General features: G+C 46.4%; 2 protein-coding genes across 6 annotated transcripts; both read right to left on the reverse strand.

Annotated features, from left to right (window-relative positions):
• Positions 1-2,269: 2,269 nt before the first annotated feature.
• Positions 2,270-45,411, reverse strand: cstf1 (cleavage stimulation factor, 3' pre-RNA, subunit 1). Of its 4 annotated transcripts, none has more exons than XM_068000652.1 (6): positions 45,321-45,411; positions 17,062-17,260; positions 15,496-15,773; positions 11,980-12,177; positions 9,799-10,189; positions 2,270-2,952 (listed from the first exon to the last, which is right to left on the reverse strand). In XM_068000652.1, exons 2-6 carry the CDS (start codon positions 17,228-17,230, stop codon positions 2,693-2,695), a joined length of 1,296 nt encoding a protein of 431 aa, XP_067856753.1. In that variant the 5' UTR covers positions 17,231-17,260; positions 45,321-45,411; the 3' UTR covers positions 2,270-2,692. The 4 variants fall into 4 exon arrangements, with proteins under 4 accessions (XP_067856753.1, XP_067856756.1, XP_067856754.1 ...); XM_068000655.1 differs by lacking the exon at positions 45,321-45,411 and adding an exon at positions 26,813-26,900; XM_068000653.1 differs by lacking the exon at positions 45,321-45,411 and adding an exon at positions 26,613-26,714.
• On the reverse strand, positions 32,140-45,411 carry nudt19 (nudix (nucleoside diphosphate linked moiety X)-type motif 19). 2 transcript variants are annotated; one of them, XM_068000657.1, is made up of 3 exons: positions 45,321-45,410; positions 44,043-44,094; positions 32,140-33,403 (listed from the first exon to the last, which is right to left on the reverse strand). In XM_068000657.1, exon 3 carries the CDS (start codon positions 33,396-33,398, stop codon positions 32,211-32,213), a length of 1,188 nt encoding a protein of 395 aa, XP_067856758.1. In that variant the 5' UTR covers positions 33,399-33,403; positions 44,043-44,094; positions 45,321-45,410; the 3' UTR covers positions 32,140-32,210. The 2 variants fall into 2 exon arrangements, with proteins under 2 accessions (XP_067856758.1, XP_067856757.1); XM_068000656.1 differs by lacking the exon at positions 44,043-44,094 and having other exon boundaries at positions 45,321-45,411.
• Positions 45,412-68,969: the final 23,558 nt, after the last annotated feature.

Raw genomic sequence — 68,969 nt, forward strand, 5'->3', positions numbered from 1 at the left:
CAGACACAGTAAGGGTGTGACAATTTGCCACAGCATTCCTGGGTGAGAGAGGGGAAAGGGAAAAAAAAAGGAAAAGTAAGCTGGAGTTCTCACCTCCTGATTAGTATCTAATAACCCCTGCTGGAAAGTATGTGTGTGGATTTGAGGGGAGGAAAGGAACAGACTTTGCTATGCTCCATTTGGTTGACTAACGCACATTATCTAGGCTTACTTGTGATGAACAGACTACGAATAACCTGTAGATTCATAGCATGAGTCAGCTGAGAGCAGGGAAGAAAACTGAGGGGGTGAGGGGGAAGAGAACTACATGAATCACAGTTTAAAGTTTTATTCATTATTGCTATTAAACTGCCAACAAAAATAACCAGTGATAATTACTTTTGTCTGATGGGTTACAATACAAAGAAAAATGGATAAGCTTCATAGTGACCTTGCATATTAGAAATGTAAGAATTTATTACTTAATATGAAAACAGCATCCATTTTCTAGACTGCCAGATGCCATTGTGATTTAAGACATCTCAAAACTGTAGCTGTGGACAAGAACAGCCAATGAAGTGCAGAGATTGCAAATGAATACTGATTGAATAAGCAACATTGGTCATTAGCTAAAAATGAGTCAACAGTCACCCTAAAGTTATTCATATTCACAGTAACTATTCTTCTCAAGTTAAAGGTGTAATGCCATAATGTACGAATGCAATTTTCCCTCACCAATTTTCTCCCCAGCTTTGCTGAAGGCAGGGTCACAATGTAGTGCAGTTCTATATATGTTGATCTCTCTCCAATACCTTCTCCGTTATTCAATAGCAAGGCTTCACAATGAGTGTAACAAGTGTATTTAACTGCTTTAATTGGAGGAGGGAGGGGTATATATCACAATGGGCACTACCCTGTTCTTACAATCAGGATCTTTCCAGTAGTGGCCACTAAATAGAAATCAGGAGTGAAAACCCTGGCCTTTGATCCCCTTCCTTGTGGGATCCTAAGGCCCAGCGCTCCTACCACTGCACTAGCTGAGATTCCACACCGTTCACCTGACGAAGGAGGAAGCCTCCGAAAGCTTGTGGAATTTAAAATAAATTTGTTGGACTATAACTTGGTGTTGTAAAATTGTTTACAACTAGCTGAGATTAGCTAACTCGGCTCAGATCAGGAAATCAATAGCGCCTCTACTGCACCAGTGTGAATTTTTCCATTTGCCACACTAGCCACCTTGTAGCCACTTGGGAGTGAGACTGTCAATTTTGTGCAGAATTAGAGGCAGCTTTGTGCTGTGGGCCCGTGCCAATCAGGAGCTGTAGAGGCTGCCCAAATTAATTTCACTTAGGGTGCTAGCAGCCAGCAAACAGAGGACACTTACACCCAATCAGTTTGGAACTACTAAAACAAATTAAGAGCTCCATGCTCTCATGTAAATTTTAAGCTATCTAGCATGCCATCTTTTCAAGAGCTTTCATACTACACAATTGTTTTGACAAGGGGAAATGTAATCATGGAATCACAATAGCTCACAACTCTCATACTGGGATAGGAAATCATAGGCCAGCTACAGTGTTGTAACTAGGATTTCATTAATGTGCAACTGTGGTGATGTGAAATTTCATACTACATCCACTCAAACTGACAAACACCTAGTTGTCCAACTATTGCCTGTGTCCTTCCAAACTTGAGTTGTGTCTGGAGAAAGCAATTTGAACTTTACAGCGCTATCGTGAAGTACTAGTGGTAATAATGTGAGGTGATGAATTAAGATCACGCAAGAAGCAGATTGACACAGCATTAAAATATCTTTTACTTTGGTTCCCCCAATTGCTCACCGGGTAAAGGCAGTGTATAGTGAGCCACACAGAAGGTCCCAGATTTGATTCCTAGTTTCTGCTTGGATGATCTGTCAGGATGGCAGGAAATGTGGACATTGGATGAGAGCAGGATTTACTTCTGCTGTGATGCCCTTCCTTGAGTGAATGGTCTGCCAACATTCACCCTATGGCTTACACATGAAGAGCAGACACCATAGCGAGATGCGGTTGGATTCTTATTCCAAAAAGATTAATCACACAATTTTATGTCAATTTCATAAGTATCTCAAGGAATCTTTGAAAGCAGAAGTACACGCAAAGAAGTTCAGTTTCAGTAAAAGAAAAGCCTGAAAGGATTCGGAGGGTTATATTAGTGATCTTTTGCAACACTAACTGTAAGCGGTCATTTGAAAGTCCCATAACCTTCTGATGTTGCACCTTCTAAATGATGAAGGCGACGGTTTGACTTCTGAGGCTGAAATGGCTTTATTGCTCCTATGACTTTACAAAGCTGAGATAATTTTTTTGACTTTGAATTGGGGGAAGATGTATGAAAACACAAATCAAACTTGTAATTTCCCATCTTGCAAAATGTTCATATCTAAAGAATAAAAGGTGAACAAAATCAACTTGGGTTACAAACAATCCACAGATGTGTGGAGGCCAACCAGCTTGGCATCTTCATTCAAACTGGGTAACATTTTAGCAATTGGCACACTAGTACTTTGGAATGAATTCTGTTACCTCAGGCCAAAGTTTGGAACATGGCAAAGAGGGAGTGTACAAGCAAGTTGAAAGAACTTCAGTTCCTACAATGCTTCCCAACTCCTTCTCAGTGTACTGTAACTAGGATGTGTTTCCCCCACCTCCTCGTGCTTTAGCTGCACGTTTCAATCAGTGCTGGATCTTCTGTACCAGAACCTGGCCCTGAAGTCATCGCTGCAGGTCATGAAACCAGGATTAGTAGGGGAGTGCACTATGCAGCGAACAATATTGTTGTGTCCTAGAGACAGGAGGTTCTTGCGCTCAGCTGTACGCGAGTCCCAGCAGCAAAGGCTTATCGTTCTTTCATCGGGGAGTAGCACATAATCTTCAGTGTGGTTGAAGACAGCCTGGGTGCGATGTGTTTGTCTGCCACTCAATCCTGCTCCTAAATGGAGGAAAAATACAACAAATGATGAGACTTCTGTCAATATTTCTTGCTCTTTTATTTTTGTCTAGTTGCATTAGCTATAACTGGCTGACACAATGCAGTAAAACATATTTCTTTTCATTTTTGAAACCCAATTTCTAATCAAACTCAGATTTTTTCCTCCCTAAATTACATGCAATTAGTAATTTAAGATAGCAAAGGAGATTTTGGTCGGAAAAAACTCAATATATTCATTACAAAGAAGAGGTGGTGCAGTCAGAAAATGCACTGCCCATGTGGAACTGAGCCATTGAGAGCAGAAAGGTTCTAAATTTAATCCCAGACCTGTGCTGAATTAGTTGCAGCAGCTGTAGGGGCACTGTAATTGACCATTATTCCAGAATGGGCCTTGTTCTTTGACCTGTGCCAAGTGATTCAAGACTACCTCAGCAGGTTGTGCCCAAACAAAAGGCCCACATAGAAAGGACTGTGATTCCCATATCAATATTAAATAGATAGTCAATCTTTGACAATGGCAAAGAAATCAGTGATTGAAAGTGATGGTTTTGGCCATTTAGATAACAACAACTTAACACTACACCTTGTGAAGCAGACTGCAGCCAGCCTGTCTGGTCTAAGCATGTGGCTTTTCCTTTGGGAAATATCCCGTGACTCTGCATTTTAACCCTTTACATGGTGTTCTAGCCTCAAAAAATTTCAAGCAAAAATTCAGCACAGACAAAAAGTACATTTTATTAAAACAAGAGCTATATATGCGAGTTCTTCCTTTCTTTTCTTTCCCCAATAATTTTTTTTTACCTTTGGCTTCCCCAGTGGCTCATTGTAGAACTGACACAAGGGAGATTGCAAGTTGAATTCCTAGTCTGTGATGAGTTATCTAATCTCAGCTGGAGTAAAGGTAGGTGTTACAATTGGGATCAGTGAGGGGAAAGTTTTCCATGGTCCCATTCCTGACTGCTATCCAGGGACTTCTGCTGATCTACTATTGTGAACCTTAACTGTGATTTCTCCTGCCCTCTCCAACAGTCTAATAGACTGCCAACGCTCACTGTCTAGACTGACACATGAAGAATGGCTAGTTGGGTAATTGCAGGGATGCAGTAACAGGGCCACATGCGACCCCTAGGTCCTGGTAATCTAGTGCGTGAAGCCCAGGCAACTCAGTCCAATTTGTGCTTGTATTTATTGTATTGTCCTGTTTGAATTTTATGAGCCTGGAGATTTGGAAACGGCTGTTTTTAGGACTTTTGTTTCATTAATGGATAAATCCTAAGTCACAATACCAGTATCAGCAACTTATTTCAAGTGAGAACATGGGTTTAAACTTCATATGTGTCCCCCCAAGGCTCCATGGTACAAATCTATGTGGCCTACCAGGACAAAAGCTTGGACACCCCTAGGCTAAGGTATTGGAGGGACGCCAGTGCCTAGGGAACTATAACCCAACATGAACGAGCACCTTCAGGAGAGAATGGTGGAAAACGGGACACAAAAATAAACTTTTTAATCTTTTGGTTAATTCTGAAAATCACACATCTTTTAAAATTATCAAAATACTTGGGTTTTTTTGCAAATACATTAACAAAGGATATCAAAAGACAGGCTTAAGATTAAGAGTGCTGGGTTGAGGGGTGAGATGGTAGAAAAGCATTTGAAAAAATTCTAATATGATATTAACAATTCTAATCCAATATGACTGGGTGATTACAAAGTAAATCTGGTCTCACAGCATAACTTTGGCTCAGCGTGTTTCTCCGGTGTGTAGCTACACACAACAGGAAGGGTACCAGGCTCCATTCTAATCTGCGCTGAGTTAGTTGATCTCAGCTAATCTAACCCAAGTGGCGGAGTTAAATTAGCTGAGATTCAACTACCAGTAAGGAGCGTCAATTGACCTCAATGCTCTGGATTAGGGAGGGAGAAATCAGCTGGTGAACTTGACTTCCCATCCAGCAAGCCCTGTTCAAAGTGAATGTGGGTGGACATTGGCTGAGAACACAATCAAACTTGGCTGTGATGCCCTATGTCACAGTTAAATAGCCTGCCAACACTCAGTGCCAAGGCTTCCAGATGAAGAACAGCCATTTAGGCAAGATACCAGAGAGTGACTAGTGTCTATAAGTGTAGCCCAGCAAACAGTCAACTCCTTCAGGAAAGGAGAAAGCAGAGGATGGAAATAAACACAAGGCAGCAGATGAATGCTCATTTGTAAACCTTTTGAGGCTCAGCTTCAGAAAGCAGCATACAGTATTAAGTAAGTGAGAGCAATTGTTTTTTGAATCAAACAAAACTCGGACAGTTAAACATTAAAAATTTTTTATTTATGCTTAATTTGGATTACAAATGTCTTGCCCTTTTACCATACTATACATGGTCGAGAACTTTACCTGTTGTGGGCCCCATTTCCAAATTACATTCCAAAGGTCTCTGAATGCAACAGATGGAAGAAGCGGAACTCAATTTTTGTATCACAACATACAGCTTTAAGGTGTGACCGTTTGAAACTAGGTGTTAGGAGCGAGAGGAAGCCGGTGGGCAGGTTGGTTTATAGACTGTTTCGAAAGCCACCTTATTTTAGACAGGGCAGAAGGTTTAAATTCAAAGGAAGTGAAAACTGCCCAGATGTAAGATAAGTTCTATGCAACTGTGAGCAGCTCACAATTTGCAAGTATTACTTCATTTTGAAAAAAGCCAGTAGAAGTAGTGCTATTGTTACACACTATGACAGTTTAAATTTTTTTTGCATCAGAGCTTATCACATTTTATACATTTTACATCTAATTTCAGAAATCCCCAAAATATCAGTGGTCCAACAGAGTTTTCTCATTATTTGAAAGCCCAGTATCATTTTAAGTGTGGAATTATATAAGCACAAGGCCATTGGCATCAGTTTTGAAGGAAAAGTAGAGAGAATTGGATAATGTTATCCTGAAAACACCCTTAAATTCCAGAATCCCATGTAATAAAAATGGAATTTGACTTATTCAGTCACTCTAAACCAGTAAAATGGAAGAACTTGCATTTATATAGTGCCTTTCATGACCTCAGGATGTCCCAAAGGGCTTTACAGCCAATGGAGTGCTTCTGAAGTGTAGTCACTGCCGTAATACAGCAAAATGCAGCAGCCAATTTGTGCACAGCAAGGTCCTGCAAACAGCAATGAGATACGTGACCAGATAATCTGTTTTGGTGATGTTGGTTGAGGGATGAAAATTGGCCACGACACCAGGGAGAACTCCCCTGCTCTGCTTCAAAGAGTGCCAAGGGATCTCTTAAGTCGACGTGAGAGAGCAGACAGGCCTTGGTTTAACATCTCATCTGAAAGACAGCACATCCGACAATGCAGCACTCTCTCAGTACTGCACTGAAATGACAGCCTGGATTATGTGCTCAAGTTTCAGGAGTGGGGCTTGAACCTGCAACCCTCCGATTCAGAGGTGAGAATGTGACCAGTAGCCCTGACTTGCATATCATACCTAAAATTTTACATGGGGTTTTGTTCCACTTGCTGAGGATTAGCTTTACTTTTGCAAGACTGCTCCAATATGTAGTGAATAAGCCTCAATTTACACATCATACCCACAGTCTACTGCTGCAGTAGGAAGCCTCTGATACTCTAGAATGCTGCAATGAGCAGGGTGTTGCTTATTCACATAGACGTCATCAGCAAGTGACTGCAATGTGTGCACGTGGTTGTGTGTATGAAGCAGAGGGGAAGGGAAGAACTTGTGATGCAAAATGAAACAGGGGCAAACAGCACTAAAATACTTGCAATTTGCTTGCTATACAATGACTGCACATGGCTTTGAAGCCCAAACATCTTCAAAGGGCTCAAAGACAACATAAACAACGTCCAACATAGACATAACTGATTGACCTTCCTACACTTCAGCTCATCCAAAACTGTACTATCCATATCTTATCCCACACCAAATGACATCATCAGTCACATCTGTCCTTGCTGACCTACATTGGTTCAGATCCCCAATGATTCAAATTTAAAATTCTTACCTTTATGTTTAAATTGCTCCATGACCTTGTTCCTCCCCCTCTCGGTAATCTATCCCAGTCCTACAACCCTCTGAATTCCCTGTTCCTTTTGACTCCAGTATCTATGCATCCCTCTGTCCCTTTGCCTCACCGTTGGCAGCTGTGCCATCAGCTGTCAAAGTCCCACTTGCCGGAATTCCCTGCCTAAACTCCACTGCCATACCACTTCCCTCTCCTCCTTTAAGACCCTCCTTAAAACCCACCTCTTTGACAAACCTTCCGTCTCCCCTTCTTATATCTCCTTTTTTGGCTCGATGTCGGTTTTCCTTACTTCTCTGTGAAGCACCTTGGGAGGTTTCATCTATGTTAAAGGCACTATATAAATGCAAGTTGTTGTGGTGACTAATGGCATTTGGCCAGATTATAAACTAAAAGTATATTGCAGTATCTCACAGACTTGGGTTTACTCCCTCCTCCCCTCCCTTGAGGTATAAGGGGATCATCTACAGCTCATTAATTTGTTTTCGTGCATTCTCTTTGCAATTACACCTCTGGACTAATTTCCCCTTTTTTTTGTTAAACTCAGGCTTCCTTCCCTTTTGCCCTTCCCCTTTTCTCATCATTTTCTTCCCCTTTTTTCTGCTTTCTCACCAATTTTTCTGATCATTTTTATAAATTCTATGCATTCCCACAGTCATCCCTCGGACTGCCTTTTACACCTTAATCCAGACATTCCAGAATTTCTCGGAAAGATATCAGCTACATAATGACCTGAATTGCAGCAGTGCACAGATAGGCTGCCTCAAACTCCTAGCACCTGCCAGTTTTGAGTGCGAGGAAATCAAAACATTCAGTAAGAACATCACCAAAAGGCTCTAGCCATTGATGTCTACCATGACAGCCACCATTAGCAAAATAAATCTAAAATGGAATAAAGCTACCCCCACCAACTGCACAGTATATATTTAAACAGAAAATACATGGGAATGATTTCAAGGCAGTACACCTTTACGGGAGCTACCTGTACAGCTTCCCCAGCAGCAACTACCAATAGCGAACTTTAGTTATCTGCTGTCAATCCAGATCTGTGCAAGATTGCTGATCAGTACAGCAAAGTAAAGATTGAATACAAAGAAGCTAAGATATTACCTACATATGCTCCACTAACAAAAAGGTTTATGCTCACCGGTCACTAAATTCAAACCTTACATTGGCGACAATTTTCTACCTTCTTCACCTGAAGCTGAGGACTCATTTTGGGATAGGATTCCAAGGACATTGGCATGCCTCTAGTACCTCCCCATCATTCATATCCGATCCCTGATAGACTTTTCAATTGTCAGGGGCATCACAGTTGAGCAAAATCCTGTCCTCAGGTAACACTGACACATGTAGAACTTCCAGAAGTGGAGACTGGATGGTGATCGGGGTAGAAACAGTGGCTGGCTTTTCTCCTTCTTAACTCTGGGGTGCACAGGCTAATGCTAATAGCTTGATCTCTCTCTGCCTAAGATCAGAGAATAGCAAAAGACGGGGACAGGGGTTGAAACTAGGACCTTCCTGGTCTGTATGCCTCACAGGCTGTATATAAAGTTTAAATAAATGCTCTCATTAATTTGCTAATGCTAAACGATCTTGGCGCTCTGATTTAGGGTTTACCCACAAATGAGAGGGCAGCACTAAAAGCAACCTTTCCCAAACCTAAATATAAGGATAAATAGAACTGAGTTAGTTGGGCTTCATGGACTGGATTGCCTGGGCTGACAGGCTGCACGTGCCCCACTGGCTGTAATTTGCAATCCCTGATGTATAAAGATCACTACAAACTAGACATCTATTAGTGTAAACGATAATCAGAAGTTTGACTTTGAAAATACACAAAATGTTAATTGCTTATGTGATGCTCAAAGACTGTTGTGCAAACAATCCAACAGCCCCCACACGAAACAATGCGAGCTCACCCACATTATGAAAGTGAAAACAGAAAAACAGAATCCAATATTTTCCTTTCTTCCTCTTAGTTTAATTTGACAGAATTAAATAAAAACGGTTTCACTTTGTCCTATGGTCCTGGAGCAAATTGTGTCATGTACAGTTTAGCATTACAGACACCACACCAATGAAATGAAAGAAGCATAAAAGCACCAAGTCCTTGAATTGCAATATTTGGGAAAAGTCCCTACACAAGCTTTAAACAGGACACAAACAATTTCCTTAAAACTCAATTCTGAAAGAAACTAAAAGAAAATTACTTACGAACTTTGATTATGCACAAATAGTTCTCAACTTTTCAGGTAGCTACATATGCAGTATGTGTACCTTTTGAAAAAGAACCATTGACAAACCGGTCAAGTTTGGTATGCAGAGATAAAATTATCTTCAGCAGAAACCTATCAACCATTATGCATTTTAGTTACTGAGTGTTACATTCAGTGTATGCAAAGACCTCTCAGATACCAAGTCCACAAGGATGTTCCAGGGTCTTGGTTTGGTTTCTAGACCGTTATTACTATCTCTCCCTCTCCTTCCATCATCATTCTCTTGAACTCAAGTTGGTATTACTTATTCCCAATTTACTTTGTCTTCTCTTTTACTCTTTTCAACCTTGGTGAAGTGCTGCAATATGGGGCTTGCCTTTTATCTGAGTTTCTCAATAAAAGTATATTAAAAAAAAACTAGCATACATAAACCCAGTCACATCCATCAGCCTGCTGGAAAAGAAACTTAACAGATGGGAAAAAGGAAACCTCACGTCTTCAATGACATTATCACGTGTTCAGGGTGAGTGATCCGTTTACCCTGTCCATAGCTAAAATTTCAGTTCACAATCAGATTTCAGTTAGCTTTCCTTACCTGTGTATTTGACCATTGTGCGCCCAGTTGATATTTCCCACAGTTTCACGATAGAATCCTTTCCACTTGACAAAACATACTTTGAATTTCTCGAGAACATAATGGAGCACACCTCCGCGCCGTCATGTGCCTTTTCGTAGGTCGTGATGCAGCGGTTCGATATGCCGTCCCATAGTTTGATGTTGCCATCTTTGCTGCACGTGACGTACATGTTGGCACTGGGGTTGTAGCTCACGGCACAAACGGCATCTGTGTGCTGATCGCGAGGATTGCTCGACACAAAGCACTGGAAGGTGTTGACATCATACAATCGCAAAGTGGGGTGTTGCGTTCCCACGAGAATGTAGTCTCCAGAGGGGTGAAAGGAGATGGAGCGCAGCATTTCTGCTTCCTGAAAAAAAAATAAAAAGGTGAGCTGCAGAGATCAATGGCAAATAATTTCTCCCCTTCTTTCTTGCAGGCGACCGTAAGGGAAAAGTCAACCAGGCTGCCTCCTCCTAATCACTATCCCGTGACTCAGTTGTAATGTTTATTAGCCCAGTGAGGCACATACATGGAGAATGGCCATTTGGGCAAAGTATTGGAATGCTGCCAGCATCCATGGAACTGAACTTCAGCAAAATTCAGTGCTTTGGGGAGAGGAAGGAGATAACTGGGGGAACAAAATTGGACTGGCAGAACATGGAAATGTCCATAGGACCACCACCATTACAATTATGTGTAAAAAAAGGAACTTGCATTTATATAGTGTCTTATCATGTTCTGAGGACATTCCAAAGAGCTTTAAAAGCATGGATTACATTTGAAGTGCAGTCATTGTTGGCAGATAGCCAAACATAACAGCCATTTTAGGCACAGCAAGATCCCACAAACAGAAAATGAATGAACGACTAGATAATCTGTTTTTAGAGGTGTAGGTTAAGGGAGGAAAATTGGCCAGGAACCTGGGAAACTCCCCATGCTATGGGACGTTTTACATAGAATCATTGAAAATTACGGCACAGAAGGAGACCATTCAGCCCTTCATGTCTGTGCCAGCCGAAAAAGAGCTATCCAGCTTAATCCCACTTTCCAGCACTTGGTCCGTAGCCCTGTAGGTTACTGCACTTCAAGTGCACATCCAAGTACTTTTTAAATGAGTTGAGGGTTTCTGCCTCTACCACCCTTTCAGGCAGTGAGTTCCAGACCTCCACCATCCTCTGGGTCAAAAAATCCTCCTCAGCTCCTCTCTAATCCTTCTACCAATTACTTTAAATCTATGCCCCCTGGTCACTGACCCCTCTGCTAAGGGAGATAGAGTGGATGGGGAGGACCTATCTAGTCCCATAATTTTACATACCTCTATTAAATCTCCCCTCAGCCTCCTCAAAGAAAACAACCCCAGCCTATCCAATCTTTTCTCATAGCTAAAATTTTCCAGCCCTGGCAACACCCTCGTAAATCTCCTCTGTACCCTCTCTAGTGCAATCACATCTTTCCTGTAATGTGGTAACCAGAACTGTACGCTGTACTCAAGCTGTGGCCTGACCAATGTTTTATACAGTTCTAGCATAACCTCCCTGCTCTTATATTCTATGCCTCGGCTAATAACGGAAAGTATCGAGTATGCCTTTTTAACCACCTTATCTGCCTGTCCTGCTACCTTCAGGGATCTGTAGTCATGCACTCCAAGGTCCCTTTGTTCTTCTACACCTCTCAGTATCCTCCCATTTATTGTGTATTCCCTTGCCTTGTTTGCTCTCCCCAAATGCATTACCTCACACTTCTCTGGATTGAATTCCATTTGCCACTTTTCTGCCCACCTGACCAGTGCACTGATATCTTCCTGCAGTCTACAGCTTTCCTCCTCACTATCAACCACACGGTCAATTTTTGTATCATCTGCAAACTTCTTGATCAAGTCCCCCACATTCAAGTCCAAATCATTAATATACACCACAAAAAGCAAGGGACCTAGTATTGAGTCTTGTGGGACCCCACTGGATACATCCATCTAAACAAGCAGATAGGACCTCAGTTTAACGCAAAATGGCACCTCAAACAACACAGCATTTCATCATTACTGCAATGAGGTGGCAACCTAGAATACATGCTCAGATCCACTGTGGGGTTTGAATGCACAACATTCTAACTTTGAGGCAAAAGTGGTATCAAACAAGCCCATAAATTTTGAGCTCTAACCTGAAGATACTTGAAAGCCCTTTTTGCAGAAGGTTTGGAATAGTCAAAGAGTTTCAGTGTGTAGTCCTTTGAACCCGATGCTAGTATCTGTTCTGTAGGATGGAAAGCAAGGCACGTGACCTCATCCACATGATCATACAGCGTGCGAATTACGGGATGGTTCTCCATGTTCTGCTGTGCTGTCTCATTCATCATCACCTGTGTAAGACAATTACTAAAATGCTGTATTACAAACAATTTAACTTTTCTCTTGAAGTCAAGGAGTACACACTAGCACTGTGACTTCACTTGCTGTAGTTCACGTCCATACAGTACAGCTGCAGTAATTTACTATGTGAAGCTGTGTGATCCAGCATCAATGCACAAAACTAGTGGGGCACCCCACACTATAGGCTTACAGCTGCATTGGCAGTAACCTTCAATAACTCACCCAGACTCTGACCAAATCAGTACATGGACTGAGCCAAGAAAAAAAAAGGAAATATATATTCAAACTTGATAAAATATCATACAGCATCATCCTTGGACCAAGGGACTAGGTGGGATAATCCTGAATAGTGAATAAATCGATCAGATTTTGCGAAAATGAATTACTGTTGTACATGACAAATTTCTTTTGTGCACACTGGCTTTGGTCAGAGTGCCCCCTTGATGCCTATAAAGTGCATTACACAAAGCTTCACAATACAATACCATTTCCAAAGAGGTAGAGTAACTTTAAATATCTCTGCTTCTAAATGATCTTTTAGCTTGAAAGATGTAAACATCTATTCCTCAACATAATAACTGTACAAATTGCTTCCAAAATTTCTAATTTGAACTGAAAATACAGAATGCATCAGACCAAAGTCAAAATGTATTTATTCTTTAAATTAAACTACAAATAGGAATAATCTGAAAAAAAATCCCTTTGTGAGTCAGAAAATCGTTCCAAATGTGAAAAATAGGTCAATATTCAGTCATTACACACTCAATTCAACTAGGATCTGAAACAGCTGTCAAATGGACAAAACAATCATACCGTCTGCCTGGACTGGATGTGTCATAGACCTGGCAGTGCACCACTCAATCTAGTGGAACAATTTATCCTACTGATATTACTCCTGTCAGTTTTCTTTCCTCCTCTGTTGAACGTGCTGACTCTTGCTGGTATATGGTGCTAAATAGTGAATGTCAGCTTACTATTTGGCTATGGAAGACTGCACAGCTGATCCTGATTTCACCTGAAATTGACACATGCACTTTCCAAGCATGCTCAGATTTACTGGATAATAAGCAGGTATGGAATGTTGACTAACTTTTCCTATCCCTGGCACAGGGCAACGAGATGAATTGTGGCTTTCACTACTGCTGCCCTGGCTGAGATTAACTAACTCAGCAGAAATCCCTGGACATTGGGTACAGGCCTTGGAGACCTTGGATCTGTATGATTCAGCTATTTAACCTTTACCAACTGGGTTACTGTAGGTGCTTACCTGGGATTCTTAAGAACAACCAGATAGAGGAAACCATCATTCCTTACATCTGGACCGAATGTAAATGCAGGTTATAAAGCAAATTGCTCAGACCCTACTATAACAGCTTAATTGATATAATGAAAAGACATCACCTGACACCACTGAGGTGCAAATGCATGGTTCTAAATTAAGGACTGATCAAAAATAAAGTAAAAGATCCCGTCACCCAATGGCTTGGTGCATAAAGGTACAGTACTGAATATTGCAGACAGGAAGGTCCCACACTCGAACCATGCTCTGTGCTTAGTTAGCCGGTATCAATATTGCTGCCTCGGGATATGTGTAGAGCCCCAGTACGTCATCACCAAGTGTTGCTACGTGCTGGGTTTCTACCTGTCCAACACAGTGAGAAGGCTGGGTCCCGTCCAGTTGGACCGTTCCCCCACAACCCCAACCTGTTCTGGGTGGAGAAGTTCCTGAGGAGGAACCCCTTCGATCACAAGGCCGTCAGACAGTGGTCAACACGAAACGTTCTCAGAGTCCTGCAAGGAACAGAGAGGGTGGACTCGATTAGTTTCTTCCCCGACCAGATGGTCGATGCCATTTGGCAGAACGTCTCATCGCCGAAACTGACCAACAGGCACCAGGATGTAGCCTGGATGGTGGTGAGAAAGGCCCTCCCAGCACGGTCGTTCCCACACGCACGGAATCTCAGTGCCACCATGAGCTACCCTTGAGGCTGTGGCGGGAAGGAGACCGTCATCCACTTCCTGATGGGCTGCCCCTTTGCGCAGAGGGTGTGGAGAGAGATGCGTTGGTATCTGTCCCGGTTCATCCCAAACAGTTCGGTAACACAGGATGCTGTGCTTTACGGGCTGTTCCCCGGGAAGTACACCAAGACAGATATCACCTGCGGCTGGAAGACCATCAACTGGGTGAAGGAGGCCCTTTGGTCCGCCCAAAACATGCTGGTCTTCCAGCTGAAGGAGCTGTCCACGACCGAGTGGTGCCAACTGGCACATTCCAAGGTGCAGGAGTATGTGCTGCGGGATGCACTGAAGCGAGGTGCGACCTATACAAAGGCTTTATGGGAAGAGGCCACCGTTTAGAGCCCTCCCGCCATTGTATACCGAGGGGCTGGAATCAGGGAAAACCCCCCTCGGTAAAATGATAAATGAATGTAGTGAAATGTACTCTTTCGGTAACCAGTAACGACTGTAATGCAATGAGGCACCCTAGGGTGCCACGAACTGTGTTTATAATGTATGGTGTGTAACTATTGATTGTACCAGGACTGTTGATTTGTACTGTATGTACCATTGCAAATTGTATGACCTGTATTCTATTGTTTGAAGCATGACTTGAATTGCATTTACAAATTTTATGAATAAAGTTTATTTTGAAATATTAAAAAAAAAGTATCAACCAGGGCAGTAATTGGGGCCTTACAGTGGGAGAAATAAAAGAGTTCCCACTCCTGATATCTATCCAAGAGCCCCGCTGGAAAGTGCATATTGTTTTTTTTACATTTTTTCTTTGGATGTGGGCGATGCTAGCAAGGCAACATTTATTTCCCCGAGGGCATTAGTGCAGGCCAGACCAAGTAGGGGTGGTAGGTTCCCTTCTTTGAAGGACACTAGTAAACCAGTTGGGTTTTTAACGATAATCCAGCAGTTTTCATGGTAATTTTTTCTGCTGCCAGCTCACAAATTACCAGATATATTGAACTGAATTTCACAACTTGCCTTGGTGGGATTTGAACTCACAACCTCTGGGTGGCTAGTCCAGTACATTAGGATCACACTACCAAACCCCATATGTATGGCTATGTGGAGAGGACAGGATCGGGCTTTGCTCCAATACCTCTATAACCAAAGAAACTGCTAGCAGGCTAGGCTTATGCGTGAAGAATGGATGCTTGGGTGAGCTACCAGAGGTCTATCAATACCCATAGAACTGTACCCCAGCAAGAGTCAACAATGTCAGAAGAAAAATAGGTCATACTTCATAATTGTATTTGACCTCTTGTTAAAAAGAGGTGTTCACTTTACTCCTGTACCTCTATAGGCATGGCACTCTTTGCCAGCATCCTCTCGGTGTCCAGAATCTTGATGGATGCATCAGCAGAACCTGTAGCAATCAGCTGTCCGTCTCGGCTATATGTGGCAACTCGGCACGGCCCTTTGTGCGATGTCACGTAGCATGTCTCATACTCAGCGGCCTCTGGAGACATAGTCTGAACATCAGCATCAAATTCCATGTCAATACCTGTGCCAGGGGCCACAGTGTCTGACCGCCCGATAGCATACTGAACAGTGTTGTCGTCATTTTCCATTCCTGAGAGTAACAACCATATTGGAATACAAGAATCAATGAGCATTTAATCAAACCAGGCTTATTCCATGACTAAAACAAACTAAAATTAGCAGCCTGAAATCACAGCGTCAACAGGCATTTCCAGCATCACATGGGCAGACAACTTGAAAATTTCTGAACCCTCATAAAAGATCCAGTCTTTTACCCTTTCCTCCCCCATCTCTAGCTCTTCTACAGAGAGACTGACTACATACCATTTATTGACAATGATATATATCTTGCACTAGTGTAAGTGTCACTTCATGTTTCAAAAGTATAAAAAACCTGTACTGAATTGGTACCTATGTATGGGATTTTACAGTAATTAGCTAAAAGGAGAGTGGCCATCTTTAACCATTTCAAATGTGGCAAAAATTGTGTTTGTGGCTATCCCAGTGGCTCAGCAAGTAGCTGAACCATACACACCAGTAAGGTTTCAGATTGATTCCTGGGGGGAGGGTTAATTGGCCAGTGTTTTCTCCCCAGCAATTCCTGCTGGAAGTGCATTTGTGGAAGTGTCAAGTGGGACAGGATCAGGATGGGCTATCATGTCCCCTGTGGTTCAATGGCCTACCAAAACTAACCATCAAGGCTCAAACAGAAAATTGTATTTGTACAGTGCCTAATGCATCACAGTTGGGGTTCAAATTTGAGCAGAAGTGGGAGGGAGAATTGGGGAAAAGCACCGTCAAAGATTTAAGTTTAAGGAGGTTTTTGAAAGTGCAGAGAGGCACATGAGGGAAACTAGGGATGGGCAATAAATGCTGCCCTTGCCAGCGATGCCCATATCCTGAGAATGATCAAAAACAAGTAGTATACCTTCTTCAAATTATTGTACTGTAACCTTGAATAGATTACCACAGTGTGTTCATTTCAAACTCTATTCTTTAATCAACTAACAAAACTAGCTCTGAAACATGACAAGCATAGCACGTTACTAAACAGCAGCTTCATGGTCACAGGTGTGCATCCGTAGAGAAATGAAGCCTTCAACATCTAAGAATAAAATTGGCCAAAGATTCCAGCTCCTGATTATCCAGTGTCTCCACTTGAAAGTAGGTGTGTGTGGACATTAGGCAAAGACAGGATCAGGATCAACCAAAATGCCCTCTGTGATTGAATAGCCTAGGTTTAGATGGGAGGATAGTTATATGGGCAAGTCACCTAGCACCTATTTGACCATACCCCAGTGAGCAGTCAACACGAGAGGAGAGCCTGATAAAATACTTTAAATTCAGTTGCAAGAGAGTTATTAATACAAGATACTTACCGAGCTTGGCAAGATGCAGTAGTTGCTCGGAGGGGGAACATACTGACGGTGGCTTGATTTCATTGATGAGGTTTGATGCAATGTTCATGTACCCATCGTACAGCAGCTGGCCAATAATGAGTCGGTAAAGGTGCTGCCGGTCTTTAAGAGTAACTTTAGGTCGGTACATTTCTTAAGCGATTCTCTTGCGTGTGATTATCTTGGAGGATTAAAAATATATTAAAAATGAGCAGTTGTTTCATAGCAGACAATATGGTTAAACATGATGTGATCATTAAAACAGAATGTGCTTCCATTTCCCAAACCGTAGTTATTTTCTGCTCATTTTAATACGCTCACATGTGCAGTAGGACTTGGGAATTCTAGCTAAGGCTCCCCCTCCCTAGCCCAGAGGCACTGAGCCCGATTGTGGAACCCCCACTGCTACCCCTGCTGAGATCAGGTAACTCATGAAAAAAAATCTAGGACCCTCTATTCTGAAACAATCTCTTAACTCATTGGCAGTACTAGAATTCAGTGGATTTTTAAATTTGTTTAATATTATAATGCAAGCCAACTATTCAATCAGAATATAGTTGTTTTATTGTAATGTTAATCTACATGATTTTTTGAATGGCATGCAATGTCTACAAGTATTCAATATTCTAGAAGTCCAATATTCAACATGTGCTTTCCTCTTTGGTGTTTTGAGTTGCAAACAAAAAAAATCAGTGGAAAATGATCAGCAACTTTAATGTGACAATACTAGATTCTGGCCTCCTGGTGGAGCTCTAACATTTATACAGCTCAAAGCACAGAATAACAATGGATGAAAAGGTTTAGTTCATCCATCCAGGAAGACCCCACTGCACCCCCAGTTCAGTATCCAACTGTTTGTTAAATGATTACAAGGTTTTCACCTTTTTCTAGAAGTGTTGATCACTCTCTATGAAATTCCTGATGTTAGTCCTAAATTTGCTTTTAACTAATTGGAATGTGTGATCCATTGTCTTACTCTTGCAAGTTAGTTTGAAGTAATTTTCTAGATCTACCTTTACCCATATTGTTTACTATCTTTTATAACTCTTTTAAGGTCACCACTCGATCGCCTCCTTTACAGTCCATGTTCCTCCAGTCTTTTCGCATATCGTAGTCCTCTGACACTAGTGATTGGCTTTGTGGATCTTCTCTGAACTTCCTCTAGTGTCTAGCGACCCATTGGTCACTGACAACCACATGAAATATTCCCCCATATATACCCACTTGCCTGTCCAAGTCTGCCAGGAGGTTGGAAGCCATAACTGACTATCAACCAATTTCTGGCCAGACTTCTTAATAGATTTCATTTGTGCTCAACAGAGGATTATTTTAAGATCTCATTCCTATTGATCTTTTCGGTGCCATTCCATTTTATTTAAATTATTTTCCCACTTTTTAAAAATCTGGCATTTATTTATTCCTGTGCCCATGGCAGCCAGCAGTAATATTCCATTATTTTCCATTTCTTTTATGAAGCATTTGATAAGGTCCCACATAAGAGACTGTTAGCTAAAATAGAAGCCCATGGAATCGAGGGAAAAGTACGGAATTGGTTAGGAAGTTGGCTGAGCGAAAGGCGACAGAGAGTAGGGATAATGGGTAGGTACTCACATTGGCAGGATGTGACTAGTGGAGTCCCGCAGGGATCTGTCTTGGGGCCTCAATTATTCACAATATTTATTAACGACTTAGATGAAGGCATAGAAAGTCTCATATCTAAGTTTGCCGATGACACAAAGATTTGTGGCATTGTAAGCAGTGGAGATGAAAACATAAAATTACAAAGCGATATTGATAGATTAGGTGAATGGGCAGAACTGTGGCAAATGGAATTCAATGTCGACAAATGTGAGGTCATCCACTTTGGATCAAAAAAGGACAGAACAGGATACTATCTAAATCGTAAAAAGTTAAAAACAGTGGATGTCCAAAGGGACTTAGGGGCTCAGGTACATAGATCATTGATGTGTCATGAACAGGGGCAGAAAATAATCAAGAAGGCAAATGGAATGTTGGCCTTTATATCTAGAGGACGAGAGTACAAGGGGGCAGAAGTTATGATGCAGCTGTACAAAACCCTGGTTAGACCGCACCAGGAGTACTGTGAGCAGTTCTGGGCACCGCACCTTCGGAAGGACATACTGGCCTTGGAGGGAGTGCAGCGTAGGTTTACTAGAATGATAACCGGACTTCAAGGGTTAAGTTACAAGGAGAGATTACACAAATTGGGGTTGTATTCTCGAGAGTTTCGAAGGTTAAGGGGAACAGATAGGGTGGATAGAGAGAAACTATTTCCGCTGGTTGGGGATTTTAGGGGTAGGGGGCACAGTCTAAAAATTAGAGCCAGACCTTTCAGGAGCGAGATTAGAAAACATTTCTACACACTAAGGGTGGTAGAAGTTTGGAACTCTCTTCCACAAACGGCAATTAATACTAGCTCAATTGCTAATTTTAAATCTGACATAGATAGCTTTTTGGCAACCAAAGGTATTAAGGGATATGGGCCAAAGGCAGGTAGATGGAGTTAGATCACAGATCAGCCATGATCTTATCAAATGGCAGAGCAGGCACGAGGGGCTGAATGGCCTACTCCTGTTCCTATGTTCCTATGTTCAAAAAGATCGATCCAAGACTCCTATTCCTGAAAATATTTATAATTATCTTTTTAAAATACCCAAAGTGCTATAATTTTTTTGTGATATTTTGATCTGAGACAGTGCCATTTATTTTATGAGCACTTGTTACATTACTGGGTTCTTTCTACCTTCTTACACTAACCTATTTCAGCTCTCGTTAGTCACTCTCACAAGCAAGTCCCAACTCCACATATGTTAGTTATGGAGTGTCGACCCCAGCCTTGAGGTCTAGGTAGGCTTTTGGTACGACACCAGGGACAGCAACACAAAAATCATTGTCTGGTCATTATTTTTAGCTACTAGACTTATCCTCTACCTTCGTTGGATTGCTCATCTTCAATGAGTGAATAATGCATTACATCTTCAGACTTGTTTTCAGTTTAAATTAATTTAATAAAGATAAACAAGCAAATAAGTAACAGTTATATAATAGCTTTATATTTACAATTGAAGTCTTTGCCCCTAACTCCATGAGTAGAAAAAATAATGAAAGGATTGCATCTCTCTAAGTACTAAGCTAATTCTTTGCAAATAACTTTTATATTAAGCAGTGTTTTTTTCTTAAATATCATACCACTGCAGAGGCTAATCTAAACTATTTCGAAGTTTCAAAGTGCCTAGTTCCTTCTCCCAGAGATTTTCCAACTGACTCTCAAATTCAAACAGAACAGCTCTTTTCATATCCCAGGACAGTGTTGCTGGGACTTCCTGGATTTTGAATAATTGACCACTCAAATAAAACATGACTATAAACTAAACTCATAGAACACTCATGCTTACTTGTAGAAAACCCATCTAGTGCAGCAAATGCCAATGCAGTTGAAGCATTCAAGAGAATTGTCTCAATTCCTGATTCAGCAGTAAATGGATTCTTAGTAGTAGGTGAGAATGAAAATTAGGATAAGTTCTTGAAAAATGGGTGACAGCTGTTTGTTGCTCATCATATGGGGGATGTTAGCGCTAGAGGCTGAACCAGACTTGGCGTCCTATTTGGCCTGAGATGAGCTTCCGACCACATACCTGCTCCATCACCAAGACCGCCTACTTTCACCTCTGTAACATGGCCCGTTTCCACCCCTGCCACAGCTCATCTCCTGCTGAAACCCTCATCCATGCCTTTGCTACTTCCAGACTGGACTATTCCAATGGTCTCCTGGCTGGCCTCCCATCTTCCACCCTCCATAAACTTGAACTCATCCAAAACCATGCTGCCCGTATCCTAACTTGCACCAAGTCCCGTTCACCCATTACCCTTGTGCTCGCTGACCTACACTGGCTCCCGGTCTGGGAACGCCTCGATTTTAAAATTCTCATCCTTGTTTTCAAATCCCTCCGTGGCCTCGCCCCTCCCTATCTCTGTAACCTCCTCCAGCCCTACAACCCTCCGAAATTTTTGCGCTCCTCCAATTCTGGCCTCTTGCGCATCCCCGATTTTAATTGCTCTACCACTGGCAGCCATGCCTTTCGCTGCCTGGCCCGAAGCTCTGGAATTCCCTCCCTAAACCTCTTCACCCCGCTACCTCTCTGTCCTTCTTTAAGATGCTCCTTAAAATCTACCTCTTTGATCAAGCTTTCGGTCATCTGTCCTTATGTGGCTCAGTGTGAAATTTTGTTTGATAATCGCTCCTGTGAAGCGCCTTTGGACATTTTACTACATTAAAGGTGCTAGATAAATGCAAGTTGTTGTTGTAGAGATGACAATACCATGTACTTCATTGCACCCAGTGACCGTACCAAGCATTCCCTGATCAGGTAGAGCACAGGGGAGAACTTTCATGTCAGAAAAAGGTGCAACAAGCAACAAATGTGAAGCTTTTCCACTGTCGGTCACCCTTGTGGGGTAAGGAGTTCCAGGATTTTGACCCAGTAATAATGAAAGAACGGCGATATATATAAATATAAAGGATCCAACGTTTGCTGTTGTGACAAGAGACCAACTTTTTTGAGAGTCTGGTCAGCGGCCATCAGGGTAAGGCATTCAGTTGGATTCCCTCATTTGTGCCAATGGGAACTGTGGATCTCTGGCTTCCTTCAGGTCTTTTGCAGCAACTTTACCAGCTAAAATAAGCACAGTAGCGCATGGAGATTACATGTTTCAGCCGGAGCGCCAGCCCCTCTCAGATTCATTAGCAAATATAAAACTGCCTTTAGATCACGGGTACGGTAGCATAGTGGTTATGTTACTGGGCTAGTAATCCAGAGGCCTGGACTAAAATCCAGTCATGAGTTCAAATCCCGCCACGGCAGCTGGCGAATTAAAAAAATTCAATTAATTAATTAAATTCAATTAATTAAATAAAAATCTGGAATTAAAATACTAGTATCAGTAATGATGGCCATGAAACTACCGGATTGTCGTAAAAACCCATCTGGTTCACTAATGTCCTTTAGGGAAGGAAACCTGCCGCCCTTACCTATATGTGACTCCAGACCCACAGCAATGTGGTTGATTCTTAATTGCCCTCTGAAATGGCCTAGCAAGCCACTCAGTTGTAAAATCTCGCTAAGGCGGCTCACCACCACCTTCTCGAGGGCAATTAGGGATGGGCAATAAATGCCGGCCTTGCCAGCGACGCCCACATCCCGTGAACGAATAAAAAAAAAATCCAGGGTAAAGGTCTCTCCACTCAATAACATGCCTCAGCTCCAACCCGAGAACAGTAGTGTGAAACTTTTTCCATTCACCACACCAGCTATTCTCCAAGCGAAATTGCCAACTTGTGTCAAGTCAGTGGCAGTTTTATGCCACAGGTCCACAATCACTAGGAACTCAACGAAAGCTGCCTCAGCATCTAATTTAAATTAGGATCCATACAGCCAGCAAACATGGTCATCCAATCAGTCTAAGCCAGATTTTATCCCAGGTGCTAGGGGTGAAAGGTCAGTGCATCACCCAGACCTGACTTTTCTTCTCATCTCTTGTGTTTTTATTTTGTTCCTGCCAATTTTCTCTGCTTGCCTTCTCATGAAAGCCTTGATCCCTTGGGCGAGGGTACCCCTACATACGAGGCTGGGACATGGTTACCCCCAGACTCGGCACCAGTGGTTGATCTGTGTAATTCAATGTGAATATCTCAGACAAAAACTTAGCCCCTCTTCCCCACCTGCTGTGATACAGCTCCATGAGCACCCTCCAGTACCATCCTCAAATTGCCATTACCTCTGTGACCCTAAAGAGGGTGATTGACAGCAGGCCATTCATCCACAAGAGCCGGTGCAGCCAAATCTGCTTTTTAAAAAAAAAATTCAGCCCCCACGTGTACTTCCTGTGTGTGTGTATTGGGGGAGGGGTCACTGGATGACACTTCCCCAACAGGTACAAAAAACAATCATATCACCCCCATCACTGACCTTTCTGAGATCAACTAACTCGGATCCAGACCTCTGACAATTCCACATTAGATTGATTCAGCTACTCATGGAAAAGCTCGATGAGCTATCCGAAGGGAAACCCTTCTGGATGTTTTCAAATGCCAAATCAAGAACAACTACATTTTTTAATCCATAATCGTGGTCGTGGTTGTTGGAGGCCAATCATCTCAGCCCCAGGACATTGCTGCAGGAGTTCCTCAAGGCAGTGCCCTAGGCCCAACCATCTTCAGCTGCTTCATCAATGACCTTCCCTCCATCATAAGGTCAGAAATGGGGATGTTCGTTGATGATTGCACAGTGTTCAGTTCCATTCGCAACCCCTCAAATAATGAAGCAGTCCGAGCCCGCATGCAGCAAGACCTGGACAACATCCATGCTTGGGCTGATAAGTGGCAAGTAACATTTGCGCCAGATAAGTGCCAGGCAATGACCATCTCCAACAAGAGAGAGTCTAACCACCTCCCCTTGAAATTCAACGGCATTACCATCGCTGAATCCCCCACCATCAACATCCTGAGGGTCACCATTGACCGGAAACTTAACTAGACCAGGTCAGAGGCTGGGTATTCTGCAGCGAGTGACTCACCTCCTGACTCCCCAAAGCCTTTCCACCATCTACAAGGCACAAGTCAGGAGTGTGATGGAATACTCTCCATTTGCTTGGATGAGTGCAGCTCCAACAACACTCAAGAAGCTCGACACCATCCAAGATAAAGCAGCCCACTTGATTGGCACCCCATCCACCACCCTAAACATTCACTCCCTTCATCACCGGCGCACTGTGGCTGCAGTGTGTACCATCCACAGGATGCACTGCAGCAACTCGCCAAGGCTTCTTTGACAGCACCTCCCAAACCCGCGACCTCTACCACCTTGAAGGACAAGAGCAGCAGGCACATGGGAACAACACCACCTGCACGTTCCCCTCCAAGTCACACACCATCCCGACTTGGAAATATATCGCTGTTCCTTCATCGTTGCTGGGTCAAAATCCTGGAACTCCCTTCCTAACAGCACTGTGGGAGAACCGTCACCACACGGACTGCAGCGGTTCAAGAAGGCGGCTCACCACTACCTTCTCAAGGCCAATTAGGGATGGGCAATAAATGTCGGCCTCGCCAGCGACGCCCACGTCCCATGAACGAATAATAAAAAAAAAATCTCCTGAAGCCATTCCAACCTAATTCTGTATTCCTTGCTCAGTTATATGAAATTATAGAAATGACAACAAGAAAAATTACAAAGTTTTGCTTTGCCTGCAGCAACTTAAGGCAAGAATGGGGAGAACCAAGAGGAGTTGGAAGAAGTGACTGCACATTCTACGTTACCCCTAAATTTTGCTTCAGCATCTTATGGTGGGGAAGGGGTCACTCTCATATTCCTGCGCTGTAATCTTCATTCACTGATACAGGTGGGGAAGAGGAGCTAAGTTTTTGTCTGAGATAATCACATTGAATTGTACAGATCAACCACTGGTGCAGAGTCTGGGGGAAACCATGTCCCAGCCCCGTATGTAGGGGTACCTTCTCCCAGCCTCCTGCACCTGGGGGTAACGCTGACCCGGCTCCCCGCGCCCGGGGGTGGGGGTAACGCTGACCCGGCTCCCCGCGCCCGGGGGTGGGGGTAACGCTGACCCGGCTCCCCGCGCCCGGGGGTGGGGGTAACGCTGACCCGGCTCCCCGCGCCCGGGGGTGGGGGTAACGCTGACCCGGCTCCCCGAGTCCGGGGGGGAGGGGTAACACTAACCCGGCTCCCCGAGTCCGGGGGGGGGGTTAAACACTGACCCGGCTCCCCGAGTCCGGGGGGTAACACTAACCCGGCTCCCCGAGTCCGGGGGGGGGTAACACTGACCCGGCTCCCCGAGTCCGGGGGGGGGGGGGGGTAACGGGTAACACTAACCCGGCTCCCCGAGTCGGGGGGGTGGGGGGTTAACACTGACCCGGCTCCCCGAGTCCGGGGGGGTAACACTAACCCGGCTCCCCGAGTCCAGGGGGGGGTAACACTGACCCGGCTCCCCGAGTCCGGGGGGGGGGGGGGGGTAACGGGTAACACTGACCCGGCTCCCCGAGTCCGGGGGGGTTAACACTGACCCGGCTCCCCGAGTACGGGGGGTGGGGTAACGCTAACCCGGCTTCCCGAATCCGGGGGGGGGGTAACGCTGACCCGGCTCCCCGCGCCCGGGGGTGGGGGTAACGCTGACCCGGCTCCCCGCACCCGGGGGTGGGGGTAATGCTGACCCGGCTACCCGCGCCCGGGGGTGGGGTAACACTAACCCGGCTCCCCGCGCCCGAGGGTGGGGGTAACGCTGACCCGGCTCCCCGCGCCCGGGGGTGGGGGTAACGCTGACCCGGCTCCCCGCGCCCGGGGGTGGGGGTAACGCTGACCCGGCTCCCCGCGCCCGGGGGTGGGGGTAACGCTGACCCGGCTCCCCGCGCCCGGGGGTGGGGGTAACGCTGACCCGGCTCCCCGCACCCGGGGGTGGGGGTAACGCTGACCCGGCTCCCCGCGCCCGGGGGTGGGGGTAACGCTGACCCGGCTCCCCGCGCCCGGGGGTGGGGGTAACGCTGACCCGGCTCCCCGCACCCGGGGGTGGGGGTAATGCTGACCCGGCTACCCGCGCCCGGGGGTGGGGTAACACTAACCCGGCTCCCCGAGTCCGGGGGGGGTTAACACTAACCCGGCTCCCCGAGTTCGGGGGGGGGTGGGTGGGGTAACACTAACCCGGCTCCCCGAGTCCAGGGGGGGAGGGGTAACACTGACCCAGCTCCCCGAGTCCGGGGGGGGGGGGGGGTAACACTTACCCGGCTCCCAGAGTCCGGGGGGGAGGGGGGGGTAACACTGACCCAGCTCCCCGAGTCCGGGGGGGTAACACTGACCCAGCTCCCCGAGTCCGGGGGGGTAACACTGATCCGGCTCCCCGAGTCCGGCGGGGGGGGGTAACACTGACCCAGCTCCCCGAGTCCGGGGGGGGGGGGCAACACTGACCCGGCTCCCCGAGTCCAGGGGGGTAACGCTGACCCGGCTCCCCGAGTCCGGGGGGTGTGGGGGGTAACACTGACCCGGCTCCCCGAGTTCGGGGGTGGGGGGTAACACTGACCCGGCTCCCCGAGTCCAGGGGGTGGGGGTAACACTGACCCGGCTCCCCGAGTCCGGGGGGGGGGGTAACACTGACCCGGCTCCCCGAGTTCGGGGGTGGGGGATAACACTGACCCAGCTCCCCGAGTCCGGGGGGGGGGGGGGGTAACACTGACCCGGCTCCCCGAGTCCGGGGGGGGGGGTAACACTGACCCAGCTCCCCGAGTTCGGGGGGGGGGGTAACACTGACCCGGCTCCCCGAGTCCGGGGGTAACCTTGGTCCAGCTCCGTGTCTCTCTCGTCCTCGCTGCCTGATCCGCTCTCCCGCCGAGGCCGAGAGCCTGATGGGTGCCTCCAATCCAACCAAAATCAACGCACTGAACGAACGGTTTGGCCTAAGATCACAGCCCGAAGCCGGGGCCTAGCCCCACGAGAGCGGCGGTTACTCACCGAGACAAACGGCCAAAAAAACAGCGCGAGCCGCGCGCCGACCCCTGGCAACCAACGGCTTGACGTCAGCGCGTAATACGTCCCAGGCAGCCAGTGGTGAGCATTATCTGGGTTTGCTCAGGTTTGCAAGTGTCAATCATTCTGGTGTATAGTGTCCTATCCCAGCAAAACTTGTCATAGTTTTCCACACACTGACATACCATGAAATGCAATATGCAGGCAATTGCAACAGCCATTCGGCCCTTCCTGGATCCGTGTGGGTCAGTATCACACCAGGCTAGGATCAGCTAACTCAGTACAGAGCTGAGGATGGAACATGAGCCCTTAAGGCCTTGGTCTGTGTGGATCAGTACCATACCGGGGTTGAGGTCAGCTAACTCAGCAGGGCCCAGTGCCCAGTGCCCATGAGATAAAAACAGAAAATGCTGGAAATACTCAGCAAATCAGGCAGCATCTGTAGGGAAAGAAACAGAGTTAACGTTTCAGGTCAATGACCCTTCGTCAGAACTGGAAGAAGTTGAAGATTAAACAGTTTTTAAGCATGATGTGGAGATGCCGGTGATGGACTGGGGTGGACAAATGTAAGGAATCTTACAACACCAGGTTATAGTCCAACAATTTTATTTTAAAATCACAAGCTTTCGGAGATTATCCCCTTCACCTGATTCACCTGACGAAGGGGATAATCTCCGAAAGCTTGTGATTTTAAAATAAAATTGTTGGACTATAACCTGGTGTTGTAAGATTCCTTAGTTTTTAAGCAAATACAGAGCCAGGGATGGGGGGAGTGGGGAGGAAAGAACAAAAGGAAAGTACTCTGAAAGGGTGGAGGGCAGGAGTGATTAAATGACAAAAGGGATGATGGTGCAAGGCAAGGAGGGTGGTAATGGGACAAGAAACAAAAGATGGGTCTGGAGAAGCTGTAAATGACAACAACAGCCATTGCTCCTCAGTTCTAATGAAGGGTCATCAACCTGAAACATTAACTCTGTTTCTTTCTCCACTGATGCTGCCTGGCATGCGGAGTATTTCCAGCATTTTCTGTTTTTATTTCAGATTTCCAGCTTCTGCAGTATTTTGCTTTTGATCCAGTGTCCATGAGGGTCAATGATGCAGACTTTCTCTTACAAGCTGATGTGGTTTCACCCCATCTCCTTGATTCTCACTTGCTGCACTGCATTGGGTTTCCATACATCACAATACAGCACTGAGGCACCTCTCACTACTGCGATCTTCTTGTAATAAATAAATGGGAAATATTAGAGAATTTAGCTAAGCTAAAAGAGGACAAATTGCTGGAACTGACGGGATACATCCAAGGATTCCAAGGGAAATGGGAGAATAGCAGAGACCTTATAATTATATTTCAGGGTTGTATTGAGTCTGCATATGTATTGGAGGACTGGAGAGTGGCCAATGTAATACCCTTTTTCAAAAAGGGAAATATGGCTAATCTGAGTAATTAAGGTTACTAAGCTTAACATCAATGGTAGGAAAAATTTTAGAATCTTTAATTAAAAATGAAATTACTAAATATCAAGATGAAGAGAAAATAATTAGAAGCAGCCAACATGAATTTCAGAAAGGACGATCATGCTTGTCAAATCCTAAGAGTTCTTTGAGGAGATGACGGATATGATGGAAGGGGGAAATGCAGTGGATGTGGTGTACATGGACTTTAATAAAGCCTTTAACAAGGTACCACACGGGAGGCTATTGGAGATGATTAAGGGATACGAAATCAGGGGGAAGGTAGCAAATTGGATTAAAAATTGGTTAGAAGGGAGAAAACAGAGAGTGGGAGTTAAGGGCAGTTTCTTACAGTGGTTGGAAGTGAGTAGTGATGTCCCAGAGGGTTCTGCTCTGGAACCATTCCTGTTCACTGTATACATCAATGATATGGATATAGGGCTAGAGGGAGTGATGGCCAGGTTCGCAGATAATACTAAAATAGGAGGCATAGTAAATAATTCTCAGGACCAAAGGAAGATGCAACAGGATATTAATAAAATGGTGGAATGGGCAAAAAAGTGGCAGCTGGAATTCAATGTCAGTAAATATGAGGTAGTACATTTTGGCAAAAAAGTAATTATATTGAATGGTGGAAGGATGGGTGATGTGGAGGAACAGAAGGATTTGGGGCTTCAGGTTCCCAAGACGTTAAAAGCAGCAGCTCAAGTGGATAAGGCCATAAAACAGCTGGTGGAATAGTGGGTTTCATGGCGAGAGCTGCAGAATATAAACTGAGATGTAATGGTGAATCTATATAAAGCCATACTAAGTTCACAGTTGGAGTACTTCTGGGCAGTTTTGGACTATAGGAACAATGTTGAGACAATAGAGAAGGTACAGCACAGTTTCACTAGAATACTGCCCGGAGTGAGGAAATACAAATATAAAAAGTCTTTAAAAATTGGGGCTGTTTTCTTCAGAAGAGATTAGAGGTGTTTAAAATTATGAAAGGATGGGACAGGGTAGATAGAAACAGACTATTTCCAGTGATTGATGGGTCTAGAACAAAGGACACATAGGTGCCTTCAGCTGTCTAGGCCCTAAGCTCTGGAATTCCCTCCCTAAACCTCTCTCCTCCTTTAAGACGCTCCTTAAAACCTACCTCTTTGACCAAGCTTTTGGTTACCTGTCCTAATATCTCTTTATGTGGCTCGGTGTACAATTTTATCTGAAAATGTTCCTGCGAAGCTCCTTAGGACATTTTACTACATTAAAGGCACTATATAAATGCAAGTTGTTTGTTGTTGTTTACCTTCATCCACCTATCAAATCTAATCTTGAATGTTGACATAGTTTCTCCCTCAACCACTAACCCTGGAAGTGAATTCCACAGCCTCATAATTCAATGTTTCTCCTGCCCTCTTTTCTAAATCTCTTACATCTAATCTTATATCTAAAGCCCATCCTTCTTCACCCCATAACTACTGAAAACAGTGTGCTTCTATTTACCCTGTTTCATCCTTGCATAATTTTAAATATTTCTATCACCTCGCCCCTTTATCTGCATTGTTCTACTGAAAAAAGACCCAATTTATCAAGTCTTTCTTTGTATTTCCTCATATCAGGCAGCATCCTAGTGAATCAGCATTGAACGCTCTCTAAAGCCTTAGTATCCTTCATATAGTGTGGACCAAACACTGCACACAGTACTCTAACTGAGATCTTATTAAGGTTTTATTTAGGGTCATCATTACCTCTTGGATTTTATACTCTATACCTCTCATTATGAAATCTAGAACTGAATTAGCTTTTTTTAATACGACCTTATGTACCAGAGGTGCTGCCTGTAATATCTTGTGAACCTGTACTCCCAAATCCCTCAACTTTACCATAGCACTGAGCCTACTTCAATTCAGAATATAATTACTGCTGTTACTTTTTAAAACCAAAATGTATCAGCTTACTTCCTCACATTGAATTTCATCTGCCACTTTTTAGCCCAATCCCCCATTTTATCACTATGTACCAGAGCTATTCAACCATGCAACAACAACTACTTGCATTTATATAGCGACTTTAACGTATGAAAACGTCCCAAGCTGCTTCACAGGATCAATTATCAAACAAAATTTGACACAAAGCCACCAAGGAGATATTAGGACAGGTGACCAAAAGTTTGGTCAAAGAGGAAGGATTTAAGGAGCATCTTAAAGGAGAGAGAGGTAAAGATACAGAGAGGTTTAGGGAGGGAATTCCAGAGCCTGGGGACTAGGCAGCTGGTGGAATGAAAAAATTCGGGGACGTGCAAGAAGCTAGAATTGGAGGAGCACAGAGATCTCGGAGGGTTGTAGGGCTGGAGGAGGTTACGGAGATAGGGAGGGGCGAGGTCACGGAGGGATTTGAAAACAAGGATGAGAATTTTAAAATAGAGGGGTTGCCAGACCGTGAGCCAATGTCGGTTAGCGAGCAAAGGGGTGATGGATGAACGGGGCTTGGTGCAAGTTAGGATATGGGCAGCAGAGTTTTGGATGAGCTCAAGTTTACGGAGGGTGCAAGGTGGGAGGCCAGCCAGAAGAGCATTGGAATATTCGAGTCTAGAGGTAACAAAGGCATGGATGAGGGTTTCATCAGCAAATGAGCTGGGGCAGGGGCAGAAATTGGCAATGTTAAGGAGGTGGAAATAGGTGGTCTTGGTGATGGATAGGATATGGGGTCGGAAGCTCATCTGAGGGTCAAATGGGAGGCCAAGGTTGCAAACAGTCTGGTTCAGCCTCAGACAGTGGCCAAGGAGAGGGATGGAGTCAGTGGCTAGGGAACAGAGTTCAAGGCGGGGACCAAAGACAATGGCTTCAGTCTTCCTAATATTTAACTGGAGGAAATTTCTGCTCATCCAATACTGGATGTTGGACAAGCAGCATGACATACAAAGGCAATGCAGGGGTTAAGAGAGTTAATGGTGAAGTAGAGCTGGATGTCGTCAGCGTACACGTGGAAACCAATGTCCTGTTTTCCAATGTGATACAGGACATCACAGGCAAGTACAATCGGTCCAAAGCTTGTCACTGGATAGTGGTTGAAAGAGCACCGTGGCTGACATTTCTTGCCAGGCCAGGAGCATTGAGGCCAATTGAAGAACTCCGAAAGCTACCCAGCTGAGATCAGCTAACTCAGCACAGACTGGGAACCAATCCCGGGATCATTCTGGTCTATGGCTCAGTTACATGTTGCCCTTACAGCTATTTTCTTATTGAACCATCAGGAGAGCTTCACCTCTTATTATCTGCCCTTGTGATTGATCCTTTAAGCAGGATATTAAAAGGGAGAGGTCAAGAATGTACACAGCAGCATCTCCCTATATGCAGGCAGCGTTTTGTGCATTTATAACCTGTGACTGTCTCTTCCCTGTGCTAAGGCATGCACCCAAAGGCATTTTTACATTGTGCTGGTGCTGTCGGGTTCTTGAAGCATGGGATTCATGCAGGTAGCTACAAGCCAAATGTAAAACTGCTGGAACTTGCCAAAACCACAGCCCCTACTGTCAGGATGTAAAATTAATGCTGCTGGTTCAGAACCAATGGTATTAAGTTCACTGTTGCCCCTTGGAGGGTAGAAATTCCTTTCCCCCCTTTAAGTAAACCAAATTCAGATTCCAGCATCACAGCTGAGCCGGATCCTGTCCTCCCCCAGTGTCCATGCACATACACTGACAAATTTTTCCCTACCCCAGCTCAGGGTGCAGAGTAGCACCCTGGCTGAGATTGTTTTGTCATTAGATGTTGGAATTGGCCTCTGTCCCTGTCAGAGCCCTGGCTCATTATTACTACACCCTATCTTTCCCTGTTAGAGGGTACCTGCGAGTACCCTCTGTTGAAGGTTCCTCTGCCGATTTGACATTCTGAGGAAATTTGTTTGCTTTCCTGGATACTCCACGTTTCAGGGACCCCCATGAGTTGCTGCAATGTTCTGGAAAGAATAATAGCTACTAATTTGTGGAATTGCTGTACCATGTGCCTTTGTTTTTTTTTGATATTACTACTTTCACAGTTCAATTTGAAAAACAAATTCAAAAATAAAGTTTGATCATTTTCAAGAAAAACTCAATGATGTTTATTTCAGATACAATTTTTTGCCTATCAATCAGACAATTCACAGGTGACCATTGAGTTGAGTATTTTTCGTTAGTGGGTGGACATGTTTATACCGGGGCTCAATATTCACATACAGAGTATTATCATATGGATTTCGCGATTCCACTCGGTGCAGTCTGGTAACCTCCAGCCGTAGTTGTTCCAGAGATTTCGAGGAACTGATGTTCTTGTCCTTTTTCCCGGTGCAATCTGGATCCTCTGGGTACAGTTCATCCCCAGGATACAGAAAAACGTAGCCATCCGAAGCATGCAGAATGACTGGAAGCCAACGCTCGCAACCTTCCAATGTACGGTCTTGGCTGAATTGCTGCAGATCTTGGAGACGGGGCAATCGGCAGAGTCTGCCCAGCTCATACCACTGTGGGGGAGGGGCCAAGATTTTCTCAGATCTGTGACCCTCAATCACCTCAGGAGGGGACAACCAGTTGTAGAGGATGGTTTCATGACCATCATGCACTGTGAAAGGAATCTCTTGCAAACAACAGATGAAGAATGCGGTATCAAACCTCTTTCCCTCCCGAAAAGTAGGGGTCAGCCAGTTACTCCACTCCTTCAATGCCCAGATATTTGGTATACACTCCAGCTCTCTGCACATTTTTATAAAATTGGCTGCATTTTCCTGCAGAAGTGGCCTCCAACTTGCAAGTTCCTCTTGGTCGTATTGTGTAAGCTTTATGGCCCCTTGGCCGTTCAAACATTCATCAGGGGCATTAGGCTTCACAAGGAGAATCCCTGACTCTTCAAAGGTTTCCCTAATGGCGCAAATACGGAAAGCTACTTCCCCAGGGATTGAAGATCCCATCTTTCTCCTGTCCGTTGCAAAGATTGGAGCCCTCTTAGCAGTTTGCCTGACCTTACCTAGCTTAAAGTCGGGTGGCTCGCAAAAAGGCTGGAACACCTGGATCCACTCGCTGGAAAAATCAGACGGGTCGATCGTACCTCCCGGAAACACATGAGCGTGAGGCATGAAACTGCTTTTCCCACTCCGCTGTAACATAAGCACGGCATAATCGAATACAGCCTTCTCCAAACATGGCTGAAGCACATTTTTCTCACGTGTAGGCACTGAAAGTGGAGGCCGACAGGTCTGTGCATTGGTGGCACTTTTACTCACAAAGTGATTTCGGACACCCGCAGCTAAGATTATAGTAGCTGCTTCCTTCCAATATTTTAAGTCTCTATTCATCTTCGCTGCAAGAAAGGATAACCTATTAATTTATCATTAGTTGTTGCTGGAACTGCAGAGCTAGCACAGCTCATCAGCAACCCCACTGCTCCCCTACTGGAACCAGCAACCCCACTGCTCCCCTACTGGAACCAGCAACCCCAGTGCTTTCCTACTGGAACCAGTAGTTATACTGTTGGACAGAGTATTAATCAAGAAATAAGAGGACCTAGTAATAAAGGTAATGCAACAATCGTTGGGGACTTTAATCTTCATATAGACTGGACAAATCAAATTGGCAAAAGTAGTTTGGAGGACGAGTTCATGGAATGCATTCGAGACAGTTTCCAAGAACAATATGTCATGGAACCAACCAGGGAACAGGCCATTTTAGATCTTATCTTGTGTAATGAGACAGGGTTAATTAATAATCTCATAGTAAGGGATCCTCTGGGGATGAGTGATCATAATATGATAGAATTTCACTTTGAGTTCGAGAGTGATGTACTTAAGTCTGAAACTAGAGTCTTAAACTTAAACAAAGCCAATTACATATTGGCTATGAGGGGCGAGTTGGCCAAAGTTGATTGGGAAACTAGATTAAAAGATATGACAGTAGATAAGCAATGATGAACATTTAAAGAAATATTTCATAATTCTCAACAAACATACATTCCATTGAGGAATAAAAACTCCACGGGAAAAGTGATTCATCCATGGCTAACTAAAGAAGTTAAGGATAGTATTAGATTAAAAGAAGATTATAATGTTGCCAAGAAGAGTAGTAAGCCTGAAGATTGGGAGAGTTTTAGAAAATAGCAAAGGATGACCAAAAAATTGAAAGAGGGAGAAAATAAAATGAGAGTAAACTAGCAAGAAATATAAGAACAGATTTTTTTTTTTATTCGTTCATGGGATGTGGGCGCTGCTGGCGAGGCCAGCATTTATTGCCCATCCCTAATTGCCCTCGAGAAGGTGGTGGTGAGCCGTCTTCTTGAACCGCTGCAGTCAGTGAGGTGAAGGTTCTCCCACAGTACGGGTACGGTAGCATAGTGGTTATGTTACTGGGCTAGTAATCCAGAGGCCTGGACTAAAATCCAGAGTCATGAGTTCAAATCCCACCACGGCAGCTGGCGAATTTAAATTTAATTAATTAAATTCAATTAATTAAAATAAAATCTGGAATTAAAATACTAGTATCAGTAATGATGGCCATGAAACTACCGGATTGTCGTAAAAACCCATCTGGTTCACTAATGTCCTTCAGGGAAGGAAGCCTGCCGCCCTTACCCGGTCTGGCCTATATGTGACTCCAGACCCACAGCAATGTGGTTGATTCTTAATTGCCCTCTGAAATGGCCCAGCAAGCCTATCAGTTGTAAAATCTCGCTATGAAAAGTCATAATAAGAATAAAACCGGACGAACCACCCGGCATCGGACCACTAGGCACCGGACACGACAACGGCAAAACACCAAGCCCAGTCGACCCTGTGAAGTCCTCCTCACTAACATCTGGGGACTTGTGCCAAAATTGGGAGAGCTGTCCCACAGACTAGTCAAGCAACAGCCTGACATAGCCATACTCACAGAATCATATCTTTCAGCCAACGTCCCAGACTCTTCCATCACCATCCCTGGGTATGTCCTGTCCCACCGGCAGGACAGACCCACCAGAGGTGGCGGTACAGTGATATACAGTCAGGAGGGAGTGGCCCTGGGAGTCCTCAACATTGACTCTGGACCCCATGAAATCTCATGGCATGAGGTCAAACATGGGCAAGGAAACCTCCTGCTGATTACCACCTACCTTCCTCCCTCAGCTGATGAATCAGTCCTCCTCCATGTTGAACACCACTTGGAGGAAGCACTGAGGGTAGCAAGGGCACAAAATGTACTCTGGGTGGGGGACTTCAATGTCCATCACCAAGAGTGGCTCGGTAGCACCACTACTGACCGAGCTGGCCGAGTCCTGAAGGACATAGCTGCTAGACTGGGCCTGCGGCAGGTGGTGAGCGAACCAACACGAGGGAAAAACTTACTTGACCTCGTCCTCACCAATCTACCTGTCGCAAATGCATCTGTCCATGACAGTATTGGTAGGAGTGACCACCGCACAGTCCTCGTGGAGATGAAATCCCGTCTTCGCACTGAGGACATCATCCAACGTGTTGTGTGGCAGTACCACCGTGCTAAATGGGATAGATTCAGAACAGATCTAGCAGCTCAAAACTGGGCATCCATGAGGCGCTGTGGGCCATCAGCAGCAGCAGAATTGTATTCCAGCACAATCTGTAACCTCATGGCCCGGCATATTCCTCACTCTACCATTACCAACAAGCCAGGAGATCAACCCTGGTTCAATGAGGAGTGTAGAAGAGCATGCCAGGAGCAGCACCAGGCGTACCTAAAAATGAGGTGCCAACCTGGTGAAGCTACAACTCAGGACTACATGCATGCTAAACAGCGGAAGCAACATGCTATAGACAGAGCTAAGCGATTCCACAACCAACGGATCAGATCAAAGCTCTGCAGTCCTGCCACATCCAGTCGTGAATGGTGGTGGACAATTAAACAACTAACGGGAGGAGGAGGCTCTGCAAACATCCCCATTCTCAATGATGGCGGAGTCCAGCACGTGAGTGCAAAAGACAAGGCTGAAGCGTTTGCAACCATCTTCAGCCAGAAGTGCCGAGTGGATAATCCATCTCAGCCTCCTCCCGATATCCCCACCATCACAGAAGCCAGTCTTCAGCCAATTCGATTCACTCCACGTGATATCAAGAAACGGCTGAGTGCACTGGATACAGCAAAGGCTATGGGCCCTGACAACATCCCAGCTGTAGTGCTGAAGACTTGTGCTCCAGAACTAGCTGCGCCTCTAGCCAAGCTGTTCCAGTACAGCTACAACACTGGCATCCACCCGACAATGTGGAAAATTGCCCAGGTATGTCCTGTCCACAAAAAGCAGGACAAATCCAATCCGGCCAATTACCGCCCCATCAGTCTACTCTCAATCATCAGCAAAGTGATGGAAGGTGTCGTCGACAGTGCAATCAAGTGGCACTTACTCACTAATAACCTGCTCACCGATGCTCAGTTTGGGTTCCGCCAGGACCACTCGGCTCCAGACCTCATTACAGCCTTGGTCCAAACATGGACAAAAGAGCTGAATTCCAGAGGTGAGGTGAGAGTGACTGCCCTTGACATCAAGGCAGCATTTGACCGAGTGTGGCACCAAGGAGCCCTAGTAAAATTGAAGTCAATGGGAATCAGGGGGAAAACTCTCCAGTGGCTGGAGTCATACCTAGCACAAAGGAAGATGGTAGTGGTTGTTGGAGGCCAATCATCTCAGCCCCAGGGCAATGCTGCAGGAGTTCCTCAGGGCAGTGTCCTAGGCCCAACCATCTTCAGCTGCTTCATCAATGACCTTCCCTCCATCATAAGGTCAGAAATGGGGATGTTCGCTGATGACTGCACAGTGTTCAGTTCCATTCGCAACCCCTCAGATAATGAAGCAGTCCGAGCCTGCATGCAGCAAGACCTGGACAACATCCAGGCTTGGGCTCATAAGTGGCATGTAACATTCGCGCCAGATAAGTGCCAGGCAATGACCATCTCCAACAAGAGAGTGTCTAACCACCTCCCCTTGACATTCAATGGCATTACCATCGCCGAATCCCCCACCATCAACATCCTGGGGGTCACCATTGACCAGAAACTTAACTGGACCAGCCATATAAATACTGTGGCTACAAGAGCAGGTCAGAGGCTGGGTATTCTGCGGCGAGTGACTCACCTCCTGACTCCCCAAAGCCTTTCCACCATCTACAAGGCACAAGTCAGGAGTGTGATGGAATACTCTCCACTTGCCTGGATGAGCGCAGCTCCAACAACACTCAAGAAGCTCGACACCATCCAAGATAAAGCAGCCCGCTTGATTGGCACCCCATCCACCACCCTAAACATTCACTCCCTTCGCCACCGGCGCACTGTGGCTGCAGTGTGCACCATCCACAGGATGCACTGCAGCAACTCGCCAAGGCTTCTTCGACAGCACCTTTCAAACCCGCGACCTCTACCACCTAGAAGGACAAGGGCAGCAGGCGCATTGGAACAACACCACCTGCACGTTCCCCTCCAAGTCACACACCATCCCGACTTGGAAATATATCGCCGTTCCTTCATTGTCGCTGGGTCAAAATCCTGGAACTCCCTTCCTAACAGCACTGTGGGAGAACCGTCACCACACGGACTGCAGCGGTTCAAGAAGGCGGCTCACCACCACCTTCTCGAGGGCAATTAGGGATGGGCAATGAATGCCGGCCTTGCCAGCGACGCCCACATCCCGTGAACGAATTAAAAAAAAAAAAAAAATGCTGTTAGGAAGGGAGTTCCAGGATTTTGACCCAGCGACAATGAAGGAACGGCAATATATTTCCAAGTCGGGATGGTGTGTGACTTGGAGGGGAATGTGCAGGTGGTGGTGTTCCCATGTGCCTGCTGCTCTTGTCCTTCTAGGTGGTAGAGGTCGCGGGTTTGGGAGGTGCTGTCGAAGAAGCCTTGGCGAGTTGCTGCAGTGCATCCTGTGGATGGTACACACTGCAGCCACTGCGCAGGTGGTGAAGGGAGTGAATGTTTAGGGTGGTGGACGGGGTGCCAATCAAGCGGACTGCTTTGTCCTGGATGGTGTTGAGCTTCTTGAGTGTTGTTGGAGCTGCACTCATCCAGGCAAGTGGCGAGCATTCCATCACACTCCTGACTTGTGCTTTGTAGATGATGGAAAGGCTTTGGGGGGTGGTCAGGAGGTGAGTCACTCGCTGCAGAATACCCAGCCTCTGACCTGCTCTTGTAGCCACAGTATTTACATGGCTGGTCCAATTAAGTTTCTGGTCAATGGTGACCCCCAGGATGTTGATGGTGGGTGATTCGGCAATGGTAATGCCGTTGAATGTCAAGGGTAGGTGGTTAGACTCTCTCTTGTTGGAGATGGTCATTGCCTGGCACTTGTCTGGCGCGAATGTTACTTGCCACTTATCAGCCCAAGCCTGGCACTTGTCTGGCGCGAACGTTACTTGCCACTTATCAGCCCAAGCCTGGATGGTGTCCAGATCTTGCTGCATGCGGGCTCGGACTGCTTCATTATTTGAGGGGTTGCGAATGGAAGTGAACACTGTGCAATCATCAACGAACATCCCCATTCTTGACCTTATGATGGAGGGAAAGTCATTGATGAAGCAGCTAAAGATGGTTGGGCCTAGGACACTGATTGTAAGAGGTTCGACAAGTATGTAAAAAGGAAGAGAGTAGCGAAAGTAAACGTGGTTCCGTTAAAGGCAGAGACAGGAGAAATTATAATGGGGAGTAAGAAAATGGCAGAGACATTAAACAAATATTTTGTATCTGTCTTCACAGTAGAAGATACAAAAAAATGCCAGAAATAGTGGGGAACCAATGAGAGTGAGGGACTTAAAAGTATTAATATCAGTAAAGAAAAAGTACTGGAGAAATTACTGGGACAAAAAGCCGACAAATCCCCTGGACCTGATGGCCTACATCCTAGTATTCTAAAAAGAGATGACTGCAGTGGATGCATTGGTTGTGATCTTCCAAAATTCCCTAGATTCTAGAACGGTCCCAGTAGATTGGAAGTTGGTAAATGTAACACTGCTATTCAAGAAAGGAGGGAGAAAACAGGGAACTACAGGCCAGCTAGCCTGACGAAGGGGATAATCTCCGAAAGCTTGTGATTTTAAAATAAAATTGTTGGACTATAACCTGGTGTTGTAAGATTCCTTACATTTGTCCACCCCAGTCCATCACCGGCATCTCCACATCATAATATAGTTAGGCAGAGTCAACATGGCTTTATAAAAGGGAAATTATATTTGACAAATCTATTAGTTTTTTGAAGATGTATCATAATCTTAATTCATAAAATAAATGAATTAATAGATGAATTAATGGCACAAATAGAGATAAATGGGTTTGATCTCGTAGCCATTACTGAGACATGGTTGCAGGGTGACCAAGGTTGGGAACTAAATATTCCAGGGTAATTGACTTTTGGAAAAGATAGTAAAGATAGAAAAGTAATTAAGATTAATAAAGAAAAAGTTTTAGAAAAATTAATGGGACGAAAAGCCGACAAATCTTCTGGACTTGATGGCCTACATCCTAGGGGTTTTAAAACAGGGGGCTGCAGAAAAAGTGGAGGCATTGGTTTTGATCCTCCAGAATTCCATAAATTCTAGAACAGTTCCCGTGGATTGGATGGTAGAAAATGTAACCCCACTATTCAAGAGAGAGAAAACAGGGAATTATAGGCCAGTTCGCCTGACATCAGTAGCAGGGAAAATGCTAGAATCTATTATTAAGGACGTAGTAAAAGGGCACTTGGAAAATCACAATGATTCGGCAGAGTCAACATGGTTTAATGAAAGGGAAATCATGTTTGACAAATCTATTAAGAGTTTATTGAGGGTGTAACTAGCAGGGTAGATAAGGGGGAAACAAGTGGATGTAGTATATTTGGATTTTCAAAAGGCATTCGATAAGGTGCCACATAGAGATTGTTACACAAGATTAGGGCTCATGGGGTTGGGAGTAATATAGTATCATGATTAGAGGATTGGTTAACACACAGAAAACAGAAAGCAGGAATAAACGGGTCATTCTCAGGTTGGCAGACTGTAACCAGTGAGGTGCTGCAAGGATCAGTGCTTGGGCCTCAGCTATTTACAATCTATATTAATGACTTAGATGGAGGGACCGAGTGTAATGTATCTAAGTTTGCTGACGATACAAAGCTAGGTGGGAAAGTAAGTAGTAAGGATGACACAAACAGCATGCAAAGGGATATAGACAGATTAGGTGAGTGGGCAAGAAAGTGCAGATGGAGTATAATGTGGGGAAATGTGATGTTATTCACTATGGAAGGAAGAATAGAAAAACAGACTATTTTTTAAATGGTGAGAAACTATTAAATGTTGGTGTTCACAGGGATTTGGGTGTCCTTGTACATGAGACACAGAAAGTTTACATGGAGGTACATCAAGCAATTAGGAAGGCAAATGGTATGTTGGCCTTTATTGCAAGGGGGTTGGAGTATAAGAGTAAGGAAGTCTTGCTGCAATTGTATAGGGCTTTGGTGAGACCACACCTGGAGTACTGTGTACAGTTTTGGTCTCCTTATCTAAGGAAGGATACACTTGCCTTAGAGGTGGTGCAACACAGGTTCACTAGATTGAATCCTGGGATGAGAGGGTTGTGCTATGAGGAAAGATTGAGGAGAATGGGCCAATACTCTCTGGAGTTTAGAAGAATGATAGGTGATCTCATTGAAACATATAAGATTCTGAGAGGCCTTGACAGGGTAGATGCCGAGAGACTGCTTCCCCTGGCTGGAGAGTCTAGAGCTAGAGGGCATAGTCTCCGGATAAGGGGTCGGCCATTTGGGACTGAGATGAGGAGAAATTGGAATTCTCTACCCCATAGGACTTGGATGCTCAGTCGTTGAGTACATTCAAGACTGAGATCGATAGATTTTTGAACTCTAAGGGAATCAAGGGATATGGTCATGATCTTATTGAATGGTGCAGCAGGCTCGATGGGCTGTTTGGCCAACTCCTGCTGGAACCAGCAGCCCCATCCTACTCTAAGAAGAAATCCCATTCCCCTTCTAATTATAACCAGCAATCCCAGCCCCGTCTTAATCAAACCAGCAAACCTGGTTTCCTTCATCTCTAACCAGCAATCCCAGAGCCACCTACTCTAATCAGCAAACCCAGCCTCAACCCACTCAAACTAGCATTTCCCAGTCCCATCCTACTCTAACCAACAATCCTGGTTTCCTCCACTCTAACCAGCAATCGCAGTTTCTTCCTACTCCAATCAGCAACCCCAGCGACCCCAATGTATTCAGTAATCCGAAATACTCCTACTCTAATGGGCAATCTAAAAGTCCCTTACTCTACTAGGCAATCCCAGGGCACCCTATGCTAGTAAACAATCTGTCCCTCTATGTTTATCAGAAATGCCAGTGTCCCCTGGTCTGATGGGCAACCTCAACTCTAATTAGCTATCCCAAAGCCTCCTACACCAAGTAGAAAATCACAATAACTTGCATTTATATAGCGCCTTAATGTAGGAAAACTTCCCAAGGTGCTTCACAAAAGTGCAATGAGATTAAAATGGACACCAAGCCTAAGTAGGAGATATTAGAACAGGTGACTAAAAGTAAAATTGAGTAGAATGGGCTTATACTCTCTGGAGTTTAGAAGAATGAGAGGTGTTCAATGAAACATATAGGAATCTGAGGGGGCTTGACAGGGTAGAAGCTGAGAGGTTGTTTCTCTGGCTGGAGTGTCTAGAACTAGACAGCACAGTCTCAGGATAAGGGGTCAGCCATTTAAGACTGAGATGAGGAGGAATTTCTCCACTCAGAAGGCTGTGAATCTTTGGAATTCTCTACCCCAGAGGGCTGTGGATGCTCAGTCGTTGAGTATATTCAAGACTGAGAGCGATAGATTTTTGGACTCTAGGGGAATCAAGGGATATGGGGATCAGACAGGAAAGTGGAGTTGAGGTTGAAGATCAACCACGATCTTATTGAATGGCAGAGCAGGCTCGAGGGGCCGTATGGCCTACTCCTGCTCCTATTTCTTATATTCTTATGTTAAAGCATGGCCAAAGGGTAAGTGTTAAGGACGGTCTTAAAGGAAGACAGCCTGTTTGTTTTCCTCTGTTTCGGTGGGGGGGCTGACACCTCCCACCTGCCACCCCTCCTCAGACCTGGCAAAAACACCAGATTTCCCATAAGCTTGGGGCAAGCGGCCATCGAAATACACCGTTCATGGAGTGGCACCCTCCAGCCGCACGAAAATCAGGTGCACCCCCCCCCAATCGACTCCACATACTTCAGCAAGGTCAGATCCACTGGCTCCCCACGGGCACGATCCCAACCATGTTCACACTCCGTGGAAGTTCGGTCACTGCAGCCGGGATTTTAATTCCCCAGGAGGAAAACCGCATGGGGGAGCAGTTAAAATGAGGGCAGTAACTTACCCCTTCTAATCCTGCTACCTTTTCACCATGTCACGATCTTAACCTGCTTTTCTGAGCGGGGCACCCGTAGGAAAGCAGTGGGGTCCTTCTTTAAATATGCAGATCGATCCAGACCCAGATTAGTCGGAGTCCTGAGCAGGGGAGCAGCGACGGCTTCCCCATCAGGCCAAATATGCGCATGGGAACACCACCACCTGGACGTTATCCTCCAAGTCACACATCATCCTGACTTGGAAACATATCGCCGTTCCTTCGTTGTTAGTAGGTCAAAATCCTGGAACTCCCTACCTAACAGCACTGTGGGAGTACCTTCACCACACAGACTGCAGCGGTTCAAGGTGGCCCACCACCACCTTCTAAAGGGCAATTTGGGATGGGCAATAAATGCTGGCCTTGCCAGTGACGCCCACATCTCATGAATGAATCGCCAATCGGGTCAAGTCAGCCCTGGAGGTGGTGATTCACCCCGATCAGACCTGCGCTGTACCCGGCAGGAAGATCTCTGATAGCCTGGCGCTACTCAGAGATACGATCGCCTACATGCAGAACAGGGGTGTGAACACCTGCCTGATCAGCCTGGACCAGGAGAAGGCCTTTGACAGAATATCCCACACATACATGATGGACATGCTTTCCAAAATGGTGTTTGGGGAGGGAATCCACAATTGGATCCAACTGCTCTACACAAACATCAGTAGCGCCGTTTCAATCAACGGGTGGGAATCAGAAAGCTTTCCGATCAAATCTGGAGTCAGGCAGGGCTGTCCTCTCTCCTCCGTCTTGTTCGTGTGCTGCATCGAACCCTTTGCCGAGTCCATCAGGAGGGATGCGGGCATAAGAGGGGTGACAATCCCAGGCAGTGGAGGCACTCAGGTCAAGGCCTCCCTGTACATGGACGACGTCGCCGTCTTTTGCTCGGATCAGCTGTCGGTCCGCAGATTGATGAGCATCTGCGACTAGTTCGAACTGGCCTCAGGGGCCAGGGTAAATCGTACTAAGAGCGAGGCCATGTTCTTTGGGAACTGGACCGACCGATCCTTTGTCCCTTTCACCGTCAGGTCGGATTACCTGAAGGTGCTGGGGATCTGGTTCGGTGGGGGGGCCGGGGCGTGCACCAAGAACTGGAAGGTGCGTATTTCCAAGGTGAAGCAGAAACTGGGACTGTGGGATCGACGATCCCTCTCGATCGTGGCAAAAACCTGGTCATCAGGTGCGAAGTGCTCTCTGTGTTGCTGGACTTGGCACAGGTCTGGCCCATACCTCGCTCCTACACCGCGACAGTCACCCGAGCCATCTTCCACTTTATCTGGAGATCAAAAATGGACCGTGTCCGCAGGGATACGATGTACAAATCTCCGGAGAAAGGGGGGGAAAGGCGTGCCCAACGTGGCCCTCATCCTGATGGCCACTTTCATGTGTGGCTGCATCAAGCTGTGCGTGGACCCTTGGTACGCAAACACAAAGTGTCACTGCGTGCTAAGGTTCTACCTATCCCCGGTATTGCAAAGGACGGGCCTGGCTACGCTGCCACGGAGCGTTCCGTCCAGTTGGACCGTTCTGCCCCACCTGTCCTTCATCGAAAAATTTATGCAAAAAAACACCTTCGACCACAAGGTGATCAGTAAGTGGTCCGCACGTAACGTCCTCGAGACCCTGCGGGAAAAGGAAATGATGGATCCTGTCAGTTGGTTCCCCGAGCAGACTGTCAATGTCATTTGGCAGAACACCTCATCGCCAGAGCTTTCAAACAAGCATCAAGACATAGCTTGGCTGGTGTTGAGAAGGGCCCTTCCCGTCAGGTCCTTCATGCATTCCCAGACTCTCAGCACCACCGCGCGCTGTCCCCGAGGAGGCTGCGGTGGAGACGAGACCATCCCCCATCTCCTTCTGGAATGTGCCTTTGCAAGGAAGGTCTGGAAAGAGATGCAGTGATATCTGTCCAGGTTCGTCCCGAGCAGTTCTGTAACACAGGACTCTGTGCTCTATGGGCTGTTCCCGGAGACGCACACCGAGACAGACATCAACTGCTGCTGGAAGACCATCAACTCGGTGAAAGACGCCCTTTGGTTTGCCCCAAACTTGCTGGTCTTCCAGTGCAAGCTGTCCTCGACTGAGTGTTGCAGACTGGCACATTCCAAGGCCGCCGCAAAGGCCCTGTGGGGAAAGGCAACCATTTAGAGCCTTCCCGCCATTGTATACCGAGGGGCTGCAATCAGGGAAAACTCCCCCCCCCCCCCCCAGGCAGAATGTAAAATTCAAATTGATATAATGTACCTGTAATGAATCTGTAATGTACCTGTAATGAATCTGTAATCAATAATCTGTATTGAGTGTAATGCAATGAGGCACCCTAGAGTGTCATGAACTGTAATTATGTACAATGTGTTCATTGAACTGCACTTTATGTAACCTGCAAATTGTATAATCTGTATAGTGTACATTTGGAAGGTGATATGACAACTGTATCGTATGTATTGCTGCAAATTTTATGAATAAAGTACATTTTATGAAAAAAATGAATAAAAAAGGGCCAGATGTACCCTGAACTGAGTCGTGGGCCAGAAGAGGCCCAAGGCAGGTTAAGTTTAAAAATTTTAATTTTAATTTTACTTGTGGGGCCGGAAGCAGGCCTTGGGTCTTCCTTGCCACCACCCCCGAATCACCTCCAGAGCCCCCTCTCTCCACCCCCAGTCAACTGACTGCCGCGAACCACCTAGTCGTGGATCTTCGGGAAAATCTATGCAAATGAGACCCGGAGGTTCAGGTCGGCGGGGTCTCCGCGTCCCCGGACTCCCTGGGTTCGCACCAAACCCAAACTTTAGAATCGGGGCCTATTTATTTTTCCCCTGCAGTAAAAGAGGTGTAATGTTGAGTGATACCTGCGGCTGAAGTTATGGCGAGCCAGTGTCTTGCTGCTCCTTGTCTTCACGTGTTGTAAGACTTGTTGTCCAGGGGCTGTTTAGATCTGTAAGCTCTTGTTAAGTTTCGTAGTCTGGCGTGTACATCTGCTTTCTGTCTCAAACTGACAGCTGCTGCCCACAAAGCTGCGTGTCACTATCGTAAAAGTTACGGAATTTCAATCGCAGCAAAACCAACCTCTTCGTTGTAGAATGAACTAGAGACCTGACAAAATAATTATAAAAGGCAAACTACGTCAACGTCACTGAGCTCTCAGCGAATTCACCTTTGCTCAACCAAAGCAGGCTCCTCATACACTCCCACAGGTGACTCCATCTATGGGTCAAAGTGACTAAGCACCAAGAACGGCAAGACCAGTAACTTGCATTTGTACAGGTCTCTTTAATAATGATGTGGAGATGCCGGTGATGGACTGGGGTTGACAAATGTAAGGAATCTTACAACACCAGGTTATAGTCCAACTGTTTTATTTAAAAATCACAAGCTTTTGGAGGCTTTCTCCTTCGTCAGGTGAGCGAGTGTGGGATTCCATGGAAGGTTACCGCATTTATATTCAGAGAACAATATCTGGTGATTACAGATAATCTTTCCAACTGCCCCTTGTCAAGGCAATCAAAGTGTTCAGACAGAGTGATGTTACCTACAGGACCACCGAATACACAAACGGCCAGAACACAAAACAGAGAGAGAGGGAGAGAAACATCCGAAAGGAAGAGAAAGACAGAGAATGACCCGTTGTGTTAATAACAGATAACTTTTTTCGCTGGTGGGGTTGCGTGTAGCGTGACATGAACCCAAGATCCCGGTTGAGGCCGTCCTCATTCAGCCACCAATCTTCGGGTAAGCGTTCTCCAAGGCGGCCTTCGAGACACACGACAACGCAAAATCGTCGAACAGAAATTGATAGCCAAGTTCCGCACCCATGAGGACGGCCTCAACCGGGATCTTGGGTTCATGTCACACTACACGTAACCCCACCAGCGAAAAAAAGTTATCTGTTTTTAACACAACGGGTCATTCTCTGTCTTTCTCTTCCTTTCAGATGTTTCTCTCCCTCTCGCTCTGTTTTGTGTTCTGGCCGTTTGTGTATTCGGTGGTCCTGTAGGTAACATTACTCTGTCTGAACACTTTGATTGCCTTGACAACGGGCAGTTGGAAAGATTATCTGTAATCACCAGGTATTGTTCTCTGAATATAAATGCGGTAACCTTCCATGGAATCCCACACTCGCTCACCTGACGAAGGAGAAAGCCTCCGAAAGCTTGTCATTTTTAAATAAAACAGTTCGACTATAACCTGGTGTTGTAAGATTCCTTACATTTAATAATGATGTAATACAATGTCCCAAGAGGTTACTTTAATTGTGCCTATAAAAGTGGGATTCTCCATCTTCCACTTTTCATTCTCCTTTCTGTCTACATAAATATCAATGTAAGTATAACAACAACAACTTTCAAATGTTAAACTCCTGTTCAAAAAAGGGGCAAGGGATAAATCTGGCAATTACAGGCCAGTCAGCCTAACGTTGGTGTTGGGGAAACTTTGAGACAATTATTCGGGACAAAATTAATTAGCACTTGTGAGGCGTCGCTGAATCTTGGAGCTGGCTTGCCCCTCTGCTGCTCCTTGCAAAAGCCTTTGGTGCAATGGCTCTTTAAATTTAGACGCTCCAGCTGACAGCCTGTCATGCGGGTACGCAGTGCACCCACTGCGCAGCTTTCGTACAGCAAACCCGGAAACAAGGTTGATGGCCACCAATTAAGTTGTAATCGCATGGGGAACGTTAAGGTTTTATTATTCCGGTTTGCCGCGTGTCCATTGATTCCCTCCCCCACCCCGCTGCCAATCTGCCGGGATTTTAAAATTGTGCCCAATAATCCGGGACAAAATTAATTGTCACTTGGTAAAACATAGGTTACAGCCAGCATGGATTTGTTAAAGGTAAATCATGTCTGACAAACTTGATTGAGTTCTTTGATGAAGTAACGTAGAGAGTTTATGAGGGTGGTGCAGTTGATGTGTATATTACTTTCAAAAGGCGTTTGATAAAATACCACATAACAGACTTGTTAGCAAAATTGAAGCGCATGGGATTAAAGGGACAGTGGCTGCGTGGATATGAAATTAGTTAAGAGACAGAAAGCAGAGAGTAGTGGTAAAGAGTTGTTTTTCAGACTGGAGGGAAATATGCAGTGGTGTCCCCAGGGTCGGCATTATGACTACGGCTCTTTTTGTTATATATTAATGACCTGGACATGGGTATAGAGGGTATAATTTCAAAGTTTGCAGATGACATGAAACTCAGAAATGTAGTAAACAGTGAGAAGGATAGTAGCAGGCTTCAGAAGGACATAGACTGGTGAGACATGCAGACACAACGCAGATGAAATTTAACATGGAGAAGTGTGAAGTGATACATTTTAGAAGGGAGAATGAGGAGAGGCAATATAAACTAAATAGTACAATTTTAAAGGGGGTGCAGGAAGAGAGAGACCTGGGGCTCGATTTTAAAATGGAACTGCAGGTACGTTGGGGCGAAGAAAATCAGGATTTCCAGGAAGGGGCAGAAATCCTGGCTCCAACCTGCCTACTACGTGCACGAACCAGAGTCATCTGGATGTGCACGCCGTTCCCGAAACCAGAAGTCCCGCCCACAATTAAAGCTGTAATTCAAGTACTTGAAATGTACATAAATCTAATTAAGAATGAAGGCGAGTGATTTCAACGCTGCCTCAGCGTGTTTCCCGTGCTGTGTGAAACACTCCATAGGGAACGAGTCGTGTTTCAGCTGGCAGCCATTTGGACATTTAAATCCCTGTTTGACAGATGGGGATAAAAGGTCAGTTATTGCAGCAGGCCACTCAGTTCTCTCAGACAAACGTTTGGCTGGGAGATCTTTGTGTTTAGATTGAAAATTCTTGGTTTCCATTCAGAGTTGTTCTGTTTACACATATTTACCAACTTTTCGGACCCCTCAAACTGACACCATTAGGATGGGGGGTGTGATGGCTGCATTCACCAGTACATCCGAGGATGAGCAACATCACCAGCCTCGCTAGGCACGGCGTGCACTTCTGCCACTTGGAGCTCCACAGCACAGTGCTGCACCACAGGCACCTGCACAAGAGCACAGAGGGGAACAGCAGAGGGAGTGATGTCGCAGGAGGCACTACCCTTGTCAGAGGGTCTACAGACCAAGACTCAGCTTCCCGGACCTCTCAAAGAGCAGTGTGTACGGAGGCTGAGAGTGAGTCACCAAGTGGTCGTAGACATCCGCAGCCTCCTTCATGCCGAGCTGCTCCCTGTTGGGCCGAGTGGCATCTCATTACCCGTTGCAGTTAAAGTGAACACTGCCCCCTCACCTTCTTCGCCTCCAGATCATTCCAGGGTGTCACTGGTGACTTTTCTGCACACAAGTGCATAAGGCAGGTCGCCGACCGTTTGTTTTGCAGGGCCTCGCATTATGACAACTTCCCCATGGACGATCTTGGCCAGACGGAGGGGGCAGTGGGATCCCACCCTGTGGTTGGCTTCCTACGGGTACAGGGTGCAATCTGAGCACCTCCACTTGCGCGCCAGATTCCCTTGTAGTTGCCACGATTCGTTCATTGAGGGAATTCAACATCCCGGGCCTCTTCCACGCACCAGGGCTGGCTCCTTGGGGAGCCACGTGGCTCATGACACCTCTGAGGAACCCCATCAGCGAGCTACAGTATCGATACAATGACAGCCTCATTGCCACCACTGAATATGCGATAGGGCTGCTGAAGATGCGATTTCCGTGCCTCGATCGTTCTGGGGTAGTGCTTCAATATGCACCAGCGTGAGTGGGTCCCATTATAATATGGTGTCCTGAAATAGGGAGGGGTACCGGTTGATGAGGCCCCATGCCCATTTGTCCACCATCCACATTTGTCATCCGCATTGAGGAGCAGGAGCAGGAGCAGCAGCAGTAGGAGGAGGAGGAGGATGATGAACCCATGGGCAGAGCAGTGGCTCACCTGGCTGCTTGTAAGGCCAGGGAGTCACTCATATGTGAACGGTTCTTGTAAGATCAGAACGTGAGGCGAGTGCAGTCCCCACACCACCTGGAAAGAGCAGCACCAACACCAGCATTCCCCCCCACCCCCGCACTGCACAAAACAGTCCTGCAACTATACATACACCCACTATAAAGTGACCCACTGGTTGGCATCAATTGTCACCGTTCATGATGAAGCACAAGAAAGGGCGCTATCACAAAAGCCAGTCAAGAATGGGCAAGAGGTAACAGTCGTGGTGAGAATGTTCACATTAACAAAAAACAAATATAAAATGAAAAATATGACAGTCTGTCAGACAGCATTCTGCATACTCACAAATCCTTACACCTCCTCTTCCTACCGCTTTTAAGTGGAGCAAACCCTGTGGCTGCAGCAGAGGTAGTCGCAAGTTGCTCATGCCCATGGCTGGACTGCTGAGATGCTTTTGGCCTACGCCCTCTGGGTTTTGGAGCCTGTGAGGGCCCCTCCAACAACTGCTTGACCTGCACCTCTGCAGGTGCAGACTCGGCCACCTGGACAGGAGGCAGCATTGTGGCGACTGGTTGAGAGGGGGGGGCAACAGGTGAGACATGGGAGCACTTTGAGTGGCGTTCCCACTTCACTGGCCCCTTTCACCATCATCTCTCTCCTGGACCAGGCCCACAACACTCCAGCCACCCTGCTGGACAACAGTTTGGAGGATATGTATGATTCCTGGGAAGCCCAGTTGTAAAGTTCTGTTTAAGGCATCAGAATGTTGTTCACCGTGAGTCCGAATGGCCGATGACAGGGCCTAAATGGACTCATTTGTGAACCGTGCTTGAAGCCCAACGGAGGCTAGCCTTCTCTCCATCGCAGACATTCCCGCCCTTACCTGCGACACTCTCTCAAGACATTTCAGCAGTTACTTGTGACACTATCTCAGACGGTTGCTCACGTCCCTGTGACACTATCTCAGAGATTCTCTCAGGTCCCTGTGCCACCATTCCACTAATGCAGAAGTTGGACTCCTCCATCCTCTGCGCTATTATAGAGAGTGTGCGTGGCACTGTTCCAGTACCTCGCAAATGTGCTGCTGTCACGTGTGGTGACTCACTAGGTGTCAACCCAACTAACTGGCTACTAGGACCCACCGACGTGTGGGTATCTGCGCTGGTGGAAGATGTGCTCACTAAGATGTGACGGTGTGCCCTCAGAGGTCGGGACCTCCTCTGAGGAATTGCCCTCTCCAGTCACTGTGGTCGTTGAAGGACCTGTAAGAGAACAGAAGACAATATTAAGCATCATCACAGATGTGTCATGTTGCGATGAGCATACCGAGGTGTTCAACATGCCAAGCATTGTTAACATCAATTCATATTGTGTGTGACGAATGTTAAAGTTGTGTCACCAGATGTTTGTGGGGTGCCAGTCTCGCTTCCGACGGACAGGCACTCAAGGGTGCGGCTGATCTGCAGGGACTCCTCCTCCGCATCTGTGAGGACCTGGTGAGACCAAGTGAGCACGAGCAGACACTGGTGGCAGGGGCAGTGTGGAGAGTCCGCGTTGGTGGGCGCACTTCTCTCCAGGTTCTGCTTAGCTGGACGCAGATGCTGAACCCCGGGGGCCATCCTTTAAAAGGAGAATGATCAAGGGACCTCAGCACATTTGCGAGATACTGGAACAGGTCCACGCACACTCTCCACAACAGCGCAGCGGATGGAGTCGTCCAATTCCTGCATTAGTGGAAGTGGTGGCACATGTACAAGAGGGAATCTCTGAGATAGTGTCACAGGGACTTGAGCAACTGTCTGAGATAGCGTCGCACATAACTGCTGAAATGTCTGAGATAGTGTCGCAGGGAACTGCGGAAATGTCTGCGCTGGAGAGAAGGCTAACCCCCATTGAGCTTCAAGCACAGCTCAGAAATGATACCATCCAGGCCCTGACAACAGCTGTTAAGTCTCACTGTGAACAACATTCTGCCGCCTTAAACAGACAGAAACTTTACAACTGGGCTTCCCAGGCCATCATACATATCCTCCAAACTGTTCTCCAGCAGGGTGGTAGGAGTGTTGTGAGTCTGGTTCAGGAGAGGGATGATGGCGAAAGGGGACATGGAATTGTGGACGCCACTCAAAGCGCTCACAGGTCTCACCCATTGATCCCTCTCAACCAGTACCCACAATGCTGTCTTCTCTACAGGTGGCCAAGTCTGCCCCTGCACAGGTGCAGGTAGAGCAGTCACGGGCTCCAAAACCCAGAGGGCGTAGGCCAAAAGCATCTAAGCAGTCCAGCCACGGGCATGAGCAATCTGCCACTACCTCTGCTGCAGCCACAGGGGATGCACCACATAGAAGCGGTAGGAAGAGAAAGGCTAAGGATTTGTGATCACGGAGGGTATGCACAAGAGTGTCTGACAGACTCTCATGTTTTTCATTTATATTTGGTTTTTATTAAAGCCACATTAAATGTTATCATTCTCACCACTACTGCCACATCTTGTCCATTCTTGACTGGCTTTTTAATAGCGCCCTTTCATGTGTTTCATCATGAACGGCAACACTCGATGCCACCCAGTGGGTCACTTTACAGTGGATTTGTGTGTTTTTACAGGACTGTTTTGTGCAGGGAGGTGGGCTGGTGTTGGCACTGGTCTTTCCAGATGGTGTGAGGATTGGACTCTTCTCACTTTCTGATCTGACGAGAACCGTTCACGAGTGACTCCCTGGCTTCACAAGCAGCCAGGTGAGCTGCAGCTCTGCCTATGGGTTCGTCCTCCTTCTCCTCCTCAACGTGGATGGGACATGTGGACAAGGGGATGGGGCGTCCTCAACCGGTACCCCTCTCTGTTGCGCCATGTAGTGCAGGGCACAACGCACTACTATAGTGCGACCCACTCTCGCTGGTGCATATTGAAGCGCTCCCCCAGAACGATTGAGGAACCGAAATCACATCTTCAGCAGCCATATCGCATATTCAATTATAGACCTGTTGGCTGTCGTTGTATCAACGCTGTTGCTTGATGATGGGGTTCCTTGGAGGTGTCATGAGCCACGTGTGCAGGGGATATCCCTTGTCCCCAAGGAGCCAGCCCTTAAGGGTGTTCGGTGCGTGGAAGAGGCCTGGGTTGTTGGATTCACTCAGAATGAACGAATCATGGCAGCTGCCAGGGAATCTGGTGCACACATGAAGAAATCTTTTGCGGTGGTCACAAACGAGCTGAGCGTTGATGGAGTGATACCCCTTTCTGTTGACTGGCTCGTGTGGAGGTGCTCAGATTGCCATATGCGAGCAATCGATTGCACCCTATACCCGTGGGAAGCCAGCCACAGGGTGGAATCTCACTGCCTCTCCGTCTGGTTGAGGTCTTCCCGTGGGGAAGTTGACTAATTGCGAAGCCCTGTGAAACAAGCCATCGGTCACCTGCCTTATGCATTTGTGTGCAGACAACTGAGACACCCCAGCAATGTCACCGATGGCAACCTGGAACGACCTGGAGGTGAAGTTGTTGAGGGCAATGGTCACTTTAACTGTGACGGGTGATGAGGTGCTGCAGGCCCAGGCGGGAGCAGCTCAGCACGAAGGAGGCTGCAGATGTCTACGGCCACCTGGAGGCTTACTCTCAGCCTCTGTATGGCTGATCCTCAGATAGGTCCAGTAAGCTGAGTCTCGGTCTGTAGACCCTTTGACGAGGGTAGTGCCTCCTGCGACGTCGCTCCCTCTGTTGTTCCCCCTCTGTGCTCTTGTGCAGGTGCCTGTGGCGCAGCACTGTGTTGTGGAGCTCCAAGTGACGGAAGTGCACAACGTGCCTGGCGAGGCTGGTGATGTTCCTTATCCTCGGATGTACTGGTGAATGCACCCATCGCGCGACCCCCCCCCGCCGGCCCGCCGGCCCTCCATCCTGATGGTGTCAGTTTGAGAGGGTCCGGAAAGTTGGTAAATATGTGTAAACAGAACAATTCCGAGTGCAAACCAAGAATTTTCAATCTAAACAAAGATCTCCCAACCAAATGTTTGTCTGAGAGAACTGTGTGCCCTGCTCCAATAACTCACCTTTTATCCCTATCTGTCAAACAAGCATTTAAACGTCCAAATGGCTGTCAGCTGAAACACGACTCCTTCACCATGGCGTGTTTCACACAGCACAAGAAACATGCTGAGGCAGCATCGCTTGCCTTCAATCTAAGTTACAGTTACTCATTTTTTAACAAGTTTAACTAGTTGATTTAGTGGTTTAAATATCATCCCGCCAGCTTCCGGGTTTGGGAACGCCGCGTGCACCCAGATGACTCTGGGTCATGCGCGTTTTCCAGAGCGTTGGAGCTGGGATTTCTGCCCGCTCCAAAAAAAATACCGATTTTCTTTGCCCCCAGACTTTGCTTTTAAAATTGAGCCCATGATCTGGAATGCACTGCCTGAAAGGGTGGTGGAAGCAGATTCAATAATAAGGGCTCGATTTTTGCACCCGCGATCGGGTGCATTTGTGGCGGGTGGGTTGCGAAAATCCGGGATTCCCGGGGCGGGTCTGGAGCCCGGCTCCAACCCACCCACTTCCCGGTTCCCCAGTGACGCGCTGACATGCGCGCGCAGCCCCCGCATGTGGGACTCCTGCTGGCAATTAAAGCCAGCGGGGTGCCACTTAAAGTACTTAAACAGGTACTTCAGGTCATTTACAGACATGACTGACCTGATATTTTAGGAGGGCTGGGATTTTGAAATTAACTGAGACTGTTTCCCGTACTGGGGGAAACACTCCCAGTTCAAATGGACGTGCAGCTGTCAGCCTGTGGCAGCTGCAAAGGTCCATTTGACAGGGGAGGGGGGGGGGAAAGAGACCCTCACTCATTGCAGGAGGCCACTCTGTCACTTTGGACAAAGTTTGGCCTCCACCACCCTCCCCCTAACAATAAAATTCACAAACTTGCACACTTACCCCGGTGTCCAGACACATTTACCTACCTTGCGGACCCCCTCAAATGTACATCTTCCGGATGGGGGCTGCCGTAGCTGCAGTCATGACCTCCTCGGAGGGCGAACAGCATCACCAGCCTCGCCGGCCATGTTGTCCACCTCTGATACGTGGAGCTCCACAACACAGGGCTGTGACACATCCACCTGCACAGCAGGAGGGAGGGCAACCGCGGAGAGAGATGCATCAGAGGGCACTACCCTCGCCACAGGGTCTACAAACCGAGGCTCAGCTTTCTGGACCTCTCCAAGCAGCAGTGCACAAAGAGGCTCAGAGTCACTCGACATGTAGTCATGGACATCTGCAGCCTCCTTCATGCAGAGCTGCTCCCGGCTGGCCCGAGCACCATCTTCTTACCTGTCGCTGTCAAAGTCACTACTGCCCTCAACAACTTCTCCTCCGCATCCTTCCTGGGTGCCACCGGGGACATCGCCGACGTCTCTCAGTCGTCTGCACAAAAGAGCCCTACACCCACTCTGTAGTGACACAATGGGTGGCATCAGTTGTGGGTCTTCATAGTGATTCTCAGGAAAGGGCATTATTGCATAAACCAGACAAGATTTGCATAGGCGTGGCAATAGTGGTGACAATATATGTTATGTGAGTTGATCAGAAATTAAATATAAGTAAACACCATGACAAACCCTCAAACAACCTTGTGCATCCCCTTCATGTTCACGACACGTTTGCCTTACGCTTCCTACTGCACATATGTGATGCAGGCCCTGTGGCTGGTTGAGTGAGGCTGACCGTGAAAGAGATGCAAGAGAGGGTGAGTATGAGATAGAGCCATGAGATTGTATGAGGATTGGGTTGAGTGGTAGTGGTGGGATGAGTACTGGTGAGGTGAGTAAGTGCAGGTAAGATGAGGATGAGCTTTGAGTGGGTGTGAGGGGTGATGTGACAGAGTAGTGTTGGCAGTGCAGAAGAAGATGTGGGGTGGGGGCGGTGATGTGGCAGATGGAGGGGAGGGGAATGAGTAAATATACTCACTTCGGCTGACCGACTTAGGTGATTGAAGCGCCTCCTGCACTGTATGCAGGTGCGCGATATGTTGGTGGTGCAGGTGACCTCCTCTACCACCTCAAGCCTTCTTGGTGGCAGAGACAGGCTGCTAACTCCCGCCCACCAGGGGGGAAGATCTCTGTCCTCCCCCTCCTCCTCATCCCATCCAATGATACCTGGAGTGAGGCATCATTAAACCTGGGAGCAGCCTACCCCTGGGCTGCTCTATGCTGTAATTTTTCCTATTTTCTGCAGCATCAGTCAGTGGAGGACTGCCCCTTTAAATAGAGCTCCTCCAGCTGACAGACCTTACTGCGCATGCGCAGTCCGCCCAACGCGCAGCTTTCCAGCGGGAAACCCGGAAGAAAAGTTAAGTGGATCCAATTAGCCTGCGATTCTGTGCGGAGCACAGTGATTTCACCAGGCGCGTTACCCACGCGCCCAGTCGACCCCCCGCTGAGAACCCGCCACCCTGCTAATATCGAGCCCTAACTTTCAAAAGGGAATTGGATAAATACCTGAAGGAGAAAAAATTGCAACGGGGTGGGGGACGACGAAAGAGAAGGCTGATTGGATAGCTCTTTAAAAGAACCCGCTCGGGCACGACAAGCCGAATGGCCTAGAATCATAGAATCATAGAAGTTTACAACATGGAAACAGGCCCTTCGGCCCAACATGTCCATGTCGCCCAGTTTATACCACTAAGCTAGTCCCAATTGCCTGCACTTGGCCCATATCCCTCTATACCCATCTTACCCATGTAACTGTCCAAATGCTTTTTAAAAGACAAAATTGTACCCGCCTCTACTACTGCCTCTGGCAGCTCGTTCCAGATACTCACCACCCTTTGAGTGAAAAAATTGCCCCTCTGGACCCTTTTGTATCTCTCCCCTCTCACCTTAAATCTGTGCCCCCTCGTTATAGACTCCCCTACCTTTGGGAAAAGATTTTGACTATTTACCTTATCTATGCCCCTCATTATTTTATAGACTTCTATAAGATCACCCCTTAACCTCCTACTCTCCAGGGAAAAAAGTCCCAGTCTGTCCAACCTCTCCCTATAAGTCAAACCATCAAGTCCCGGTAGCATCCTAGTAAATCTTTTCTGCACTCTTTCTAGTTTAATAATATCCTTTCTATAATAGGCCTCCTCCTGAATATGGATTCTAACAGGTGCATAAATAGGTTAATTGTATTTGTTCTGCATGAATCAATTTACTTATAATCAGAGATGCGGATTTCCAACCGCTCCAGCCCGGCCTGACCCGCACCGGTCCCGCCGCTCCAGCCCCGCACCGGTCCCGCCGCTCCAGCCCCGCACCGGTCCCGTCGCTCCAGCCCGGCCTGACCCGCACCGGTCCCGCCGCTCCAGCCCGGCCTGACCCGCACCGGTCCCGCCGTTTGTTGTTCTTCACGCCAGTCTGAGTGGTTGCCGCGCCTCCCGAGGAGAGAGGCGGCGGGGAGGTGGACTCTCCGGGCGGGAAACAACGCGAAGCGGGCGCTGTGACGGTTGGCGACAGCAAGAAAAGTCTAGAACGTCCCTTGTGTGTTCGCAGGTGGAAAAATAAAATATATTTTCGGTTTAAACCGACGGTTTCGTTAATTCCCTTAGCTGTTCAGCGGCTTCTGCTAATAATGAAATAATCGGTTTCTGACTCTAACCCCAATCATTAACCTTTAACCCCAATCCTATCCCCAACGACTAGCAGTAAATCAGAGGGGTGTAAAAATGTGGGGGGAGTAAGCCCCTATCGTATGTCTCACCCCAGTTCCGCCGAAAAATTGGTGGAAGGAGAACCCAGGTGATCCTTTCCGGCCTATTACTGACCTTTGGTAGAAGTGGTGAGTTCATGAGTAGAATTGTGAAGGTGGATGGGAGAGGTCAAATGGTGGTGTTGGTTTGATAAATAGCTGCCACTGTTTTTTGGAGCCTCACCCTGCAAAACTATCCCTGGTGTTGTTGTATTTAAAATATTATTGTGCCTGTGTAGGATACTTGCCCCGTGTCTTTACAATAGATTAAAAATACATGGTGTGTAGGAAGGGGGCAGATTGTAACCAAAAGGAGACAGGCACAGGTGAAATTTACTTCATAAAATCTCACTTTTAAAAAAAAATTCATTAGCCTCCCTCTGGTAAATGCACTGACTGGTATGGTACCAAGTAGTAACGTAGCTAGGAATGGAAATTTGGGTGGCCTTCAACTTATGGTGCTGGATGCTTTTCTCATCATAATGTTCCAGTTCATTGTCACTGTGGACCAAGTTGCAAGAGGGAAGAAAGCGTCACAAGATGCTAAAAGCTCCCATTGTTAGCAGGGCTAAGCAGTAAAGAGTTTGCTGATGGCCACTGCCAGACATCCATTGCTTGCAGACTGACTCATTTTACCATGTTAACATGGCGACACCCCACACTTGCCATCGTGCTGCTGCCCCAGCCAACACCCTTCTACTGCACTAGAATCAGCAATCGCTCTTCTCTTCCCCCCCCGAATATGGATGGGCGGCTGGTGATTTTTACCATGCAGGAACCTCACGGACACTCTCATCAAGTCGCTATACTTCAAATAATAAGGAGAAGCGACTGATCGTCTAAGTTTGCTGCATTTATTCCCATAGCTCCAGCGATGCAGCATTGTTCGTACCGTGACTGTGTCTGATTGATACTAAAAATAAGCCCGCTAATAAAATTACTTAAATTTAGCATTCACATAGGCTCATATTTGGGTGAGCCTGGGTGTTAATTGGGTGGGCTGTGGCCCACCTGTAGCTACAGCACTGGTACCAAGTATTATCAGGCTAGGCCACAAGAACTGGACCTGGTACTACAGCACATTAATGTAGAAACATGCTGTGCCTACGATTCTCTGCATAGCAAGGTTCCTGGTCAGTTAAATTGGTTGGGGTGAGGATTGGGAATAGTGTAATTATTAATATCAGCCATCACTCAGGGAACACTTTTCTGATGGAGTATCTCACAGCAATCAAAGGCCTGGGAAGATCTCATCTACTTCACAAGGGTTACAACGAATAGCACAAGCTTGTGTCACAGGAGTTTGCAGAGCTGGTTTATTTCAGAGTTGTGTGAAGTATTAATGATTGAGCTAGTGGAAAAGGTATCAGCTCCCTATAATGTGAAACCACACAGACTAGCAAAGTCCAGGTTCCATCCCTTGTCCGTGCTGAGTTAGCCAATAGAAACATGGAAAATAGGAGCAGGAGTAGTCCATTCAGCCCTTCGAGCCTGCTCCACAATTCAATATGATCATGGCTGATCCTCTATCTCAATACCATATTCCTGCTCTCTCCCCATACCCCTTGATGCCTTTTGTGTCTAGAAATCTATCTAGCTCTTTCTTAAATATATTCAGTGACTTGGCCTCCACAGCATTCTGTGGTAGAGAATTCCACAGGTTCACCACCCTCTGAGTGAAGAAATTTCTCGTCATCTCAGTCCTAAATGTCGGACCCCGTATCCTGAGACTGTAACCCCTCATTCTGGACCTCCATCCTTCCTGCATCCAGTCCGTCTAGCCCTGTCAGAATTTTATATGTTTCAATGAGATCCCCTCTCATTCTTCTAAACTCGAGCGAATACAGGCCGCGTCGACTCAATCTCTCCTCATACGACAGTCCTGCCATCCCAGAAATCAGTCTGGTGAACCTTTGCTGCACTCCCTCTATGGCAAGTATATACTTTCTTAGGTAAGGAGACCAAAACTGCACACAATACTCCAGGTGTGGTCTCACCAAGGCCCTGTATAACTGTAGTAAGACATCCTTGCTCCTATACTCAAATCCTCTCGCAATGAAGGCCAACATACCATTTGCCTTCCTAACTTCTTGCTGTACCTGCATGTTTGCTTTCAGTGACTGGTGTACAAGGACACCCAGGTCCCTTTGTACATCAACATTTCCCAATCTATCACCATTTAAATAATATTCTGCCTTTCTGTTTTTCCTTCCGAAGTGGATAACTTCACATTTATCCACATTGTACTGCACTTGCCATGTATTTGCCCACTCACTCAACTTATCTAAATCGCCTTGAAGCCTCTTTGCATCCTCCTCACATCTCACGATCCCACCTAGTTTTGTGTCGTCAGCAAACTTGGAAATATTACATTTGGTTCTCTCATCCAAATCATTGATAGATATTGTGAATAGCTGGGGCCAAGCACTGATCCCTGCGGTACCCCACTAGTCACTGCATGCCACCCCGAAAAAGACCCATTTATTCCTACTTTCTGTTTCCTGTCTGTTAACCAATTTTCAATCCATGCCAGTATATTACCACCAATCCCATGTGCTTTAATTTTGCACACTAACCTCTTATGTGGGACTTTATCAAAGGCCTTCTGAAAATCCAAATAAACCACATCCACTGGTTCTCCCTTATCTATTCTACCAGTTATATCCTCAAAAAACTCCAGTTGGTTTGTCAAACATGATTTCCCTTTCATAAATCCGTGTTGACTTTGTCTATTCCCGTTGATATTTTCTAAGTGTCTTGTTATCACATCCTTTATAATAGAATCTAGCATTTTCCCTACTACTGATGTTAGGCTCAGCAGTCTGTAGTTCCCGGTTTTCTCTCCCTCCTTTTTTAAATAGTGGGGTTACATTTGCCACCCTCCAATCTGCAGGAACTATTCCATAATCTATGGAATTTTGGAAGATGACAACTAATGCATCCACTATTTCCATGGCTACCTCTTTTAGTACTCTAGGATGCAGATTATCAGGCCCTAGGGATTTATCAGCTTTCAGTCCCATTAATTTCTCCAGCACTATTTTTTTTTACTAATACTAATTTCCTTTAATTCCTCCTTCTCACGAGTCCCTTGGTTCCCTAGCATTTCTGGGAAGTTATTTGTGTCCTCTTCCATGAGGACAGAACCAAAATATTTGTTTAATTGCTCTGCCATTTCCTTGTTCCCCATTGTAAATTCTCCCCTTTCTGACTGTAAGGGACCTGTCTTCACTGATCTTTTTCTTTTTACATACTTGTAGAAACAACTTTTACAGTCCACTTTTATGTTCCTTGTAAGTTTACTCTCATACTCTATTTTTCCTCTTAATCAATCTCTTGGTCCATTTTTGCTGAATTCTAAACTGCTGCCAATCCTCAGGCTTGCTACTTTTTCTGGCAACTTAACATGACACTTCTTTGGATCTAATACTATCCTTAATTTCATTTGTTAGCCATGGTTGGGCCGCTTTTCCTTTTGAGCCAGAGAGGAATGTATAATTGTTGCAATTCATGCATTCGTTCCTTAAATGTTAGCCATTGCCCTATCCACCATCATGCCATTTAATGAAGCCTCCCAATCTATTCATAGCCAACTCACTCCTTCGTAGTTTCCTTTGTTTAGATTTAGGACCCTAGTTTTGGATTGGACTACTTCACTTTCCATCTTAACGAATTGCATCTTAGTAGGTGCAATATTCATAGCGCTACAATTGGCAAGGAGAGGGGTGAATGTTTCTCTGACCCCGATATAGGATGAGGAATCCGTACTCTGCAGTGACTGAGCTGGCAGCTGAAGTTACACCTGTCACAACTCAGGATCCTAGCATACTTCTCAAGTCCTATTGTTACAGAAGCCTGTTGAGATTTGATGCAGCTGTATGGACACGACTGGATCAGAGATCATGTTAATTCAACCACAGCCTTTCCTTAGTCCCATTTACAAGATCAGCAACCACTGCAGGCTCAAAAGCAACAGATAGCCAGCCAAAACCATCTGTACAATTACTGAGTGGACAGCAGTGGAGCTGAGCAAATTAGATGGATCTGGTGTTTAATCCTTTCTCTATTCCCCATGGGAAATGAGCAGTGAAGGAATCAATAACAAGGACAGCAAACTGCAATTAGGACAAGTCCTAACCACTCTAGTGTGGAGCCAAGCCACTGCAGCGAGAATGCTTTGAAACCATATAAAATAAATGGGATTGGCTCTAGAAATAACTGCAGTTAATTTTGGAATTGCAACTGGTGTTTTGCTGCATGAAGACCAGCAATTTTCTTGTATAATCTGTCACAAACACATTAAAATGACTATTGATACTCTTTATGGTATGTGAACAGCCTTCTGCCAGAAATACAGCTGTAACACTAAGGCTATTATGAATACTTCCTTATAGGCTTGGAATTAGATTTAAAATCAAATAGTTTTTCCCTTTCTCCCATTTGCTGAAGGCACAAACATGCTGGGGTACAGATCCACAAATGCCTTCTGCCCTCTGGTTCCTTGCCCAACTGGCCATTTTTCATGTATGAACTTAAAAGGTAAAATGTCAAAGCATAGAGGCACATCCCAGTCCAGCCTGATGCAGTCCTCATCCCAACACCTGCACTTCCCACTAGAAGGCAATGGATCACTTTCCTCCTCTCTAGTCCACGGTGCCCCCAACAACCACTCTGACTGAGGTCATAGAAACATAGAAGAAAGAAGCAAGAGTAGGCCATTGGCCCTTTGGGCCTGCTCCGCCATTCAAAATGATCATGGCTGATCGTCTAACTCAGTACCCTGTTCCTGCTTTTTTCCCCATATCCCTTGATCCCTTTAGTATTAAGAAATATCTATCTCCTTCTTGAATACATCTAATGACTTGGCCTCCACTGCCTTCTGTGGTACAGAATTCTACAGGTTCACCACCCTCAGTGAAGAAATTTCTCCTCATCTCAGTTCTAAATGGCATACTCCGTATCCTGAGACTGTGACCCCTGGTTCTGGACTCACCAGCCATCGGGAACATCCTCCCTGCATCTAGTCTGTCTAGACCTGTTAAAATTGTATATGTTTCGATGAGATCACCTCTCATTCTTCTAAACTCCAGTGAATATAGGCCTAGTCGACCCAATCTCTCCTCATACGTCAGTCCTGCCATCCCAGGAATCAGTCTGGTAAACCTTTGTTGCACTTCCTCCATGGCAAAGATATCCTTCCTCTGAAAAGGAGACCAAAACTGCACACAATATTCCAGATGTGGTCTCACCAAAGCCCTATATAAATGCAGTAAGACATCCCTGCTCCTGTACTCAAATCCTCTTGCAATGAAGGCCAACATACCATTCGCCTTCCTAACTGCTTGCTGCACCTGAATGCTCGCTTTCAGCAACTGGTGTACAAGGACACCCAGGTCTCGTTGCACCTCCCCTTTTCCCAATCTCTCACCATTCAGATGATAATCTGCCTTTCTGTTTTTACAACCAAAGTGGATAACCTCACATTTATCCACGTTATACTGCATCTGCCATGCTCTTGCCCACTCACCCAACTTGTATAAATCACTTTGGAGCCTCTTTGCATCCTCCTCACAGCTCACATTCCACCCCAGCTTTGTATCGTCTGCAAACTTGGAAATGTTACATTCCGTTCCCTCATCCAAATTGTTGATATATATTGTGAATAGCTGGGGCCCAAGCACTGATCCCTGCGGTACCCCACTGCCACCCGGAAAAAAAAACATTTATTCCTACTCTCTGTTTCCTGTCTGTCAACCAATTCTCAATCCATGCCAATATATTCCTCCCGATCCCACGTGCTTTAATTTTGCACACTAACCTCTTGTATGGGACCTCATCAAAAGCCTTCTGAAAATCCAAGTACACCACATCCACTGGTTCTCCCCCATCTATTCTACTATTTACATCCTCAAAAAAATGTCAGTAGATTTGTTAAGCATGATTTCCCTTTCATAAACCCATGCTGACTTTGCCCATCCTGTTAATGCCTTCCAAGTGTTCTGTTATCACATCCTTTATAATAGACTCTAGCATTTTCCCCACTACTGATGTTCGGCTTGAACCTAGGTCCTAGTCCAAATGACTCAGTGCATTTACCCACTCAGTGATTGGGGGGACAAATGTAAGGAATCTTACAACAGCAGGTTATAGTCCAACAGTTTTATTTGAAAATCACAAGCTTTCGGAGCTAACCTCCTTCGTCGGGTGAGTGAAGAGTGAACCCTTCACTCACCTGACGAAGGAGGTATGCTCCGAAAGCTTGTGATTTTCAAATAAAGCTGTTGGACTATAACCTGGTGTTGTAAGATTCCTTACATTTGTCCACCCCAGTCCATCACCGGCATCTCCACATCATCACTGGGGGGAAGCAAAGAAGCAAGTTACTTTTTTAGTATTGATGTTAATTCATAGAATCATCGAAGTGTACAACATGGAAACAGGCCCTTCAGCCCAACATGTCCATGTCGCCCAGTTTATACCACTAAGCTAGTCCCAATTGCCTGCACTTGGCCCATATCCCTCTATACCCATCTTACCCATGTAACTGTCCAAATGCTTTTTAAAAGACAAAATTGTACCCGCCTCTACTACTGCCTCTGGCAGCTCGGTCCAGACACTCACCACCCTTTGAGTGAAAAAATTGCCCCTCTGGACCCTTTTGTATCTCTCCCCTCTCACCTTAAATCTATGCCCCCTCGTTATAGACTCCCCTACCTTTGGGAAAAGATTTTGACTATCGACCTTATCTATGCCCCTCATTATTTTATAGACTTCTATAAGATCACCCCGAAACCTCCTACTCTCCAGGGAAAAAAGTCTCAGTCTATCCAACCTCTCCCTATAAGTCAAACCATCAAGTCCCGGTAGCATCCTAGTAAATCTTTTCTGTACTCTTTCTAGTTTAATAATATCCTTTCTATAATAGGGTGACCAGAACTGTACACAGTATTCCAAGTGTGGCCTTACTAATGTCTTGTACAACTTCAACAAGACATCCCAACTCCTGTATTCAATGTTCTGACCAATGAAACCAAGCATGCTGAATGCCTTCTTCACCACCCTATCCACCTGTGACTCCACTTTCAAGGAGCTATGAACCTGTACTCCTAGATCTCTTTGTTCTATAACTCTCCCCAACGCCCTACCATTAACGGAGTAGGTCCTGGCCCGATTTGATCTACCAAAATGCATCACCTCACATTTATCTAAATTAAACTCCATCTGCCATTCATCGGCCCACTGGCCCAATTTATCAAGATCCCGTTGCAATCCGAGATAACCTTCTTCACTGTCCACAATGCCACCAATCTTGGTGTCATCTGCAAACTTACTAACCATGCCTCCTAAATTCTCATCCAAATTATTAATATAAATAACAAATAACAGCGGACCCAGCACCGATCCCTGAGGCACACCGCTGGTCACAGGCCTCCAGTTTGAAAAACAACCCTCTACAACCACCCTCTGTCTTCTGCCGTCAATCCAATTTTGTATCCAATTGGTTACCTCACCTTGGATCCCGTGAGATTTAACCTTATGTAACAACCTTCCATGCGGTACCTTGTCAAATGCTTTGCTGAAGTCCATGTAGACCACGTCTACTGCACAGCCCTCATCTATCTTCTTGGTTACCCCTTCAAAAATCTCAATCAAATTCGTGAGACATGATTTTCCTCTCACAAAACCATGCTGACTGTTCCTAATCAGTCCCTGCCTCTCCAAATGCCTGTAGATCCTGTCTCTCAGAATACCCTCTCACAACTTACCCACTACAGATGTCAGGCTCACCGGTCTGTAGTTCCCAGGCTTTTCCCTGCTGCCCTTCTTAAACAAAGGCACAACATTTGCTACCCTCCAATCTTCAGGCACCTCACCTGTAGCTGTCGATGATTGAAATATCTCTGCTAGGGGACCCGCAATTTCCTCCCTAACCTCCCATAACGTCCTGGGATACATTTAATTAGGTCCCGGAGATTTATCTACCTTGATGCACGTTAAGACTTCCAGCACCTCCCTCTCTGTAATATGTACACTCCTCAAGACATCACTATTTATTTCCCCAAGTTCCCTAACATCCATGCCTTTCTCAACCGTAAATACCGATGCGAAAGAGTCATTTAGGATCTCACCCATCTCTAGTGGTTCCGCACATAGATGACCTTGTTGATCCTTAAGTGGCCCTACTCTCTCCCTAGTTACTCTTTTGCCCTTTATGTATTTGTAGAAGCTCTTTGGATTCACCTTTGCCTTATCTGCCAAAGCAATCTCATATCCCCTTTTTGCCCTCCTGATTTCTCTCTTAACTCTACTCCGGCAATCTCTATACTCTTAAAGGGATCCACTTGATCCCAGCTGCCTATGCATGTCATATGCCTCCTTCTTCTTTTTGACTAGGGCCTCAATCTCCCGAGTCATCCAAGGTTCCCTACTTCTACCAGCCTTGCCCTTCACTTTATAAGGAATGTGCTTACCCTGAACCCTGGTTAACACACTTTTGAAGGCCTCCCACTTACCAGACGTCCCTTTGCCTGCCAACAGACTCTCCCAATCAACTTCTGAAAGTTCCTGTCTAATACCATCAAAATTGGCCTTTCCCCAATTTAGAATTTTAACTTCTGGGCCAGACCTATCATTCTCCATAGCTATCCTAAAACTAATGGAATTGTGATCACTGGTCCCAAAGTGATCCCTCACTAACACTTCTGTCACCTGCCCTTCCTTATTTCCCAAGAGGAGGTCAAGTTTTGCCCCCTCTCTCGTCGGGCCATCCACATACTGAATGAGAAATTCCTCCTGAATACACTCAACAAATTTCTCTCCATCCAAGCCCCTAATGCTATGGCTGTCCCAGTCACTGTTGGGAAAGTTAAAGTCCCCTACTATTACCACCCTATTTTTCTTGCAGCTGTCTGTAATCTCCTTACATATTTGCTCCTCAATTTCCCGTTGACTATTTGGGGGTCTGTAGTACAATCCTATCAACGTGATCTCTCCCTTCTTATTTTTCAGTTCTACCCATATAGACTCAGTGGGTGAACCCTCGGATATATCCTCTCTCACTACTGCCGTGATGTTCTCCCTAATCAAGAACGCAACTCCCCCTTCTCTCTTACCTCCTGCTCTATCTTTCCTATAGCATCTGTACCCTGGAACATTGAGCTGCCAGTCCTGCCCCTCCCTTAGCCATGTTTCAGTAATAGCTAGAACATCCCAGTCCCATGTGCCAATCCATGCCCTGAGTTCATCTGCCTTGCCCATCAGACTTCTTGCATTGAAATAAATGCAGTTTAATCTAGACTTCCCTTGGTCTTTGCCCTGCTTTCTCAGACCATCTATCCGGTCATGTTTTGTACACTCTCCCTTACTGCCTTTTGTTTCTGTCACCACTTTACTTCCCATTGACTTCCTGCATCGGTTCCCATCCCCCTGCCACATTAGTTTAAACCCTCCCCAACAGCACTAGCAAACACTCCCCCTAGGACATTGGTTCCAGTCCTGCCCAGATGCAGACCGTCCAATTTGTACTGGCCCCATCTCCCCCAGAACCGGTTCCAATGACCCAGGAATTTGAATCCCTCCCTCTTGCACCATCTCTCAAGCCACATATTCATCCTAGCTATCCTGTCATTCCTACTCTGACTAGCCCATGGCACTGGTAGCAATCCTGAGATTACTACCTTTGAGGTTCTACTTTTTAGTTTAACTCCTAACTCCCTAAATTCAGCTTGTAGGACCTCATCCAGTTTTTTTACCTATATCGTTGGTACCTATATGCACCACGACAACTGGCTGTTCACCCTCCCCCTCCAGAATGTTCTGCAGCCGCTCCAAGACATCCCTGACCCTTGCACCAGGGAGGCAACATACCATCCTGGAGTATCGGTTGCGTCTGCACAAACACCTGTCTATTCCCCTTACAATCGAGTCCCCTATCACTATAGCTCTGCCACTCTTTTTCCTGCCCTCCTGTGCAGCAGAGCCAGCAACGGTGCCATGAACCTGGCCGCTGCCACCTTCCCCTGGTGAGCCATCACCCCCAACAGTATCCAAAACGGTATACCTGTTCGAGAGGGGGATGACCACAGGGGACCCCTGCACTACCTGCCTGCACCTCTTACTCTGCCTGGTGGTCACCCATTCACTTCCTGCCTGTACTCCCTTTACCTGCGGTGTGACCAACTCGCTAAACGTGCTATCCACGAGTTTCTCTGCATCGCGGATGCTCCACAGTGAGTCCATCCGCAGCTCCAGCTCCGAGATACGACCGGTCAGTAGCTGCAGGTGGACACACTTCCTGCACACATGGTCGGCAGGGACACTGGTAGTGTCCATGACTTCCCACATCTTGCAGGAGGGGCATATCACGGGTGCGAGGTCTGCTGCCATGACTTGCCTTAGCTTAGTTACCCCTTTTAAATTACGTTGAAATTAGAAAAGGTTAACTATACCAGGGACCTAGGTTCACTAAAAAAAACACTACCTGCTATAAAACCTGCAGACCTTCCCTTTCTTATTACTTTACTTACAGTAAAATGGTAGAAATACTCACCTGAACCTACTCACCAATCAGCTGCCTCCCCTGTGCCACGTCACTTTCTGACTGGTGACGTCACCCCGAACTCTGCCGCTGGTCTCAGAGCAAGCCTCGGGTCGCTGCTCTTTATATCCCCGCTCTCCGCTCTCTCGCCTCTGGTTCCGCCCAGGTCCGCCGCCGCTCAGGTCTCGGGCCTCGGGTCGCTGCTCTTTATGTTCCCGCTCTCCGGTCTCTCGCCTCTGGTTCCGCCCAGGTCCGCCGCCGCTCAGGTCTCGGGCCTCGGGTCGCTGCTCTTTATATTCCCGCTCTCCGGTCTCTCGCCTCTGGTTCCGCCCAGGTCCGCCGCCGCTCAGGTCTCGGGCCTCGGGTCGCTGCTCTTTATATTCCCGCTCTCCGGTCTCTCGCCTCTGGTTCCGCCCAGGTCCGCCGCCGCTCAGGTCTCGGGCCTCGGGTCGCTGCTCTTTATATCCCCGCTCTCCGCTCTCTCGCCTCTGGTTCCGCCCAGGTCCGCCGCCGCTCAGGTCTCGGGCCTCGGGTCGCTGCTCTTTATATTCCCGCTCTCCGGTCTCTCGCCTCTGGTTCCGCCCAGGTCCGCCGCCGCTCAGGTCTCGGGCCTCGGGTGGCTGCTCTTTATGTTCCCGCTCTCCGGTCTCTCGCCTCTGGTTCCGCCCAGGTCCGCCGCCGCTCAGGTCTCGGGCCTCGGGTTGCTGCTCTTTATATTCCCGCTCTCCGGTCTCTCGCCTCTGGTTCCGCCCAGGTCTGCCGCTGCTCAATTCCAGCCAGGTCTTTCCCTGACTTTACCATCAATGTTCAGAATCAAGCCTCAGTGCTTCTGTAGTCATGGCAGCAAGAATATTGAGCCACATCTGAAAGGGTTACAGCAAAGAAGAAATGTTCTGAAAGAAGAAAATGTAAGCAAACATTTACCCATGCAATAGCTTACAATTAGAGCTGTCACCTGTCTATTTTTTGAGTGGCTTCTTTAGAAATTTCTAAAAATTTAAACTGAAGACTTATTTTAAGATTAGAATTTTGTTCTTCTCCCACTTATTTTTGTGCCTGTAGAAAACCTCAATAACCAATGACTCAAGTATTTTTTTTTATGGGTTCAGGTCCTATTCTGCAATTTGAGCAGAATAACCTAGACTGACGCTCCAGTGCAGTGCTGAGGGAGTGCTGCATTGTTGGAGACACCAACATTCAGTTGAAATTGTAAAACAAGGCCCCAGCTGCTGGTTCTGGTGGATATGGAGATCCCTTGGTACTATTTGAAGCAGGACAGGAAGTTCTCCTGGTGTTTTGCGCAACATTCCTCCCTCAACCCATGTCCAAAAACAGATAAACC

This window comes from Heptranchias perlo, chromosome 19, assembly GCF_035084215.1.
Source record: "Heptranchias perlo isolate sHepPer1 chromosome 19, sHepPer1.hap1, whole genome shotgun sequence".
Taxonomy (NCBI): Eukaryota; Metazoa; Chordata; class Chondrichthyes; order Hexanchiformes; family Hexanchidae; genus Heptranchias; species Heptranchias perlo.

What these genes read in the sequence shown, in the direction of transcription:
- cstf1 (XM_068000652.1), bottom strand. Translation starts at nt 17,230, where the DNA reads ATGTACCGACCTAAAGTTACTCTTAAAGACCGGCAGCACCTTTACCGA. An exon ending in GGGCTTTCAAGTATCTTCAG is followed by an intron (nt 10,190 to 11,979) that starts GTTAGAGCTCAA and finishes TTTTTTTTTCAG; the next exon opens with GAAGCAGAAATGCTGCGCTC. An exon ending in CACAATGGTCAAATACACAG is followed by an intron (nt 2,953 to 9,798) that starts GTAAGGAAAGCT and finishes TCCTCCATTTAG; the next exon opens with GAGCAGGATTGAGTGGCAGA.
- nudt19 (XM_068000656.1), bottom strand. Translation starts at nt 33,398, where the DNA reads ATGAATAGAGACTTAAAATATTGGAAGGAAGCAGCTACTATAATCTTA.